Raw genomic sequence first — 72089 nt, forward strand, 5'->3', positions numbered from 1 at the left:
AAGAATTTTCTAATTACATCTTTGAATGCATGTGTCCCAAGGAACAGCAGAAAAGAGTTTTCCCCCCATCCATAGGAGTAAACAAGACTTTACATCATTGACTGTGGAGAAATCAGATGAATGGTCAGAAGGGCCCTACATAAATATTGACTAGATAATGTTTTACCTTGAGGTCAGACACATCCTGGGAGAGGCTTTGCATACTGACTGTACTGATGATGGGATAAAAATCACAAACAAAATTTTGGGTTGGTGAATTTAGTAAACATTTTTGCTCAGATTGACCAGTGGGTTTAACGAGTTTAGACTATCACTTGTGAGTCACAGAATAAGAAGTTGGAGTCTGTGTGGCAATTTCCAACTGTAAGCAAGGGAGGCCACTGTGGGTTTGATCTAAATTACATGGGAAGTGATGGTTCACCACAGGAAGAAGCCATCTTTGGCTATGAAAAGAGTGGAGACACTTCTTCATTGTCTCTGTTTTGTAGGATCACAGTCCTTGGGTAGATTAATTAGGCAAGTTTCAGAAAGAGGAAGTTAGTTACATTATGGGGAAGTTGATGGAGAATGAAATGAAATGCAGAAATTACACAATAATTCAAGTGTAATTGCCCTGAATCAGTTAGAGACAGTCGTGATTCAAATGTAACAGCCTGGCAAGGAGGAGGCAATAGTCATAAAGAAAGAAGGATTGAAAATATTTTTAAAAAAATCAAATAAATCAATAACAAATACTTGGACATCGTAGTGTTTGATTTGAGAACTGAGCCTAACATATTTTTGAAGTCAAAACTCTGTTAGAAATTTAATCCTGTTAACTACAATTTCCCTTTAAGTTCTTCAGTGGTCTTTTTAGTTTTTGCTATGTATGCGATCCTTTGATTCCCAAAGTCCTTCCTTAATCTTTCAGAGACTTCATTTTCCCTTAGTATGTTTCCTTCCCTTCATGTCCTATACTCTTGTTTCATCTGATTTCATTTCACAACCAAAATTAGACTGCCGTATCTCTTGTTGTTGATCAATTTCTTGTTTTATAAAGTCAATTATTTTATACTTTATCTCTACCTTGCAGAACAGGAGTCAGAAAGAATGTGAGAACTGGAAGTCGGGGAGAAGGGCTTTGAATGTTCTCTTCTTCTAGATAAGACATGGCTTTTTAAAAGTATAACTTACTGCAGCTGAAGTGCTTGTATTGACCCTGTGCAGGACAGGTCTTACCAAGCATCACTCATGGATAGAGTGGCTTGAGAGGCCCTACTTATCACTGATTAGCCATTGTTAATGATGGATTCCGGGAGAGAGGACACCACTGGATTCAGTTGTGTATCCCGTGATAAGTCTACCCAGCTCCAGTGAATAGGTCCCAAACCACAGTCACACATACAGCCCTGCTTAACCTCACTGGGCCAGAAAACATAAACGTGGAGAAAAATTAGTAGGAAAGAGCGTTGTCAGGTATGGGAAGAAGGTAAGCTGGGGAAGTAACGGGAGTCATAAGAATGAATTACATCTGAGTACAAACTTTTCCAATAACAGATTCAATAGATAAAAAGAGACTGTATCCTTTAACTCTAGATCTTTATCTGAGTTAAAATTATAACATATATCATAATCCAAATTATATCAATTCTTGTCTTATTTTTACTGCTAAAAATATATTCAAAAGACTGAAGTGGTTTCCTCAGCGGTTAAGAGTATTTCTTAGATCTTCCCAGCCACCACAGGGAGAGGAGTTGCCTCTGTGTCCGCTCAACTGTAATGGATGCTCAAGCTCCTGTTTTCTAATCAAGAGGAATAAGCAGACATACAGCACAGAACCCAGTTTTCTAAAGGCCCAAAACTTCTGCTATAAGGGGCTTATTTACTGCAATACTGTGTAAGTGGAGCCCATAGGTGACATTAAAGAAACAGTAGAGTACCCTGACACTATCAACACTGCCCCGCCACCAGTGTTCCCTATTCTTTCTTTCTTTTTTTTTATTACATATTTTCCTCAATTACATTTCCAATGCTATCCCAAAAGTCCCCCCTCTCCCCCCCCCACTCCCCTACCCACCCATTCCCATTTTTTGGCCCTGGTGTTCCCCTGTACCGGGGCATATAAAGTTTGCCTGTCCAATGGGCCTCTCTTTCCAGTGATCGCCGACTAGGCCATCTTTTGATACATATGCAGCTAGAGTCAAGAGCTCCAGGGTACTGGTTAGTTCATAATGTTGCACCTACAGAGTTGCAGATCTCTTTAGCTCCTTGGATACTTTCTCTAGCTCCTCCATTGGGGGCCCTGTGATCCATCCAATAGCTGAGTGTGAGCATCCACTTCTGTGTTTGCTAGGCCCCGGCCTAGTCTCACAAGAGACAGCTATATCACGGTCCTTGCAACAAACGCTTGCTAGTGTATGCAATGGTGTCATCGTTTGGAGGCTAATTATGGGATGGATCCCTGGATATGGTAGTCTCTAGATGGTCCATCCTTTTGTCTCAGCTCCAAACTTTGTCTCTGTAACTCCTTCCATGGGTGATTGTTTCCAATTCTAAGAAGGGGCAAAGTGTCCACACTTTGGTCTTCGTTCTTCTTCAGTTTCATGTGTCTTGCAAATTGTATCTTATATCTCGGGTATACTAAGTTTCTGGGCTAATATCCACTTATCAGTGAGTACATATCATTTGAGTTCTTTTGTGATTGTGTTACCTCACTCAGGATGATGCCCTCCAGGTCCATCCATTTGCCTAGGAATTTCATAAATTCATTCTTTTTAATAGCTGAGTAGTACTCCATTGTGTTCCCTATTCTTTCAGAGGAACATAGTTTAGATCCCAGATCCAGTGTCCCATTGCTCACAACCTCCAGTACTCCTAGCTTCAGGTTATCTGATGTCCTTTATTGGCCTCTGTGGACACTTGCTCTCAGCATGCACATATAGAGAGATAAAATAAATCTTTAAAATATGTATCTGCGATCACTGGACAGGTGTTCTGATATTCCTTTTAGTAATTTAATTTCAATGACATTTTGAAGTGTTTCCTGTATGCTCAGATCATAGAACACAACAAATCCTTAAAACCTCACATTGAGTCATTTTTTCAAAAAACTCTCTATCTTGACCTCTAATACTTTAATCAACTCTTTGTAGTTCTTGATCTTTAGAAAATAGAATAGTATGTAATCTTTTGTGTCTCATTTCTTTCTCTTATTATTACATTAATGACATTTTTACTTATAAGCTGTGTATAGTCGTTACTGCATTTCATTCCATCATCTAAATACATTGCAATTTATTCCACAACTTAGGGACATTTGGTTTGGTTTTAGTTCCAGTTGAATGAGTAGTGCTATTATAAATGTTCTCTAAGCATGTCTTCTACTGTACTAATTTAATTTGAAGGGCAATGTTTCATGAAATCCCTTTATGTTCTAGATACATGAGTAACAATTTTTGATTTTGCTATTTTGGATATATTAAATATTCTGGATTATGACCATAATCCCAACAGATATTTGAGTTTAATCCTTTTTTTCCTCACTTTGTATCTGCTGCATTTATGAATGTTAACTCTTGTTTTACATTAGCTACACAAGTAGATCTTATCTTTGGTTGGTTTCCAAGAAGGATTCTGGCAAAATATTCAACTGAGGGTCTGGGAATTTGATCTGTAAGATTGTAGTGTTACAATTGTAGATCATGAGGACCTAAGTTTGAACCCCAGTACTCACATTAATGGGGAAAAGAATAAGAAAAAAGGAGAAAAAAAACCCAAAATGCAAACAACCAAGCCAGGTATAATGGTGCATGCTTGTAATACCACAACTGGGGAGATGGGAACTGGTGGATTATTGGTGTTTACTGTTTGATGAGTTATAGCCAGAGAAACCTTGTGTTAACAAACAAACAAACAAACAAACAAACAAACAAACAAACAAACAAATGAAAACCAACAAAACAAAAGCCAGTGGATTGCTCCTAAGGACAGAGTGTCCAGGCTGGGCCTCTGGCCTCCACTTGTGTGTGCACACATAGACATTACATACATTCTCAGAAGTATGGGAGAGGAGTCGCTCCCAAGAGGCAAGGGATAACTTAAAAGCAGCTGAATCACTTGAAAGCGCGCCCAGACACGGATAAGGACTCCCAATAGCCTGCGGCCCCAAAGCTCTCCATAAACTTGCAGGCATTGAATCACAGGACTTTCCATCCCACAAAGCCAAGGCCTAAACTGAGCTCAAAGTTCCAGGAAGCCAGTGACTTGGGGACTGCAGAAGAGAAGCCCCAGGTTCAGACACTAGTCACCCCGTGGTTTCCAAAAGAACTAACATGTCCTGAAGTTTAAAAAAAAAAAAAACCAAAACAATCTTATCTAAGGAAAACAGCTGAGTGCCCCTTTCTGTCCCCAAACAGAATCCCCTTTCCCCCTTCCTGTGCTTATCTACAAAACCCCCAGCTTGAAGCATGCAGTCAAAAACTGGCCATTGTGCTTCTGAGTCCTCTGCCCTGATCTAGTTGTAGCCAGATGTGGAGGAGTCAGCTCTCTGTCATGGCTGAGGGGTTACGAATGAGGCAAGGGATAACGTAAAAGCAGCTGCATCACCAGAAAGCACAGAACGTAAAGCCTGTTCTAGTTTCCCAAGTCTTCCCAATTCCTCGGTTTTTCTTTCTTCTTACAAACTTAATTCATACATAGTCTTCCATTGACAGCCTAAAGATCTCCTCCTCCTCCTCCTCCTCCTCCTACACACACACACACACACACACACACACTTCACCAGAATCTATGCATTCTTAAAAGACTTGTCTTGGAGCCTGAGAATTGATTCAGTGGTTAAGAGTGTATAGTGTTCTTGTAGAATTCAGTTTCCAGAACCCACATCGGGCTGTTAGCAACTGCCATAAACTGCAGTTCCAGGGAATCCTACACCCACTTTGGACCAGTGGGCACTGTGCTTATGCATATAAGCCCACACTCTCCCATGCACATATACACATAGTTACAAAATACAAATAAAATTTTACAAAAGCTTTTCTGTTAGATAAAATATCCAATTAGAAAAAAAAGCTTTTCTGTTACAATAACTTGCTTCATTATAAAATTATTACTGATATCCTCTTAATGGTTACTTTATTTCTTTGATTTCATTTATTTTTTTTAAATTTGTATTCCTTTTATTGAAAATAGATTTTTTCCTCATACAATCTATCCTGATTATATACACCTCTCCCTCTACTCCCCCCAGCTCCTCTCTGCCACCCCTCCCCTCTGGATCCATTCCTTTTCTGTCTCGCATTAGGAAAGAACAGGCATCTGAGAAATAACAACCAAACACAACAAAATAAACTATAATAACATAAAGCAAAACCTGCTCTTGGACATGGAAGCCTAGGAAGGAAGAGTCCTAAGAGCAGGCCCAAGTCAGAGACCCACTCATTTCACAGTCAAGGGTCCCATAAAAATACTATGCCTATGATTCTTAGGTTTGGTCTTCCCAGTGTCTCAGATTTCCTGTGTGTTTTGTGTCAGGACTTTTTAAACTTAACATTTTTTTTTTTGACCAGTGTTATGTACTATACCTTCAATGCCTGAGATTCTCTCTTCCATCTCTTGTAGTCTGTTGGTGTGGCTTGCCTCTGTAGTTTTGGTTTGAACTCCTAAATTTCTCCTTTCCAGAATTCCTTCAGGTTGTTTTTATTTATTGCTTCTATTTCCAATTTTAGGTCTCAAATGATTTTATTTATTTTCTTCCCTGTTTTACCTGTGTTGTTCTAGACTTCTTTAAGGGATTTATCCACGCCCTCTTTGAGGACCTCTATCATCTTTATAGAACTGGTTTAAAGATCTGTTTCTTGAGCTTTAGCTCAATATCCAGGGCCTGATGAAAGGACAGCTGGGCTCTAGTGAAAACATTGCCCTGGTTGTTGTTAACTGTGTTGTTTATGCTGGCATCGTGGGATCTGGATTTGGCATGATTAAAGGTCTAGATGACGATTTCTAGATTTATCTCTGGTGGGTGGGTGTTTTGTTCCTTAGTTTCTGTTTCCTCTGTGTTGTCAGAGAGTGTGATGGCTGTGTGTTGCTTGTTTTCCTGTCCTGCTCAGGTGGTGTGTTCACAGAAAATGGCTACTGGTGTTGGAGGCTGGGATACTGGCATAATTTGAGGGGAAGAAAGTTTGGGTGGGAGGATCCTAAAGGTGATCTCTTGGGGATGGGTTCAGAGAGGAAAGGGGAACCCAGCAGATTTCCTGCTTTCAGAGCTAGAGATGAAACTGGAGGGATCATTTCTGAGGAGCAGTAGGAGACTGTGGATCCACCTTCAGCCTACTTGTTGCCCTGAGAGGAGTGGCCCTGGGGTTAGCAGGGGGTGCCTGCTGAGGTTGGGGTCTAGAGCAAAACGTCAAGTAGGGGGAAGGAAGTTAGAAGGGAAAGGTCTTTGGGATTTATGGGAGATGGGAGATGGAGGGGGCTGGAAGAGAAGTCTCCCTCAGGTATTCTGCTGCAGAGGTGGGGATGAGAGTGGGGGATTGGATCCTGGGAAACAGAGAAGAGAAGGTCTCTGAGCAGCTTACCTGGTTTTCTGGCAGGTGTGGTCTGTGGTTTAGCAGAGTGTGCCTGCTGGGGTTGGAGGCTGGAACGCAGTGATAAGTAGTGAGAGGGAGGTTAGGAGGAAATGGTGTGTGGGATCCACAGGGGAGGGGGACTGAATTTGGAGGGGGAGGGAAGAGGGATTGGTGAGGCTCTTCAGCTGGATAACCTGTTTCCCGGTTTTGCTTAGCTGGCGTGTTCCCAGTGGATGTCTTCTGGGGTTGGAGGCTGGGACAATGGGATGAGTTAGGGGAAGGATGATTGGGGGAGGAGATCCTTGCGCTCCACTGGGGATAGGGTTAGAGAGGAAGGGAGACCATAGCAGGCTTCCTGCTGCAGATCTGGGCATGACTTTACGCATTTTATTATTTCATGATTTCATTTTATTTTGTTAAACTCTTGCCACAGTAGTATTACTTCAGGGCTACAAGAAACAAATATAACATCATGATAACAGATGACAGGATTCCCCCTCCCCCCGGGCTGTTTGTAACAGATTGAATCGTTCCCCTTCTATAGATGTGGTGAAGACCTAACCCTCAATGTGACTGTTAATGTTGGGTTCTTAAGGACAGCTCTTTAATCACTTTATCTTAATTCCTTATGAAAAGAGAGACACTAGGAATGTGTCCGTATAGGGAAAAAGTATATGAGGACACAGAAAGAAGATGGTTATTTGCAAGCCAATGAGAGGCCTCAAAAGAGGCACCCAGCTTAGCATAGCACCAGGCTAAGAGCTACATAGGAATGTAGAGTACAGGCACTAACTTGGCACATGCTGCAAACTGACTTTGTCATTTTATCCAGTGTTGGGAATGGGACTTTGCACTAGCTAACCAAGTCTTTTCCCACTGTGCTATACTGTAGCCTACTCTTGTTATTATAAGAGCTCAATGCTTTAAAAAGACCTCCCATGTGCAGCGCCCCCCCCCACCCCCCAGAAAGCTTAGGGCCGAGGGGGAGAATAACAGTAAACTTTTGAACCAGGCACTAGTAGTGTCAGATTTTCACTATTTTATATCTAACGTGCAGTTAACACTGAAAAATGATTTATAACACATCTCAAAAACATTACATCAGTAATTAATGTCAATAACTTCTGCCTCATCAACGATTTTCCAAATCATTAATTTCCCTGATTTGACAAAGGAATAAAATGCAAATCAGCTGTTTAACTAAAACATGCAGATTTTCTTTCGTAAAAGAACTCTCACATTATGCACACACTTAATTGTCCTTTTCATATATTGAACCATTAAAGACTACATTAAAATATAGATATCTCATTTAGCAACCATGAGTATTGGGAAGAAACTCTGGTATAATTAATTGTAGAATTTTCAATCAATTTATTTATATTTAAGAACAAGCTTAACCAAAATTATTTGTTCCTTTGTTTAAGAAAAATAAACTTTTCTGCTCTATACCTTTTTCTTTTTGAAATATTTTCTATATGGTGCTAAGTATTGACAATAGGCTTCAAGTGTGATAGGCAATTGCTCCATCATGAGATGCAAACACAACACTGTGAACTGATTTTTATGTGTGTCGGTAGACTTACTCTGATCTGATTCCAGGGGGGGTGTCTTAAGGTTGCCTTCCCTCAGAAACGGACCTTGAGACAAAATTTGAGTAAACATCATTTGTTTGGGAAATGATACAAAAAATGTTTGTGGGGGTGGGGAGATAAGCCAATAATGGGATATATGATAGTGCTTATAATTTTAGAGGATTGTCCATTATTGTCATGGTGGGGAGTGTGGTGGCAGGCAGGTGGCCATGACACTGGAGAAGTAGCTGAGAAGTCACAGGTAGGCAACAGAGAGATGACCATTTATCATTTAATCTCTAACCTTTGCCTTTTGGTTGAAGAACCAAAACCTTTAACATTCAGAGATTTTTATTAGATCATTTAAAGGTGTGTGTTAATCCTTAACTCTTGCAATTAATTAATAACATTATTATTTACTTATACATATAAATTTATAAATATAAACATATATTCATAAATATAAATTAAAAATATCATAATATATAAACAAAACATATTTATCCATTTATTTGATTATTATAAATTATCATTGATTAATTAATATATTTTTGCATATCATTATTTTCTGTCCCTTATTTCCTCACTTTTCTAATATGATTTGCTATTTCTTGTTGCCTTATGAATGTATTTATTGTTTGGATTATGAGTCATAAAATAGCTATAAATTTAACAAATCGTCAGAGAAATCATCACTGTGTGAAGAGTCCTCTATGTGGATGAAAGGGATGCATTACATTTTAAACTGATGTACCTTCAGGGGAAAATTAAAACCATGTATAAGTCATAGCAGCCTCTTTACCTGTCATTTAGGCTACTTTATTTTTGAACCCATTGAATGGGCACTTGGGTGAGCACAGACTGTCAAACAGCCAAGTCATTTTGTCTTATTGTCTTTTAGTGATTTCTTTTTTGTTAATTCCCAAGATACTGAGATCTGAGAACCCACCACCAGAGGTTGTTCTGTTTCACTGAGAGTCCCTTGGTCTTCTAAGTTCTATTAGTGTTAATATTAGGCCTTTGATTGTCATACGAAAATATGTACCACTGCTCAAGGATTTATATGTAGTAGTCTTATAAGGTTAGTCACCAGAAATAATGCTAAGGACATTTTGCCTCACTGCTCTACATCAGGACCACCATTTTCAGATGCACTGTGTGCCCTAGTTGAACCCTAGTTAATTCTTGCAGGTGGCAGCAACCGTGAGAAACTTCTCTTTATCACATGGGACAGCTTACCTCTACATTTCTTCTTGAGAGTTCTACCTAGCTGTCTGTGGTCCAGGTACTAGGTACTAGGGTATGTCAGAGAGATTTCTAGCATTTCTGATATCATGCATACTCTGTGACTTGCTTGCCCCTGTTATGTACAAACCTAAAGTTCAAGTTTGCAGTTTGCACACATCAAGAGTCTGCAGATCCAAAAGAAGGGCAATCAATTTGGGTATTCTGGCTCTTAACCTAAAGTGACTAACAGCCTTCTGTTTTCCTTTTCTCCTTCTCATTCTCCTCCTCCTCCTCCTTACTCTTCTCCTACTTATCCTTCTCCTCCTCCTCTCCTTGTTCTTCTTCTTCTCCTTGTTCTTCTTGTTCTTCTTGTTGTTCTTCTCCTTCTCCTCCTTCTTCTTCTCCTCCTCCTCCTTCCCCTCCTCCTTCTCCTCCTCCCTCCTTCCCTTCCTCTTCCTCCTCCTCTTTCTCTTCCTCTTTCTCCTTCTCTTCCTCCTCCTCTTTCTCATCCTCTTCCTCCTCCCTTCTTCTTCCTTCTTCATCTTCATCTTCTTTTGTTGTCAATAAGAGAGCTAGATCTCCTGGGTGACAATATAGCCCCACATGAGGAGGAAGGAATGGAAGAAGTACATGAACAGAGCTCCTGCTTCAGTTCTTTCTGTGTGCCAGAACACTCTGTCTCTGCCTGTATCTGTTTCTGAACGAGGATAATTTTGACATAGTGTGTCTTGCTAAAAGTAATTTTATTTATTAAATAGTTAACAAATGAAAAACAGTGTTCCTAGCAAGATTTTGCTGAAAGGACCCAGATATAGCTGTCTCTTGTGAGACTATGCCAGGGCCTAGCAAACACAGAAGTGGATGCTCACAGTCAGCTATTGGATGGGTCACACGGCCCCCAATGGAGGAGCTAGAGAAAGTACCCAAGGAGCTAAAGGGAACTGCAACCCTATAGGTGGAACAACAATATGAACTAACCAGTACCCTGGAGCTCTTGTCTTTAGCTGCATATGTATCAAAAGATGGCCTAGTCAGCCATCACTGCAAAGAGAGGCCCATTGGACTTGCAAACTTTATATGCCCCAGTCCAGGGGAATGCCAGGGCCAAAAAGGCGGAGTGGGTGGGTAGGGGATTTTGGGGGTGGGCATGGGGGACTTTTGGGATAGCATTGGAAATGTAAACGAGGAAAATACCTAATTTAAAAAAAAAGAAAAACAGTGTTCTATTTCAAGCAATTTTTTTTGAAATTTGCAAATTTATGTTGTTTCTAATGTATCACCACTATTTGAATATTTGAGTGCTAACACTATGAAGGAAAAGTCTTTATATTTTAATACCCTCAGTGGCATATTTCTCTGAACAAGGGATATATATTTTAATTTTATACTGAACCCTGACAATTATAAGTGAGAAGTTGATAGAACTTACAAAGGAAGAGAGAAAAGGAGGAAATGAGAATAGGGTATCATTCACACACATGCACACACACAGGAGAGAGAAAGAAAGAGAGAGAGAGAGAGAAGGAGACACAGAGAGATACAGAGAGACAGAGACAGTGAGAAAGAGAGACAGAGGGGAAAAAAGGGAGAGAGGGAGAGACAGAGACACACTGAGAGACACACAGAGAGAAACACAGACATACACAGAGTATCTACCACATTAATACTTATAATTGTGAAAGTACTTACTAAAATGTCTGCAATACAAATATGGGACAAAAATTATTTGCAATATCAGCTAATTATTGCCAGTAACAGTGGCTTTTATGTTGGAATCTTGAGTTATATTGTTAAACATTGAATGTGCTCTGTGTTCCTGTCTAGTTGCGTTCAACTGTGCTTTGATTTTGATGCCCTTTTCTGACACTTTTATGCCATTACTTAACATTTTGGTAATTGGAGACAAATGCATTTCCTAAGAAGCAACGGAAACAAAAAGTCCACAAACCATAGAAAACAGGGATCATGTTCTGCACTGTAATCAGAGCTATCAAAGAAAGCCTTATTTATGCAAGAATGAAGTTGGGAGAAAAGTTACAGTCAGTCAATTGCTTTGTCCTTTTGAAAGAATCATTTGTAACAAGCCAATTTTGATCAATTATATGGACATTTTGTAAAATTAATGCCTTTTGTTAGTATTAATAATAAATGTACTTCTGGAGCAGGACTCGAAAGATGGGAACATTGGGAGTGAGTTCCACTACCCAAGGATACTGTTGTGAGATGCAGTGCAGGTTAATGGGCAGTGTGGGTGTTAATGCTGGGAACAAGAATAGAAGAAAGGGCAGGAAGTGAGCTGTGGGGAAGGCTCATTAAGTGCTCTTTAAAATGTCAGCAGCTAGAATTCGTTCTTCCAACTCTGTAGGTATGTACAAGGCAGGGTTTACTCTCTATCCTTGTGCTTAGGGAATAATAAGGCAAAGGTTATGAAGTAAAACTTTACTTTTCCGATGATTCTTTCCTAATTTGTTTCATGCTTACTATTAAGTAGAGAATTCTTACTACCATGTATTTCAGTTCTAACATTTAAAAAGTAACCTTACCGTACATATACATATACATATACATATACATATACATATACATATACATATACATATACATATACATATACATGTGTGTGTGTAGTTTATGTATGCTTAAGATAGGATCTGGATATGTTGTTCTGACTAGCCTGGAACTCACCGTGTAGATGAGAATGGCTTCAAACTTGTTGGCAATCCTCCCTGCTTATGCCTAACATCATGACTAACTTTTGTACACATGTTGACATACTAGGAATTCGATCCAGGGCCTTGGAAGCATTCAACAACTGAGGTAAATCCTCAGCCATACTCTTGTTTCTTCTGTATAGTCAACTTTCTGAAATTCCAAAGTAGAATCTGTCCAGTTTATTGTACTATTTAAAGGAAAGCTTCCTCTATTACTTTGATTTAGAAAGGTTAGGTAACTGCAAATTACAGAGCAATGCAGAGAATAGCAGGAAGAAAGAGAGAGCTTATTTATATGCATGTGGCAATGTACAAAAGAAGTGACTCCCAGAATAGAGATTGGTATTTATAACCTGACCTAAGAGAAGAGTGGAGAAGGGGCTCCTATGGAAAGAATAAATGAGTTTAACAGGAGAAGACAAAGGTGCTCTGAGGGAAATAAATAGAAGTAATGACAGTTGATTATAGTATTTCTTTTTTTAAAATTAATTAATTTTTTTACATTCCATATTTTATCTCCCCTCTATCCCCCCTCCAACTGTTCCACATCCCATACCTCCTACCCACCCCCAGTCTCCATGTGGATGTCCCCACCCCACCTGACCTTTAAACTCACCTTCAGTCTCTTGAGGGTTAGGTGCATCATCTCTGAATGAACACAGACCTGGCAGTCCTCCATTGTATGTGTGTTGGGAGCCTCATATCAGCTGGTCTATGCTGTCTGTTTGGTGGTCCAGTGTTTGAGAGATCTCAGAGGTCTAGATTAATTGAGACTGCTGGTTCTCCTACAGGATCACTCTTCTCAACTTCTTTCAGCATTCCCTAATTCAACAACAGTGGTTAGCTGCTTCTGTTCATTGGTTGGGGGTAAATATCTGCACCTGACTCTTTCAGCTGCTTGTTGGGTCTTTCAGAGTGCCGTCATGCTAGATCCCTTTTTGTGAGCACTCCATAGCCTCAGTAATAGTGTTAGACCTTGGGACCTCCACTTGAGCTGTATCCCACTTTGGGCCTGTCACTGGACCTTCTTTTCCTCAGGCTCCTCTCCATTTCCATCCCTGTAATTCTTTTAGACAGGAACAATTATGGGTCAGAGTTGTGACTGTGTGATGGCAACCCCATCCCTCACTTGATGTCCTGTCTTCCTGCTGGAAGTAGACTCTATAAGTTCCCTCTCCCTACTGTCAGACATTTCATCTAAGGTCCCTCCCTTTGAGTCCTGAGAGTCTCTCCCCTCCCAGGTCTCTGGTGCATTCTGGAGGTTCCCCACCCCCCTGACACCTGCAACCTCCTATCTCCCGAGGTTGCCTGTTTCCATTGTATTTTTCATCCTAATGGCAATTGGGTGCACCAAACTCTGGTGCATCCAACTTCATAAAATAGTACAGCTGGAATTAAAGATAAAGATTAACTCAAACCAATAAGAGGTGCTTTAAACATACTGCTTCATCCAGTAGGCAGAATGAACAGAAAAACCTCAGAACTAAATGACATCTTATATTGAATGGACATAACAGATAACTACAGACTGTTTCCCCGAAGCAGCAAAGAATATCCAGTCTGTTCACCATGGAAATTTCTCTAAAATAGACCACGTATTGGGACACAAAATGAACCTTAACAAATTCATAAAAACGGAAGTGATTCTATGTGTTCTATTAAATCATATGAAGTAGAGTTTAAAACCAACTGTAAACAAATCTACAGCAAGCACATACACTTGATGGGGATTAAAGAACTCATTACTAAATGCTGAATGGGTCAAAGAAGAAGTTGGGAAGAAAGTAAAATAACTTTCTTCAACTAAATGAAAATGAAAACACAACGGAGCAAAACTTCTGGAACGTGATAAAGGTGGTTGTAGAGAGGGGACTTTGTTTCTCCAAGTGGCTGAGGTAAAAGATCAGGAAGAGCATAAATGACCTAATAGTGTAAGTCAAGAATGTGGGAAAACAAGAAAAAAACCAAATTCAAGTCCAATAGACAGCATGAAACAGCAGAAATCAGTGAAACAGAAACAAACAAAAATTCAACATAATGGATCAAAGAGTCTAAAACTGATGTTTTTTTTTTTTTTGAGAATATAAAAAGGTTGGCAGACCCTTGCCTAACCAACCAAAACAAAGAATGACATGGCCCAAATGAACAGAATCAGGAAGGAACAGGAAACATTACAGTAGACACCCTCACCCCCTAGAAAAAATCAGAATAAGAGAATAATTTAAAAACCCATACTTCTTTAAATTGGAAATTCTTAAAGACATGGATGCGTTTTTAATTCACCCAAACAACCAACCAAGAAGAGAAAAATATGTCAAAGAAATTCATAATAAAGGAGGACACTGATTTAGTAATAATAATAATAATAATAATAATAATAATAATAATAATAATAATAATAATAAATCTTCCTATTTAAAAAGCCCAGGCCAGATGGATTCACAGCAGAATTCTACCAGACTTTCAAAGAAAGTCTACAACCAATACTTCTAAATTATTAAAAGTGCCCCCAATTGGAAAGAAAACCACAGCTGTACACAATGCAGAGATCAATGGATTTGGGGGAGCTCAGCCCTAAGAGACATCTTCTACAAAACTCTCACATCTAAGGCGCAGGGATCGCCAGGGAACAAGGGGTAGAATCAGACAGGGCAGCCTAAACCCAACGTGTCAATAGAAATGCTGATGCAGGGTCTGGAAATCTCAATGGGTGCCAACCCCTAGACAAAGAACTACAGGCAGCTCTGGACTTCAGAGGAGTAACAGTCAATTTCCTTGTCCCTCTGAAAGAATCCATTGCAACAAGCCGAATGTAATCAATTATATTTGGACATTTTGTAAAAGTAATGCCTTTAAAAATATATATTAATAATACGTGTATCACAGGAGTAGGACTTCCAGCCAGGAAACACTGGGAGGGAGTTAAAGCAGCAGAAGGCGGCTCTCCCAAGGAAGAGACCCCTGACTGCTTATTTAATACAAAGTGGTCAGCCCTGGAATTCCATGCACATACACAATAGGAACGCCCTCAGGAGATGGTTTTTTATAGATTTGTGCACATATACACATAAATATGTAAAAAGAGAAAAGAGGTCATCAACTTGAGAAGGAGCCAGAGGGGCATGAGGGGGACTGGGGGAGAGGACACAGGAATCGTCAGAAGCAGGAAAGTAAAGGGGGGGGGGAAGTGATGTAATATTTTAATTAAAATATATTAAGAAACATAAGAAAATGGGACTCCTCTTTTTTTTTTTTAATCCGTTGAAGTTCTCAAATACCTTCAGTTTAAAACCACCATTTATTCTGAGATTCTGTTGTGTTGCTATACAACTGATACAGGGATTAGCCATCTTGGAGGCTATTCAGGATGAATTACTCCACCCCATTGTCAACTTTCAACCGCACTTCCCATTCCTGTGGTAAGTCTAGGAAGGTAAACACCAGCTTTGTCATGCCTTAGGGTTCACATTGCTATATGAAAAGGTAGAGGTGTCTGTGCTATGTTGAAGCCCATTAAGATAAAGTTACAACATGTATGTCCAAAGACTGGGATCTAGGTTTTACCACCGACTCTGTGTAGAGATAGATATGACATTTTAAACTACCCAAAATGTGACATGCTATGGTTCACTCCTTTTAAAAATGGACAGCCAGAGCCTGACAAATACAGAGGCAGATGCTCATAGTCAACTGTTGTACTGAGCACGAGGACCCCAATGGAGGAGTGAGAGAAAGGACTGAAGGAGTTGAAGAGGTTTGCAACCCCATGGGAAGAACAACAATATTAACCAATCAGACCTCCCCAGAGGTCCCAGGGACTAAACCACCAACCAAAGGTACACATGGAAGGACCCATGGCTCCAGCTGCATATGCAGCAGGCATCAATAGGAGGAGGGGCCCTTGGTCCTGTGAAGGCTTGATTCCCCAGTGTAGGGGAGTGCCAGGGTGGTGTGGTGGGAGTGGGTGGGAGGGAAGGTATGATGGGGGGTTCTGGAGGGGAATCCGGGAAAGGGGATAACATTTGAAATGTAAATACATAAAATATCCAATAAAAAACAAAACAAAACAAAAAAGAATGGACGGCCCAGATTGTCAGTCACTTTGAGAGAATACCATCCTTCAGGAAAGATGGTTCACTTGAAGCCATGCTAGTGAGATGAGAGGATTAATTAGCCCTCTAAGAAGACTTATCCTTTCAGAAAAGCTCCTTCCCCCACAGATGGTTTAAGAGTCTCTATCAAGTGGTACTCTGGAGACTGCCTGTTCTGAGTTACTCGAAGGAACCCGACCTTTTGCATTTCTCATTCTTTTCAGAAATCATTTATTCTTTCAGATACTAGGCAAAAACCTAAGTATGCTGACGCTGACACTTTGAGCTTCCCCAATTCTTTCCCTGAAACCCATCTCTTAGTGCCACAGTGTGTTTGCTTGATTATCTCCATTGATGAGCCTGCCTGGTTTCTTGGCCCAACTCAAATCGGGCACAACCTCTCTCTTCTACTCCACCTTGTGGTAGCTGCAGAGAGTTACAATCTTCCTGCCCAGTATTTGTCTCCCAAACTTTAAGAGTTGTTCTTCAGCTTTCTTGTGGATCTATTTCCTAACTCTTTTATTCGTGAGGCCAAGAACCAACTGACAAAACTGCAATTTATTTGTTAATCTTAAAATGCGATTTGTTTATATAAGACAATATCATTAGAGCAGTAGAGTCATGATAAGAGATACATTACACTATAAAATTTAATGTTAAATACTTAGATTTAATAAGATTTCCTTCCAAAATATATTCTAAATAAATATGTATTAATAAAACTTTTATTTCATTTATATAATAGTAATAGGAACCATAAAATCCTATAATCTCTTTTCCAAAATATTCTTAGTATAAAACTTAAATGAAAGTTCCTCGTATGGGTAGGCTATATGTAAAATATGTGATGTATATGTTTGCTTGGTCTTTCAAAGCTGTCTTTTTGTGTGATTATGTATTTATACACTGTTTATGTGTGCTTATGTTTCATATATCATTTACTTGGTATCAAATTGGCTCATGAGTAAGTTCTCATATAAAACAGAGCAGTTAAATTAGCCCAGCTTAAGGGGAAAAAAAATTCAGCTTCAACTGCCCTGAAAGGCTAAGTAAGCTTGGCCACATGTCCAGGATGTCAATCGAAGAATACTTGCAAAGTATGAAAAAGGAATATTGAACCAATGTGATCACTTTGGTAAAACAAAGACATGGCTAGTGGCCCTAGATCTTTCTTTGGGGGAAATTAACATGTTTTAAAATTTAAATAACAATTTAAAATTTTTTTCTTAAAAGAAAATATATGTATCTAACCCTGCAGCTCAGCCCAGGATGTTGTCTCCTGGGTCCTCGTCTCAGTTCTGGGTCTGCAGCACGGCCTCTGCTCCGTGAGGGCATACATGAAGGATGATCACTTTCCATGTAAGGCATCGTTTTTCCTATCAGAAAACTTCCTTCATCCAAGATGACCAACTCATTATTGCAAAGATCAAGATGGTAACTTAGAGCTGAACTTAAATGTTTTATATATTTGTTTGAATGCTTTAAAACAAAATATTTTAAGGTTTTAAAAGATATTTTGATACCACTGTCACAACAACACAAGAAAAGTTTTCAAAGTACGTCTTAGAAATAATGTAAGATATAACTTCAAACATTTGAAAAATGGCCGTTTGAAAAAAAGCTTAAAGACATACAGAAGACATCTTAAAACATCTTAAATTTTACAGGTAATCTTAATGTATTATGCCATGATAATATATTTGGAATACTGTTCATCTCCTTAAAACAAAAGGTATTTTAAAGTGCCTGCTGTAATGACTTAAGTCTTTGACAAATAATTATTCAAATTGACTTATTTTCCCATATTATAATTGTTACATGTTTAAAATACCACACACATGTTTTCTATGAAAACATGGTACAGCCTACTGCAGTTTCATCTAAAATTATAATGTTAAAATTTGTTTGCTAGATCTTTTGGAAACAATAACAATAATAATGATAAAAACTATTATGTTTTTAAAAAGGGGATACAAAGGTTATAGTTATGAGATATAATTGTGGCAATAGAAGTTTAAAAAATGCTTTGTGATAAGAAAGAACTTTGTACTGCAAGATAACGATTATTCCAAAATGAAAATGGATGAGAATAATGTAAGATTAAAGTATCTTGTAGAAATATTGTGAAAATAAAGCTTGAACAAAGCGAATATGGTTTAAAAGTTGAGCATCATACAAAGGTTGTTAATTTTTAAGGTCAAATTTTAATATGAGATAAAATCAATGTTTGATTCTGTGTTTGCAGCAGTGAGGTTTTCTTAAGAATTAATCTAATGTTTATATAAAAGACAGGCTTAGAACAACAAGGGCTTTGTTGTATTCTTTTATTAAATGAGACATTCAAAACATTTGATTAGACTTTTACTTTCATATCTTATACTGGGCAAAGCTTCTGCTTGTTAGATAGCCATTGCCTTATGAATATCTTGGACAATTCCTACAACATTAACATAACAATCATGGAACTTGCTTTAGTGCACAAATATTTAATCTGTTTATAAACTTTAGCCTATTAAGCAAATAATACCTATAAAATGTCAAAATTAACTAAAGCTCTAGCTTCTTCCTAAGATTTACCCTTTTTGGTAAACATTCATAATCTCTTTAAAAAACAACTCAGAATTGTTCCTGTCTAAAAGAACTGCAGAGATAATAATAGAGAAGAGATTAATGGAAAGATGATCCAGTGACCTGCCCAACTTGGGATCCGTCTCAAGGGGAGGCTCCAAGGCCTGACACTATCACTGACGTTATGATGTGCTTATAGACAGGAGCCTAGCATGGCTGCCCTTCAAGAGGCCCAACAAGAAGCTGACTGAGACAGTAGCAGATACTTACACCCAGCCATTGGACTGGAGTCAGGGTCCCCTATGGTTGAATTAGGGAAAGGCTAGAAGAAGCTGAGAAGAATGGCAACCCCACAGGAAGACCAGCAGTCTCGACGAACTGGGACCCCTGAGATCTCTCAGACACTGAGCCAGCAACCAGGCAGCATACAGGAGCTGGTCTGAGGCCCCTGACCTATACAGCAGAGGACTGCCAGGCCTGGGATCAGTGGAAGAAGATCCACCTAACCTTTAAGAGACTTGAGGCCCCAGGGAGTGGGAGACCTGGAGGTAGTGGGAGGGAGGGCATCCTCTTGGAGACAGGGAGAAGGAGGAATGGGATGAGGAACTATGGGAGGGCAGACCAGGAGAGGGGCAATGACTAGATTGTATGAAAATAGAAGTAAAAAAAATTAAAAATCACATTTTAAAGAAAAACACTATTATAAAGGATTTTAAAATCTATTTTAACTGTCATAACTAAAAATTCGAAATTACTTAAAAATATTTTCTAAATAAAGGACAAAGAAAACCAGATGGTTTCATCAATTGAAAGAAAAAGGCATTGCCTCAGAATCTGGAGGAAAAAAAGATTCTCTCTGTATATTCTTACTTACTCTTTCTTACTCACTTGTGCACCTAAACCCAAGGAAGTGAACTTTTAAATTCACATTTCTCACCTCAGACCTGCCACCTTCAATTGAAAATTGATATTGGAAAATATTCATCTTCAAAAACACTGATAATCAAACATTCCAAGTTAGTAAAATATTCTCCTAATTTATGCTTCTTAAGTCTTTTATAATTAGATGGCTTTAAAACTGGTTATTGCCTTAGTCACAGTTTCTATTGCTGCAACAAAACACCATGCCCACAAAGCAAGTTGGGGAGAAAAGTATTTATTTAGCTTACACTTTCATATCCTTGTCCATCACCGAGGGAAGTTAGGACAGGAACTAAATCAGGGCAGGAACGTGGAAGCAGGAACTGATGTATAGGTCATGGAGGGGTGCTGCTTACTGACTTGCTTCACATAGTTTGCCCAGACTGCTTTCTTGTAGAACCCAGGACTACCAGCCCAGAGATGGAACAACCCACAGTGGGCGGGGCCCTCCAGCACTGACCACTAGTTAAGAGGGAACAACCCACAGTGGGTGGGGCCTCTAGCACTGACCACTAGTTAAGAGGGAACAACCCACAGTGGGCGGGGCCCTCCAGCACTGACCACTAGTTAAGAGGGAACAACCCACAGTGGGCAGGGCCCTCCAGCACTGACCACTAATTAAGAAGATGCTTTACAGATGGATCTCAGGAGGACATTTCTGTAATTGAGGCTCCTTCTTCTCTGCTGATTCTAACTTGTGTCAAGTGGACACAAAAAATGAGCCAGTATAGTTATGTATGATATTTAGCATTTTATTTAGTCTATTACCTAAGTTATAAAGTAATGGTAATCTAGGTTTTAATAAAGTTATGATGAGTATATTATGTCCTTAATCACACACACACACACACACACACACACACACACACACACACACACACTGTGTTGGTAGGATTGTTTTCTTACCCAGAACCCCTGTCTTATTCCAAACTAGTTTTCAAATGAATCAGAGTCAGTATCTTTGTAAAAACTTTTTTTCACCTTACTCAGTATAATATGAATAAAAGAAATTTAGTTTTTAAATTGACAAAACTTAAATCTTCAAAAAAACCTCCCTCCATTTTGGTGATAGCTATATTTTTGAAATAGAAATAGTTTTTTCAATTAATAAAAAGAAAAAAAGTATTAACTAGGTCCAATCAATTAGGTTACTTTGTTTCTGTTAATATTAAAATAGTAATGATATTTAATACACTAAATTAACAATGTTTAATACAATAAATTAAACACTGTAAAAGGCTCTAAAACATGTTCATATGCTTAAAAAGGTAACTTTAATTCCATCTGAAACTCAAATTACTTCTTATCCTAATTGTACAAAAGAGATGAATCATCTCGAATAACAACATTCATGAAACATCATACTACATTTCTGATGTTTCTAGATAAAATGAACATCTAAGGTATCCTATAGTATAATTAATGAAAGTTTCAAAAAATAATTAAGCAATATATGTATTTTACTAATAAAACTTAAATGGACAATACTACAGTGATTAATTCTATTTACATTTCTAAGCATTAAAATAAGAAGTAAGATTTGGTTATGTCTACAAGGATCATTAAGTTCTGATTTCTAACAATTCTGATCTTTTGTTTCTGTTACTGCTATTAATATTTGGTGCACAATAAGACAATCTTGTTAAAAGCAATTAAAGGGATATTATATTGTTATCTATTTCCTCTATAATGTGGCTTTCCATTCACTTTTCCAAACCAAGTCTGGCTTAACAAACAGAACAATAGAAAAAAAAACCACATATGTATTCACAGATAAGAGCTCTTTTAATTTGAACATAGAATAGCAATCTTTCCAAAAGTTAGGGCTAGCAATACATGTGAGGTTATGGCAGATATTAATCATGAATCATAAAATACAAATACCTACAATTACAGAAAGATATACAGTCAGCCAAGGTTTTAAAATGTTTACATTTTGGTTGCTAAAATCCTTTTCCCTTCATCTGTTATCCTTGCTTCTTTAGGCCAGACAGTATTTTTTATTACTTCAGTTTTTGGTACATTAGTCTTTTTTAAAAATAAATAAATAAATAATTAATTAATTTACATGCTGATTGATTGCTGCCCTCTGGTCACCCTGTCCCCTAGTCACACGGTCCCTCTCCCCTCCCTTTCCCCTTCTCCTCTGAGAGGCTGAAGGACCCCCAACCCTGGCACATCAAGTCTCTGCATGACTGGGTGCATCCTCTCCCACTGAGTCCAGACAAGCCAGTCCAGTTAGGGGAGCGTATTCGACAAACAGGCTTTAGGGATCGCTCCCATTCCAGTTAGCGGGGATTGTAGGTTTATATTTTTCAAAACCTACTTTGATAACTATACTTAAATGCTTTAACTTCCCTTCTAGCCCACCACCCACTAGAAGTAGTGGAAAGGAAAGGTTAATAACAAGGCAAAAGAGGATGTAGACCTGTTATCTAATCTGCATTGCCAGGATATCAGCGGTTCAGTTCACACAAATCAGCAGCAGTAGCTTGATCCACTCGCAAACACCACTCAGGAATCAGCAATGGGGCTGACCCAGAAGAAACTCCAAGGCTACGTCAATTGCCAGAGTCTACAGCAAGAAGCCACTGGAACACCAACGTTCTTTGGAACCAGAAGTTCTTTGGTGCGTTTCTCTCTACAAAGTGATGAGAAAAGATGATCAGCAAAGAGTGACAAGGTGAACCAATACTAGAGTGTCATCAGTGAAGACCAACATCAGCAAAGCCCAACTAAGTCCAGGAAAGAGTGGCAAGGAGAACCAATACCACACAGCATCGCCCACTATCTTGGGTTATATGTGTATTCTTTCAAGAGTCTGCTCTAGCAAAACAACCACATGCTCTTTTCCTAGGCAGCTTCCAGAAAAACACCATGTAGCTATTCTCAACAACATCCTCCCACATGTCTGCTTCCCCCCCCCAAAAAAAAATCCTCTCATAAGACAGTTTCCAGAAAAACATCATATGACACAACCGAGTCTCCAAAGAAATCAGAAATGTCCACTTCAGAGGATCCATATGAAGACTGGGCAGCATATCTGGTACAAATGTGCATGGGACTTCTATTTCCATTTTTAGGTCTTGAACAGTTTTATTTATTTCTTTAACCTGTTTAATTGTATTTTTCTGTATTTCTTTACAGGATTTATTTATTTCTCTCAAAGACCTTTATTATCTTTATAAGATTGGATTTAAGGTAATTTTCTTGTGTTGTGGTTGTGTTTGGTTATCCAGGGCTTGCTGTAGCAGTAGGATAGCTGTGTCTGATGGTCTCATGTCATGCTACCCTGGCTTTTGTTGTTTGTGTTCTCTTGTGGGCCTTTATCCATCTGGATGGCTTTAGTCCCTGGATGTCCCTATTGTAGTAGTTATCAGGAGAGGGCCCAACCTCGATGATCCTGTTGTGGTTGGCCTCTGGTGGATATCCTTGGGCTGTAAAGTTCTGGATCAGCAACTCTGAAGAGGGTGGGCAGAGAGGTAGAGGGAGAATGGTGGTCAGTGAGAATAGTAGCCTAGTCAAGGCAGCTGTGTGCCCCAGGGGACTCAGTGGGCAGGGAAGATGGGTACAAGGAGAGAATCTAACCTGAATGGTTCTGGGTCAGCAGGTCTGATGAAGGAGGGTGATGAGGTGGCGGGACAATGTTGGTATGTTATTCTTAATATGTCATGTGTTGCATCAAATGCAGAGGCATTTTGAAAATAAGATCTGGATCACAGTGGCTAGATTTTAGACCACAGATTTTAATGATATGATCCAGGAGAAATTCCCAGTGGCTTTAGCATCGCTTCTTTCTTTTGAAGACTGCCTTCTTGCCTCTGTTCAGTCTCATTGACATTGACGATATTGATATTGATGAATAATCTCTAATAAATACTATGTTGTCTCTGCACAAAATGTTACTTGGACAACAGGGGCAACTGTGGACAACAGTTCTCATAGGAAACCTTGTATAAGGCTGATTAACTGATTAGAATTGCAGTGTTTGTGAAGTATTTGGAATGTTGTGAGTAGAGTCAAATTATCTTGAGCCAACTTTAACCTTCTTAATAGCTATTCATTTAATAGCAGTTTATTGATCTCCTCTGTTTCTGACTTAATAGGTCTGCAACTATTAGGTAAATTATTTGGAATGCAGAAACAGGATCAGTTTTCCTTTGTGATGTATTAAGTTCCAATCCAATAACTAAGGGCATCATCTGAAGAACATACGTGAGCTTTCCCAACTTTGCTGTAACCAGCCCCTCTGATGAGGTCACTAGTGTGTTGAGAAGTGTCTTGACTTACGGCTTTTTTCCTTTTTGTTGTTCTGTTACTATAAAAAGCTTCATTAAACCATTAACATGTCAAACCATGGGATTTAAGCTAAACTACCCCTGTATTCTCAGGTCAGGATCACTGCTATTTCTCGTCTCACCCCTGAGGCATGAGTTGTGTGTTGTGTTGCCATTTACATTTTGCCTTGAAAAACATTTTGATCTTCTTAATGGATTACCTCTGTTAATTCTTTTTTAAAAATTAATCATTGCATTCATTTACATCTCAAATGATATATCACTTCCTAGTTACCCTTCCACAACACCCCCACCCCCATCTGACATCTGCCCTCTCTTTCCTCCCCTTTGCCTCTATGAGGGGGCTCCCCACCCATCTACCCTCTCCCACTCCACCACTCCAGCATTCCCCTATGCTGGGACATCAAACCTCCACAGGACCAAGGGCCTCCCCTGTCATTGTTGTCAGACAAGGCCATCCTCCCCTACCTATGTATCTGGAGCCATGGATCCCTCCCTGTACTCTCCTTGGTTGGTGGTTTAGACTCTGGGAGCACTGAGTGGTTCTGCTAGCCCATGATGTTCTTCCTATGGGGTTGTGATCCCTCTCCACTCCTCCAGTCCTTCTGTCAACTCGCACACTGGGGTCCCTTGGCTCAGTCTGATGGTTGCTCTAAGCATCCGCATCTGCATTGGTCAGTTGCTGGCCAAACCTCCCAAGGAACAGACATGCCAGGTTCCTGTCAACAAGTGCCTCTTGGCAATGGCCACAGTGTTGGATTTGGTGTTTGCAGACAGGATGGATCACTAGGTGGGGGCAGTCCCTGGCTGGCCCTTCCTTCAGTCTCTGCTTCATTTTTGTCCCTGTTCTTCCTTTGGATAAGAACATTTCTGGGTTAAAAACTTTGAGATAAGAACCTCTGGTGGAATCACCATGCCTGACCTAAAGCTTTACTACAGAGCAATTGTGATGAAAACTGCATGGTACTGGTATAGAGACAGACAAGTAGACCAATGGAATAGAATTGAAGACCCAGAAATGAACCCACACACCTATGGTCACTTGATCTTCGACAAGGGAGCTAAAACCATCCCGTGGAAGAAAGACAGCATTTTCAACAATTGGTGCTGGCACAACTGGTTGTTATCGTGTAGAAGAATGCGAATCGATCCATACTTATCTCCTTGTACTAAGGTCGAATCTAAGTGGATCAAGGAACTTCACATAAAACCAGAGACACTGAAACTTATAGAGGAGAAAGTGGGGAAAAGCCTTGAAGATATGGGCACAGGGGAAAAATTCCTGAACAGAACAGCAATGGCTTGTGCTGTAAGATCGAGAATTGACAAATGGGACCTAATGAAACTCCAAAGTTTCTGCAAGGCAAAAGACACCGTCAATAAGACAAAAAGACCACCAACAGATTGGGGAAGGATCTTTACCTATCCTAAATCAGATAGGGGACTAATATCCAACATATATAAAGAACTCAAGAAGGTGGACTTCAGAAAATCAAATAACCCCATTAAAAAATGGGGCTCAGAACTGAACAAAGAATTCTCACCTGAGGAATACCGAATGGCAGAGAAGCACCTGAAAAAATGTTCAACATCCTTAATCATCAGGGAAATGCAAATCAAAACAACCCTGAGATTCCACCTCACACCAGTGAGAATGGCTAAGATAAAAAATTCAGGTGACAGCAGATGCTGGCGTGGATGTGGAGAAAGAGGAACACTCCTCCATTGTTGGTGGGATTGCAGGCTTGTACAACCACTCTGGAAATCAGTCTGGCGGTTCCTCAGAAAACTGGATATAGTACTACCGGAGGATCCAGCAATACCTCTCCTGGGCATATATCCAGAAGATGCCCCAACTGGTAAGAAGGACACATGCTCCACTATGTTCATAGCAGCCTTATTTATAATAGCCAGAAGCTGGAAGGAACCCAGATGCCCCTCAACAGAGGAATGGATACAGAAAATGTGGTACATCTACACAATGGAGTACTACTCAGCTATTAAAAAGAATGAATTTATGAAATTCCTAGCCAAATGGATGGACCTGGAGGGCATCATCCTGAGTGAGGTAACACATTCACAAAGGAACTCACACAATATGTACTCACTGATAAGTGGATATTAGCCCAAAACCTAGGATATCCAAGATATAAGATACAATTTCCTAAACACATGAAACTCAAGAAAAATGAAGACTGAAGTGTGGACACTATGCCCCTCCTTAGAAGTGGGAACAAAACACCCTTGGAAGGAGTTACAGAGACAAAGTTTGGAGCTGAGATAAAAAGATGGACCATGTAGAGACTGCCATATCCGGGGATCCATCCCTTAAACAGCTTCCAAATGCTGACACTATTGCATACACTAGCAAGATTATGCTGAAAGGACCCTGATATAGCTGTCTCTTGTCAGAGTATGCCTGGGCCTAGCAAACATAGAAGTGGATGCTCACAGTCGGCTATTGGATGGATCACATGGTCCCCAATGAAGGAGCTAGAGAAAGTACCCAAGAAGCTAAAGGGATCTGCAACCCTATAGGTGGAACAACATTATGAACTAACCAGTACCCCGGAGCTCTTGACTCTAGCTGCATATGTATCAAAAGATGGCCTAGGCGGCCATCACTGGAAAGAGAGGCCCATTGGACACGCAAACTTTATATGCCCCAGTACAGGGGAACGCTAGGGCCAAAAAAGGGGAGTGGGTGGGTAGGGGAGTGGGGGTGGGTGGCTATGGGGGACTTTTGGTATAGCATTGGAAATGTAAATGAGCTAAATACCTAATAAAAAATGGAGAAAAAAAATAAATACAAAAAAAAAAAACTTTGAGTTGGGGGGGTGGCCCCATCCCTTGATCCAGAGCCATGCCTATCTATTGGTATCAGTGGTTAAGAGCATTGACTGCTCTTCTGGAGGTCTTGAGTTTGATTCCTAGCAGCCACATGGTGGCTTACAACCATCTATAAGGGGATCTGATGCCCTCTTCTGGCTTATAGGTGTGTATGCAGCAGAGCACCGATACATTCGATCTGTGCTAATTCTTAATCTTTGACTCTTAATATAGTACGGCTTCCACCCAGTAGTGGTGCCAAACATTTTAAAAACTTAAATCTTGTTATACTCTTCTCTCATTAGAATGCAAGGACAATTTTTGATCATGCACCTCACCCCCCCGAAATCTTGGCATTCCTTACTTCAGAGTCACTTACCTGTGATTCTCCTTATACTTCTGTTACCCATTAAGCTTGCTTTTCCTCCAGTTCTTGAACTTTTCACCTCAAACAGAATCACCTTGCCTGGCATATTTATAAACTCTTTTTAAATTGAAGTAAAAATTTCTGTTCCATTCTTATTATTCAAGTATTTGCAGATTTCCTCTTTGTGAGATAAGCTTTCTTGACTACCCTCCGACCCATCCTTTTTTATTTTTACAAAATAATGAAATCAATACTGACTAATCTGTTTTCACTTAGCTATTAAATATATTACGAAAGAGTCTTTCTTGAAAGATGACGTATTTTTCCTTTTCAATATTCCTACCTTCTTTAATGCTCATTGATATGCAGTTACAAGTATTGATTGAATTAATGAGTGATCACTAGAAACTACACTCTGTAAGAAATCCTTCATGAAGGCAATGATGAAGAGCAGTTAGGTTTTTCTGAATTAGAACTTATTATTGAGAACTTATAAGTAGTCCTTGAAATTATTTGAAAACAATTACCACAGAAGTAAAATTCTAGGTAGTATTTAGGTATTTTCCTTATAAGCTATTCATTACCATTTATCTGCTAACAGATTAAAGTTATAATTGTCTATTATCCATTGGAAAAATACAATGAATATTCTCTATTAGAGTACTGATAAATTTTGTAATTTTACTAACTTTTCACAAATTGCTAACAAAAATTACTTAAAATGAACAATAGTGACAGCTATCATTTACTGACTACTAGATTAGATATTCTATTAGGAAATTCATAACTTTAATTTATTTAAATCTCATAACCAGTCAGTAAGGTGTGATATTCTTTAGTATACCAACCCCAATGTTTTAATATTGTGGCTAACAGAATTATAATTTAACCTCTATTTACAAGTAAAATTACTGATTGAGTTTTAACATTCATAAATACAGGTGTACAGAAAGAAGTACAGATGTGGTTTATAAAGAACCAGAACCCCTGAAAGTGCTACAACCCTGATAAATTCTGAAGACTGACTAACCATAACTCCGTATTTGTTGAGAGCTGGAATCTTGCACATGGAAAGACAAAGTGAACTTGTGCCATCTCATTTACCTTAACAGCCATTTATCATCTATACCTGCGTCTGGCCTTTTGATTAGTAGGCAAAGCTTTGGAGTTTATCAACCCGGTAGACCAGTAGCCCCCACCAGTGCAAAGGCTCCAGAAGGTCATTGGGCAGCATCAGAGCTTAAGAGTGTCCCTTTGTGCTTTATAATCAGCCTACGTGCTGTTCTCATCAGTGAGCTTGGTAAATGCATTGATTTTTGGCTTTCTCTTTGTGATTTAAAAAAGTTCATATAATTTTTTTCCATGTTATTTGGGGCAACCCGAATACCCTTGTTTCCAGATAACGATAATTCATATTGGGCTTGGCATAGACTATCTTTCAATCCCTTTAGACTAAGGGCCATACCTTTTATTCATATAGCTCTTATTTATAGGCTCAATAAATTCTTCAGAGGAGAACACATCTGGGTATATAAAATACCATTTGTAATATGAATTTTGTTTGTCTAGCTGAAGTTTCTTACATTAGACATTCTCCAAAGGCTAACTGATGGACCGAAAATCAGTTATGGAAAGGCTGCGGTGTTGTTGGTTGCCTTGGGCAGTCTTGAGACTTTCAATATCCAATCACTAGTCATTTATTTCTGGGCATGACCTAATATCCTGTAACTATTAGGTAATGTTTTTGAGTGGCAGACCAGATAAAAGAATGTCCAATGATAATAAGAATGATTGGGGTTTTTCAGGGGATGCTCTGCTCAGACAGGTTAAGTGAAAATTATTTCCTTAGTTCTGCTTTGAGAATAATCTACAAATGGCTATGATGGAGCAAAGACACTTGAAAGATGATAACAGAGGAAGAAGGATTTGTTCAAGTTGTTAAGAGTAGCATAATGGTGTGCAATAGCCTGGAACTAGACCATTAGGTTAGACATTAGGAAAGTATTTCTAAATGTAGGGTTGATTAGATTTTAGAATAATTTGCAGAGGAGAGGGCACTAAGGTGTCATCCAGTAATACTCAAGAGTAGATTAGATGACTTACATATTGCTAGTTATGGACATTGGGACAAGATCAAACCCACAGTAATAGAGAACAAATTCTATGACCCAGGATGCAGTTTCCCCTCTGCAATAAGCTCTACTTGATTTTGCTAAACAGAAACAATATCATATAATTTGTAATGTTAAGTCTCAACCAAGAATTAACACAGCAAGAATATACCCCCTTTTATCTTAGTTTCCTCTAATCTAGCTTTCAGAGGGTAGATGTTTACATCAAGGAAGAGAATGAAAACAGAGCTCATTTTACATTATATGGAATTAATTTGCAGCCAATGTGCTTATATTAACAAATTGTTATTTGGTTAGGAAATAGCCTGAGCGGTACTTTGTCTCCTTAATGGCCCTCTTTAACAATTCAGTTTAGCTGGTTTTGCTTAATTTTCATGCTAATTTTAAGCTATTTCCAGTCTTTTAAGTTTTAACAGTATTTTAAATTTAACAGTGTATTGATGTTTGCATTTAATTTTTGTTTCTGTTTTTTTTTTTTTTTTCTCCAGTGAGTGATTGGCATTTGGTCGTTTCCTGCAAATGACAACTGGATGCAGAAAGATTTCTTTGGTGACAGGTGAGTGCTGTGCTTCTCACTAGGTGTGAAGATGAGTAGAATGCAGTTAGAAATTATATGGGTTTAGGGAAATGGCAGTAGTAGTATCCCTTGGATACTACTTGCTAGCCGTGGATAGTGGGCTAGGTTTATCATATCAGGAGTGAATTCTTTCTTCTCAAGTGGGCCTTTTGTCCAATTAGACTGCTTCTTGTTACTCTCAGGATAGAACTGCTACTGTTGTATCTTTTGGAATTTCTTGCTGTTCTGAATGCTGTCATAGATCATAGGCCTTTCAGCTGAGGAGGATTGTTGATGGCTCTTTTCCCTGGGAAGCTTGCATAACTCCTGGTAGTACAAGAGTTAGTCCTCAGGGAGGGAGGAGTCTTTCAGGTTATTAAGCTTGATCTTTTCAAGATTGTCTCTTTAGCAGTTGAGTCTTATTTTCGATTTCTGGGGACAATCAATGGCCTGTAACTTTTGGGGAGGTTCTCTTGGACTTTTTTGACCAACAATTCAAAAGGAGATAAGTCATGCCTAGAGATGAGGGTTTTTGCTACATAACTTATGGATTTTGTGGAAGTATTGTCACGTCTTAATGGAGACTCTCTCTCTCTCTCTGTCTATTGCTCTCTCTCTCATACACATACAATACTTATATAAATATAACTAAATGTAAAATTATATGATTCTCTGTTGCTTTTTCAGTCTCACAGTTATTTCTATGTCTTGTCCTTTTCATTATGTTGCCCTCTGTAGATAATTTTGTCCCATTCCCATTATTCCTATTCCTGTTTCTCTTTCATAGCACCTGTGTTCTACTGTCCCCCTCTGTAGAACTCTGTTCCTTACCTGACCAGGCTCTCTGTTTACTTTGCTGGTATTTACTCCAAGTTATGTGTTTATCTCTAAGAATTTGGAAGTAGGATCCACAAATCAGAGCTAAGATGAAGTGTTTATCTGTGTCTCGGTTACCTCGCTCGATATAGTTTCTAGTTCCATTTATTTGCATATACAAGTGCGCCACATAGGGTCATGTATTTAAACACCTGATCCCCAATTGATGGTGCTGTTTGACGGCATTTAGGAGGTGCAGTCTTGTTGGAGGAAGTACATCACAGGGTGTGGGCTTTCAGGTAAAAATACTTCTGTTTATCACTGTTTCACCCATGTAAAAGATGTGAGCTCCAGGCACCCAAGACCATTGCTAGCCTCCATTCTTCCCAAACATAGTGAAACTATCCTTTTAAAACTTCTGAATTTCATCCTTCTTTTTCAAAGAACCTTTTTCTTCTGTAAGTGAACTTGGTCATGGTATTTTATAACAGCAACGGAAGAGAAACTAATGCCACATTTTCATTATCAGTTCATCAACTGAAGGGCGTTTAGGTTGTTTCCGTTGCCTAGCTATTTTTATCAGAACAAAAATGACCATGGCTGAGGAAGTATCTGTGGAGTAGGATGTGGAGGCCTTGGGGAAATGTCAAGGAGTGGGATGCTGAATCACATGATCCTATTTCGTAAAGGACTCATTTTATTGAAACTGAGAGGTGGGGGAGGGTGTGAGGGAGAGGAGAAGAAAAGAGAGAGACTTGTCTTAAGTTATCCAATCTTGTTAAGAAAAATTAAGCAAATAGGGCTCAGGATAAAGTCTTAGCTAATCGTGGAGTTTTCTTGGGAGATTTTTGGGCAGAAAGTTGCACTGAGGAGGAAACTCACGTAGGCCACTGGAGAAATAGGGTTCTTGGTTGCAGAGGTAGCCAGTTCGGGGCCTAAGAATGCTTCTCAGGCACATTTCATACATAAGAGGAAAAAGAAAACCCTACTTTTATATACCAGCTTGTACGAAGTGTACATTTACTTCAAAAGTCTTGCTCTATGTACTCAGATAACAGTTTTCTATATGTGAAAGATATTACTTCATATTCCCTCCCCACAGGGAACAACTCGAATGGTTCTAATTTATAGTGTTTAAAATGAATATATGTCTCCCTTTTATTCCACAAATTCTAAATGCCTACTGTGACAAATACTGCTGGAGGTCTTTATTTAAAGTTTCTCTGAGTCCTAAGGGACTTTGTCATTGCATAAAATTTTAATTTTTTTTCATAATATGAGCGGTTTCTAAGGTAAGTTTAAAAATGGATAAATCTACCTTGTGAGAAATTGGTATGTGGAGAGTGTTTATTAAAAAACAGTGTAGTGCTTCATTTCAGGGGCCTCTTGGAAAAATATTCAGTATGTTTAATCACTCAGCATCTGCTCCAGTGCTCGAGACTTTACTAGAATTTACCGTTTATTCCCGATCATCTTCACTAGTCCAATTCTCTCCTCACTAGCTCTTCAGATAGTTTAATTTATTTCAATTGGAAGTGTTTAATTAAGGCAGACTGATTACCTTTTAAAGGCGTTCATCGCCTACCACTTCTCCGATCACTGCCTTGAGGTTATTTCACTTACGGCAACAATCTAATTTTCTGAGTTCAAATAAGGTGCATTTTGTGAGAATGAAGATATGTCTACTAGACTGAGACCACTTTCCAGGTTGCATGCCAAATAGGATGGTAAATATGTGCTACTCTGAGCTAAATATGAAACCCTAAATGTGTCAAGGGCTGATGTAACAATGTGGGGTGATTGAGACCTTTGGGTAGCGTTAGGATATGATGGTTTTGTCCTTACAAATGGATCAGCGATGCTCTCAAATGTGCTTGAACGTGGAGATTCCCGTGCTTCTGCTTCTCTGCCTTGGGAGGACACCGAGGCCATCCCTTGCTTGCTCTGATGTCTGCTGCTGTGCGTAGTGGTAGTAAGAAGGCTCATCCCAGAGGTTGGCACTCAGATTTTGGAATTCACAGTCTCCATAACTTTTCTGAGAAAAAAATTTTCTTTCTACTAAATGTCTAGTCTCTTGGTTTTTTTTTTTTTTAAATAATAAAATGGACTGACGCATATGATTAACTTGCAACCGAGTTAGATATATTACATTAAAAAAATGTGATGCAGGGGCAAAAGACCCAATTAGCTCTTAGCAAGGAGACAAGAATTTAGTTTTAATTCTGTGACAAAGTAAATTCACTGTTTAGCCCTTCAGTCCTTCCTTCCTTCCTTCCTTCCTTCCTTCCTTCCTTCCTTCCTTCCTCTCTTTTTGTCATTGCATTTTTGTTTTCTTTTTATATTTTTAAAATTTCATTTAAAAATTTTACTTATTCAGTTTACAACCTGCTCACTGTCCCCCTCCTAGTCACCCCCTTTCACAATCCTTTCCTTCTTTTCCCCTCCCCTTCTTCTCTGAGCAGGTGGGGCCCCTGGTATCCCCCTGCCCTGGGTACCTTCTTGCCCAGGCACTTCAAGTCTCTGTAAGGCTAGGTGCTTCCTGTCCCACTGGGGCCAGCCAAGGCAGTTCAGCTAGAAGAACATATCCCACCTACAGGCAGCAGCTTTAGGGTAGTCCCTATTCAAGTTGTTTGGGACCAGTTGTCAGGACCCCCATGAAAACCTGGCTGCACCTTGGCTACATATGTGTGAGGAAGTCTAGGTCTAGCCTGTGTAAAGTTCTTTTGTTGGTAGTTCAGACTTAGAGAGCCCCTAGTGCCCAGGTTAGTTGACTCTTCTGGTTAAATTCTTAATAAAATGGCAGAGGTAGTGCTTTATAAGCTCTGAAGTTAGCATAAGTTAGTCTAAATCTCCTTTAAAAGCTCACCTCCATCACTCTTTGGGCTTGTGACCTTGGGAAAATAACCTGAAGCTCTGTTGCTTCTGTGAAATCATTTTTAAAATAGTAAAAGTTATATTTTTAAGTCTTAACAAGAAGGTGTTTTTCTGGTGTAGTCAATTAACCAACTTTAAGGAGGTTAAGAAAACAGACTTTTAAAAAATTTTCTCTTGTTTTGGGATTTAGGGATTGAGGAAGGGTCTAATGCATAGAAGTCTTGTTTTGGTCACAGTGACTGCTATGGAGGCTTGAGCTGGGATGGTCTGTCGGCATCTAGACCAAGAGGCTATTGTTCATTCCATTAATGTATTCTTCAAGTTGTATTAACAAAGAAGGTTGAAACTACAGTGTTCTCCTTAGGAGAGTATTTTGAATGCTCATTCTCCAGCAAGTATGGCTGTTTTGGGCATACTATAGAACCTTTAAGAGCTATGGCCTGGTTGACAGTAGGTCATTGGGTTCAGACCTTGAAGGTTATTAATCTGGCTACTATCACATCCCTGGTTCATCTCCAAGTGAACCATCCATGCTTTCTCTGCCACCATCAACCAAAACCATAAGCTAAAATGACTATTTCTTCCCTGAAGATTTTTTATTAGTTACTGTGGTACACTATCCCAGAGTAACTAATATATACATGTTGGGTCCTGCATATGTTTGATGTTTTGATGAAGATGTCTAAAATAGCTGAGGCTAGGCTAATATTCATCTATCCTCTTTTCTTGGCTTGTAGGATATCTCACAAGATAAAGGATGGTATCCTTGAACCAGAGCCAGCTTTATTCATTGGTTTCTGATTCATTGTAGGTGGATCCTTCCCTGAGCCACTGATGGAATTGAAGGCATCTCATGACTTAGCTAAGATGTTTAAGAATGTCATTTCTACCCACTGTTATTTCAACAAGTCATCTAGGACATTTCTAGTTCAAAGTGAAGAGACAAATAGGTACTGCTTTTTATGAAGTAGCAGGATAAATACACATGAAGGGAAGAATCTTGAAGTGAACATTAAGACGCAGAGCATGCCATACTTTTAATAAAGCTTTGATTTATTTTTAGTTTATGTGTACTAGCATGCTGGTATGCATGCCTGGTGCTGTGGCACTCAGAACACACTAGATCCCTTGCAACAAGACCTGGCTGTGAGTTGCCACACGCTGATCAACATGGATCCTCTGCAAAGGCAGAAAATGCTCTAAATCACTGAGCCATCTCTCCAGCCCCCCAAGTTGGCATATTTTAGATGAAATGTTTTGAGAATTGTCAGAGCTGTGTAATCTATCATTTATTTAGCAAATATTGGCAATATGAGAGTAAGAAAGGTAGTTTTTTTTTAAAAAAATGCACTACTTGTAATTTGACATTGTTATTTTTCCATGTTGTACTCTCTGCTTTTATTATTTTTATTTTTTAGTAAACTAATAAAATTTATTTTAAACTATACAATTCAGTATTGACATTTTTAAGTCATCAAAATAATTTGTAGTAGCTAAATGCCTCTTAAATATACACGATATCTTCTGAAGCTAAAAGCAATATTCACTCAACCAGTTTTTAAAATCTATTTGGAACATTAAACATGATAGAAGTAGAAAAAAATCTCTTATGAAGTCCTTTATGAAAAGAAATTGTGACAAGGTCCTGATTAGACAGAAACCATTCTATCTCCAGGGAGAATACTCAGCATAACTGTGGTTTCATAGAATGAATTGGGTAGTGTTCCTTCTGTTTCTATTTTGTGGAATAGTTTGAAGAATATTGGTATTAGATATTCTTTGAAGGTCTGATAGAATTCTGCACTAAACCCATCTGGTCCTGAGCTTTTTTTGATTGGAAGACTTTTAATGACTGCTTCTATTTCTTTAGGGGTTATGGGACTGTGAGGATGGTTTATCTGATCCTGATTTAACTTTGGTATTTGGTATCTGTTTAGAAAATTGTACATTTCATCCAGATTTTCCAGTTGGGTTGACTATAGGCATTTGTAGTAGGATCTGATGATTTTTAAAAAAATTTTTCTCAGTTTCTGTTGTTATATCTCCCTTTTCATTTCTGATTTTTGTTAATTTGGATACTGTCTATGTGCCCTCTGGTTAGTCTGGCTAAAGGTTTATCTATTTTGTTGATTTTCTCAAAGAGCCAGTTCCAGGTTTTGTTGATTCTTTGTATAGTTATTTTGGTTCCTACTTGTTTGATTTTAGCCTTGAGTGTGATTATTTCCTGCTGTCTACTCCTCTTGGGTGTATTTGCTTCTTTTTGTTCTAGAGCTTTCAGTGGTGCTGTTAAACTTGTAGTGCATGCTCTCTCCAGTTTCTTTTTGGAAGCACTCAGAGCTGAGTTTTCCTCTTAGCACTACTTTCACTGTGTCCCATAAGTTTGAGTACACTGTGGCTTCATTTTCATTAAATTCTAAAAAGTCTTTAATTTCTTCCTTGACCAGGTTATCATTGAGTAGTGTGTGGTTCAGCTTCCATGTATATGTGAGCTTTCTGTTATTTTTGTTGGAATTTAAGACTAGCCTTAGTCTGTGGTGATCTGATAGGATGCATGGGATTATTTCAATATTTTTGTATCTGTTGAAGCCTGTTTTGTGACCTATTATATGGTCAGTTTTGGAGAAGGTACCATGAGGTGCTGTGAAGATGGTATATTTTTTTTGTTTTAAATGGAATGTTCTATACGTCTGTTAAATCCATTTCGTCCATAACTCCTGTTAGTTTCAATGTGTCTTTGTTTAGTATGTCTTTTCATGATCTGTCCATTGATGAGAGTGGGATGTTGAAATTTCCGACTATTATTGTGTGAGGTGCAATGTGTGATTTTGAGGTTTAGTAAAGTTTCTTTTATGAATGTGGGTGCCCTTTTATTTGGAGCATAGATGTTCAGAACTGAGAGTTCTTCTTGGTAGATTTTTCCTATGATGAGTATGCAGTGTCCTTCCTTATCCTTTTTGAAAACTTTTGGTTGAAAGTTGCTTTATTTGTTATTAGAATGACTACTCCATCTTGTTTCTTGGGACCATTTTCTTGGGAAATTGTTTTCTAGCCTTTTACTCTGAGGTAGTATCTGTATTTGACACTGAGATGTGTTTCCTTTATGCAGCAAAATGTTGGGTCCTGTTTACATATCCAGTCTGTTATTCTATGCCTTTTTATTGGAGGAATTGAGTCCATGATGTTAAGAGGTATTGAGGAATAGTGATTGTTGCTTCCTGTTATTTTTGATGTTATTTTTATGTTTATGTGGCTATCTTCATTTGCATTTTTTGAAAGATTACTTTCTTGCTTTTTCTAGGGTGTAATTTCCTTCCTTGTGTTGGTGTTTTCTATCTAGTATTCTTTGTAGGGCTGGATTTGAGGCAAGATATTGTGTAAATTTGGTTTTCTCATGGAATATCTTGGTTTCTCCATCTATGATAATTGAGAGTTTTGCTGGGTATAGTAGCCTGGGCTGGCATTTGTGTTCTCTTAGGGTCTGTATAACATCTGCTGAGGGTCTTCTTCTAGCTTTCATAGTCTCTGGTGAGAAGTGTGGTGTAATTGTGATAGGTCTGCCTTTATATGTTACTTGACCTTTTGCCCTTACTGCTTTTAATATTTTTTCTTTGTTTTGTGCATTTGGTGTTTTGACTATTATATGACAGGAGGAATTTCTTTTCTGGTCCAATGTATTTGGAGTTCTGTAGGCATCTCTTTCTTTAGGTTAGGAATGTTTTCTTTTATAATGTTGTTGAAGATATATATTGGCCCTTTAAGTTGGGAATTTTCACTCTCTTGTATACCTGTTATCCTTACTTTTGGTCTTCTCATTGTATCCTGGATTTCCTGGATGTTTTGGGTTGGGAGCTTTTTGCATTTTGCATTTTCCTTGACTGTTGTGTCAATGTTTTCTATGGTACCTTCTGTACCTGAGAGTCTCTCTTCTATCTCTTGTATTCTGTTTGTGATGTTTGCATCTATGACTCCCGATTTCTTTCCTAGGTTTTCTATCTCCAGGGTTGTCTCCCTTTGTGACATTTTTATTGATTCTATTTCCATTTTTTGATCCTGGATGATTTTGTTCAATTCCTTCACCTGTTTTGTGTTTTCCTGTAATTCTTTAAGGGATTTTTTGTGTTTCCTCTTTAAAAGCTTCAAGCTGTTTACCTGTATTCTTCTGTATCTCTTTAAGGGAGTTATTTATGTCCTTCTTAAAGTCTCTATCATTATCATGAGATGTGATTCTAAATCAGAGTATTGCTTTTCTTGTGTGTTGGGGTATCTAGGGCTCATTGTGATGGGAGAACTGGGCTCTGATGATGCCAAGTAACCTTGTTTTCTGTTGCTTATATTCTTTCTCTTGCCTCTCACCATCTGGTTATTCCTGGTGTTAGCAGATCTTGCTGTCTCTGACTGTGATTTGTCCCTCCTGTAAGCCTGTGTGTCAGAACTCCTGGGAGACCAGTTCTCTCCAGGAGGAATTTGGGTATGGACAGCTGTGGTACAGGTTCTGCTCTGGAGTGCAGACAGAAACCAGAAGGATCCTGCCCCCGGCTGTCCCTTGGTTCCTGTGTCCGAATGGCTCTTGGGCCAGGAATTTGAGCAGAAGTGGTGGTCTTACCTGTGCTCACAGGTGAGTCAGCACTCCTGGGAGACCAACTCTCTCTGGACAGTATTTGGCTATGGAGTGCTGTGGCACAGGATCAGCTCTAGGTGCAGATGGAAACCAGGATTCTGTCCCAGGCTGCTCCTCAGCTCCTGTGTCTTGAGGCTTCCCTGTAGCAGAAGGTGTGGTCTTACCTGTGCTCACAAGCGTGTTCACAATCCTGGGAGACCAGCCCTCTCTTTGACATTGTTATTGTTTAAGGAAAAATAAAGCAGTTTTCTTTTTATTTAATTTAATAAAGCATTTAATTTCTACCTTTTATAACTTTCAGATGATGATTATTTTAACTTTAAATGTTAACATTTGTCCTCATACTTTATATCTATAAATGGTCTGTCTGGTTGTGAAACTGAAGACAGGAAAAGAAAGGTGACCACACGGCACTTTAACATGTCTTTAGCATACAGCATACCATTCTGCAATAACTCACTCTTTGGTAAGTTATACACAAAGAAGCAGACAAAGACAACTGGCACACAAGAAGGTGTTCCACTGTGAGATATTTGTAGATAATGAGTTAATAAGATGAAGCCCAAATACCACTGAGAACTTGTAATATGTACTACTTATTAGAACTACTACTACAAGTAGTACTCCTACATGTAAAAAGAATCTAATACATATGGGAAAGGACAAGATGGGGCTTGTGTATAAATGCTTTGTAATGACAGAACTTTGAGATCCAAGATTGGAAGTTTAATTTAATAAAATAGAAACTAGGAATTGCCTAAAGAAATAGAACCAACAAGCTCACCACACACACACACACACACACACACACACACACACACACACACACACACGTGCACACACACTGCAGGCCCAACCCTCACAACTACACAACTGTCAGGGTTTGACCAAAAAAAATGGCTCTAGTATGCTGGCAAACTAGTGACTCAGAGAAGACCTTCAGATGCATTTCAAACTCCTAACCATTGGCCAATAGAATTCCTTCCTGCAGCAAGCCACAGAAGCTCTCCTGTGTAGGTTGAGGTCCTAATCTGCTGAGATCCATCTCATAATGGAGGGTTAGGAGATATTCTCAAAGTTGTCTAATTTAAATATTCATATTATCTAAAGCGTTTGATGCAAGGACGGTGATATAGCTGTCTCTTGTGAGACTAGGCCAGGGCCTAGCAAACACAGAAGTGGATGCTCACAGTCAACTATTGGATGGATCACAGGGCCCCCAATGGAGGAGCTAGAGAAAGTATCCAAGGAGCTAAAGAGATCTGCAACCCTGTAGGTGCAACATTATGAACTAACCAGTACCCTGGAGCTCTTGTCTCTAGCTGCATATGTATCAAAAGATGGCCTAGTCGGCCATCACTGGAAAGAGAGGCCCATTGGACAGGCAAACTTTATATGCCCCGGTACAGGGGAACACCAGGGCCAAAAAATGGGAATGGGTGGGTAGGGGAGTGGGGGGGGGAGGGTGTGGGGGACTTTTGGGATAGCATTGGAAATGTAATTGAGGAAAATACGTAATAAAAAATATATAAAAAAAATCCTCACAGAAATATTCAAAATAAAGTTTTATATTAAGTATTGGTCATCATGGCCTAGTTGTGACAAAATGATAAATCAGCCATTGTAGGGAGCTGTTGAATATTTTTAATGGTGGCAGTGATGAAAGAGATGTTTAAATACATTGGTACACCTGTAGTTTCCTTGTTGGTTTATATAAGAGAGGAAGATTCAATGTAGACACATCGAGTAAAAATATTCTAGCCACTATTTGCTAAAAAGTTAAGGAGGACTTGTGTAGCAAATGCAATGGAAATAATGTATCCTACATAATTGTTAATCCCACCATTCAATTACAGGTTCAATTTTTTAAAAATGGAAACCTTCAATGAGTCTTTTAAAAGTTATTTAAATAAACCTGACTAGATTTAGTTCTCTTCCCAAATATACTTTAACGATTCCCTAACATTTCTAGGTTTTGGGACAATATTGAATTGATTTGAATTCAAGCTTTTCCATCATAAAATAATTGTTGAAGAGATAATGAAAATATAGTGTACTTGGAATAGCATGATAATTCAATAACATTCTGTTTGTTAAACTTTCATATACTTAATTATATTAGTAAAGGGGGAGGGAGGGAAGAAAGAAGGGAGGGAGGAAGAGAGAGGGCGAGAGAGAGGGAGAGAAAACGATAACATTAATATGTCCTTCTGTCTTTGTTTTTAATTGGATATTGGCTTTTACTACCATAGAAGAGGAACTTAAAACTGTAACACAAAGAAAAACCGGATGCACTTCCTTAACTTCACAAGAATCTATAGAAGTTTAAGGGGAACAGAACAGCTTTAAAAAATAATTTTGACTTGCCAAATTTTTGTTTTACTCATTTAAGAATGGATTCTAAATTTAACTTTACAGTAGGTATATAAGTTCAATTCTAAATGTTTCTTAGAACAGTTACTCAAGAAAAGAGACTAAATTATATGACAACCAATACCAGCATAGCTTCTGGATATGCCTTAGGTTGGCAATTGCCCTGTGTATTCCAGCATGGGAGGTCAGTTTAGATGGTGGAAGCTATCTTATTGCAGGGATCATCTTGTGGATCGGCAGGTGTATTCTTTCCCCTGCTCTCTACTAACAGACTTGGATCATCCTGCTGGCTCTTTTGTTACAAATTCTGTTATCATTATGTGACTTGCATTGAATTGACTGATAAAAATTTTCAAAGTTGAAGAAATACCTAATATTTTGCAAAGAAAATGCTATGATTAAGAATAAAATAGGCAATCTTCTAAACCATGAGGCAAAGAAATAAAAATGAATACAAATGTTAAGTATTATAATATGTTACTCAGATTTACTACATTTCTCCAGAATTAAGGCTATTCTTTTCAATAAGTCATGTGATCTGGTTCTTCTGTGTTAGTTCCCTTTGCCATTAATTAACCCTTTACTAACTACTTGTATGCATAAAGCATTGTAATAAAGTGAGAAAGCAGAAGCTGAGATTCCTCAAGACAGCATGGGAGTATAAACAAGGAGAGACTCCTTGATAAAATCCATCTAACCTTGAATTGCCTAGCTATTGATATATATATATATATATATATATATATATATATATATATATATTTCTTTTTGTTTTTTGAGACAGGGTTTCTCATTATAGCTCTGGCTGTCCTGGAGCTCACTTTGTAGACCAGGCTGGCCTCGAACTCAGAAATCCGCCTGCCTCTGCCTCCCGAGTGCTGGGATTAAAGGCGTGTGCCACCACACCCGGCGAGATAAATATTTTAATTGAATTGTTAAAAAAAAAGAATTGAAATAAATAAAATGCAGTGAACAGAAATGCACAGTCAGGAGAAAGGAGTTCAAGCTAGGTTCTGTGTGGGCAGATTCACTGCTCTGCTCTCTGCCAGAGTCATTTTATCTTTCTTTATATTTTTATCGTGCTCTTTACACAGAAAATATATGGAGATCTTGATTTGCTTTGTTAGAGGCTGTAAATGAAACCACAAACCATCTTCACACACAGTGAAGCAAGGGTGGAAAACATCTTTTTCCTTACTCATTGTTTCTTTTAGTTGAATAAATGTACATTTCTTGCTGACTGCAAAAAAAGCCATTAAAAAGCTGTTCCCAGCTAAAAGGTTCCAACACATGGGAATTATATCCCTTGCTTTACAGATGTGTTATAATAAGCAAATCAAAGAACATTTGTTTGAATGACCTGTAATCAGCACTGCTGCTGTCCGTGGAAGTTGTGAACAGTTGCACAATCATAAAGCCTTGTCCCTGGACAATTGGATGCATTGCATTCAATTTAATCATAATCATTATAATGCTAATATTTTCTTAAAAATAAAATGATGGGTAACTATCCCAATAATAAGTCTGTCAACTGTGAAACAGGTTCTAATGATCACAAATGCATTCGGAACAACAAAAAAAAATGCTAAACTCCACTGTTTGAAGCGAAAAAAGGAAAAGCTAACACACCAGATAAAAAAAGCCAAGCCAGTGAGTTTATTGGTGAACCAGAGCAAGCAAGGGTACCATGACAGAAGAAGGCAGGAATTAGTGACATGATTTTGCCCTCCAAACAGAACAATCTTCTGGTAGAAAAATTGAAATAATATTTCAAATTATTTTGTTGATAACACATTACCCAAATCCTCACTTAAAAATAAGAAAATTTCAAATCAATATATTTCTGTGATAAGTCTATTCAGCCTAAGAAACTTCAAATCTTAAGTGTTAAAGGAGTGACAACTATACCATCTCCTTTTTAAGCTACTCCAGACATTGTGCTGATGTAAATTATTCAGAAAAATTAGTATTTACATAATTTAGAGTTCTCTAATGATTTTGCTTAAATTATTGTTTTATCTCCACAAAAGCTTCATGACACAAAAGCCATGAGGCCATCAGTTATTATGGATTTCAGTCACATATAAGGGATTGTGTAAAATTGATTTCTATCCATATCAGATCCCTCTCTACCAACTTGATTTTTTGGAGCCATTCTTTTTTCACAGATATTCCTAGGTATGAACGTACATCTCATTGGGACAGTTTCCACTGAGGATACTTCTCTGTATGTAGTAACATTCTCATGTATACATTTCTCTTAACTATAGGAACTAAATCTCAGCCAGCTTGCTCACCAGTTGGCTAAACAATAAAAAGGCGTATCAACCCCATGGACTTGTCAAGTACTGGGGCACATTTCTATGTAAGGAATTTTCTAAATTAACACATCCCAGGTCTCAGATACTTTGATGCCATTGAATTTAGGACTAGCAGGGAAAAGAGACTTCCATGTCCTCACTTTTTTAGAAAACATGTATTTTTATTTTTTGTACTGTAAAAACATTTTATTAAATTTCAACATGTTTTTCAGTAAATAGCAGTAGTTTATGTTATGATCAGACTCTGATGAGTCTCAAGGATTTTGTTTGTTTGTTTTTCAGGAAGTCAGAATGCTGACCACAATACTTTCCACAAAAAAGAAAGACAATTCAAGGGCTGAATGACTGTGCTGCACAGAGATTAATGCATGTGAAATTAATGGTTTGGGATTTTTAGTTTATTTATGAAAAATTGCTTATCTTGAGTTGGCTTAGTTTAGTATTCTACATCTCCAATTTTACTACAAATTAGAAAATGTTGAGATATGTGTTTACATAATCACATGCCTATTTTTATTTAAATTAATTATGAACAAGATTAAAAAAATGTTAAGAGGGGAAGAAAAACAGTGAGTGTATTCTTTATTCAAAACTACATCTCTTGAATTATATAGGCAAGAATGCTTCAAGTATTGTCTGCTATCCCAGTTGCAAAAATGCAACATTTATGTTTCCAAAATATTAGATAATTTTGTGAATATTGCAGAACTTATTGTAGCAGCAGAGTAAGGTTTTGGTAAAAGAGGCATCAAAATTGACACGTGAAGGTCATTTGGCAGAGGAAAGCTGGAAACCCTTCTATCTGGATTTTACGTAACAAGTGGAGCATTTGCTGCAAAATACACAAAGGCTGAGTAGGCAGGTGTTATGCAAAAAGCATGATGCAATGCATCAGACCTCAAATGGTACAGGGATTTTGAGGATGTCTCCCCACCCCGACCCCCAGCTCAGTAGCCCCATTAGACATTCAGAGTGCAGTTTTCTTTCTAATAAACTGTTGTTCCTTTTATGAATAATCTCATGCTCCTGATCCTGTAATCAGACCCTGGACATCTCACCGTGTGTCCTCCAAACTCAGGTCTGTGTTTATGCTAATGTTAAAGAATTGTAAAGAAGGTACATATATAGAAAAGTAGAGAAGATGGAAGCCACTGTGGTGTCTGGTTTTACATGCTGGTATGCCACAACATAAAATAAACTGAGCAGGGAGACCCTTTCCACTTTTACTTTTGTCATTTTATTGAAAAGAAATTCTATTGTTGTCCAATACATCTTGACTATAGTTTCCCCTCCTTCTGTTCCTCTAATTCCTCTGAGCTTCTTACCACCTCTCCTCTCCAGATCTACCCCCTTTTTGTCTCCCACTAGAAACAGAGAAGGCTTCCAAGAGACAACAAGCCAACATGAGAAAGCAAAACATGCTAAAACGAAACAAAATCCGTCATATTAATTGGAAATGGCAACCCAACAAGAGAAAAGGAGTTCAAAGAGCAGACACAAGAGTTAGCCACTCAGTCGTTTTCAGAGTCAGGAGTCCAAAACTATACTGAGCTAATAGCTATAACATATATGCCAAGGACCTGGTGCAGATCCATGCAGGTCCCGTGCTTGCTGCTTCAGTCTCTGGGAACCCATAAGCATCTTGCTTAGTTGATTCAGAGGGCATTGTTCTCCTGAAGTCTTCCATCTCCTATGGCTCTTACACACTTTCTGCCTTTCTGTGGGGTTCCTTGAATTCTGAGGAGAGTTTGATGGAGACACTCACATTTTGACTCTTTCTCTGTGTAATATTTGGCTGTGGGTTTCTGTATCTGGTCTCATTTGTTGCCGGAGGAAGCCTCTCTGATGATAACTAGATAAGGGAGTGACCTGTGAGGGTAGATCTGTGATCTATGAGGATAGTGCCTCATCAGAAGTCATTTTACTGCATACACACACACACACACACACACGTAGGATATTTGTCATGTGTATGTCATGTGAACCACTTTCTGTTTATTGTAAACAGGATTAAAGTCAACTGTAGGTTAAGAGGCAGAGCAAGCAACCAGTTGACAGGGAGTGAACATAGCACAAACCAAACCAAACCAAAAGACAACCATAAAGAGTAAGAGGAATTCAGGAGGGTGGCTAGAGAGAAGCACAGCAAGTAGAAGGGAGTTTGTGGTTTTTTGAGATGATGTGAACAAAGAGAACTTCTTTTTGGGACACTGACTGAAAAGGAAGGTCCACTGGATGCTTTTTCTGCATCTCTGAGTTAGCAGACTTTCACTCCAGTATCTGGTTCTCAAGTCTTTATTGGTAAAACTGCACACAATATAATATACTGGATATATATTATATACATGTGAGTAATATATATACACCTGATTATTTATATATATATATTGCTATACTATATATAATATCTGATATAAATAATACCTGATACACACACACACACATATACTTGTAATACTGTATCCATATTATGTGTCAGGTATGAGTTACTTCTTGTGGAGTGAGATTTATCTCAAATCAGTCATTGGTTGGCCACTCCTACAACTTCTGTGCAACCACTGCCCTAGCATGAAACTTAAGGCTTCTTTGGAAAGTCAGTTGTTTTGGATGGTCAAGGACATGAAGAGGTGATTCCCTGAGTCAGACACAGGTGAAAGGATGTTTTGGTAAAGCAAGCATATGTAAGGACACGTAATGAAGGAATCTTTGCTAAAGACACACATATTTTGGTCTGCTTTTCATTGTGTAGTAGAACTTCATTTGTCGTGATGCCAGAGAAATACAGCAAAAACCGTCTGGTGGTGTGCTGGCAGCTTCTTACCATTTCCATAGACTCAGGACGATTGGCAGAGTGATACCAGGTGATATAGACTCACATGGAGTTTTGCTAAGACTGACTCATGTGCTGAGGCAAGACATATCATGAGGCAATACCTGAGTAGGTCACACAGTGTGTGGAGGGAGTATAAATAGGACTCAATGGACTGCAAGAGGGACTTGGCTTGCTGGCATAACTAGTTTTGCAGTGCTTCATGGTCTCACATCTTTACTGAGAGAGGCTCAGCAAAGAATTCTTGGTGTCCCTGATGGTCCTCATTTCTCCTGCTGACTCGTGTTGCTTTGGCTGAGGCCAGGCTGTCTCTGCTAGGATGTGCCACCACTGCTTGTCATGTCTGCTATCCCGACACTACCGAACTGGACTGCTGGTATATTTGTTAAGTTTCTGAGTGGCTATGAACTGTACTGCTGATTTCTTGACAATGCAGATAGAATTTGCTCCAAAGAACAATTTCTAAACAGGTCCACTGCTGCTGTATCTAATAACCTTTCTTTTCCATTACCTCTGGTGAGTGGTAGGTTAGAGGGGAGGTTAAGGTCTTTAAGAACCATTATTAAAAGTAGGGTTGAGAAAAGTTAAAGCTACACTAGTATGTCTTCCAAGCCGAAGAAATAGTTGGTCAAAAGTTTTGTGGCTGGGTTGGTGCTCACATTTCTCTTTCAGTGCCCTTCAGAGTACCTTCCTGCATCAAAGAGTTTAGAATATGGGTGTGAAGGCTATATGTAGGCAGCAGATCAGCTTATCCATGTTCAATGAGTTGTGTGGTTGTTGTCCTTGACAATGGGGCAACTGTTTGTGTTTGCAACAGCCTGGGTTGTTTTGGGATTTCCATGGGACTTCATTGGCCAACAACTCAGTTGAATGCTACCCAGTCCTTTCACTGCAAGCTTTGCTTGGTGACAAGAGATGGCCAAATGGGACTCCATATTGTCAATTACTAGGAGTCCTCATGAGGCTCACCTTCTATACATTCCAGAATGTTTCCATTGTGCAAGGTTTCCACAATACCCACAAATACCCTTTAATTCCAGCCATCTTTCCTAGCATTCTCTCCCTCCACCCTATTGTTCCCAACCTTATTCCTCTTCTTCTGTCCCTACCCACCCCCACCTGCCCATAAAATATATTCTATTTCCCTCTCTCAGGGAGATTCCCTCAGATCTCTCTTCTTTACCTAACCTCTCTGGGTCTACAGATTATAGCTTGGTTATCATTTCCTTAACTGCTAATATCCACTTATAAATGAATACATACCATATTTATCTTTCTGGGTTCTGTGTTATCTCACTCAGGATGATTTTTTTCTAGTAAATTGATTTTTTTTGCATGTAAATTTCACTTTGTCATTTTTTTGACAGTCAAGTAATACTTGATTGTATAAATGTACTACATCTTTAAAACTCCGTTCTTCAGCTAAAGGACATCCAGATGGTTTCCAGTTTCTGGCTCTTATGAATAAAACCATAATGAACAGGGTAAAGCAAGTGTTCTTGTGGTAGAATAGAGCACGCTTTGGGTATATGCCCCAGAGTGATATAGCTAGATCTTGAGGTAGATCAATTGCCAACTTTCTGAAGAACTGCTAAATTTATTTCCCTAGTGGCTGTAAAAGTTTGCACGTCCATCAGCAATGGAGAATTGTTCCTCTTGCTCCACACACATCCTTCTCAGCATGAAATGTCACTTGTGTTACTGAGCTTAGCCATTCTGTCATGTGTAAGAAACAATCCGAAAGACAAAATATATGTGATCATCTCATTAGATGCAGGAAAGTCCTCTGACAAAATCCAACATCCCTGTATGATAAAACCCTGGAGCAGTTACGGATTCAAGGGACATACATAAACATAATAAAGGCAATTTACAGCAAGCATGTAGCCAACATCAAGATAAATTGAGAGAAACTCAATGCAATCTCACTGAATTAAAAAACAAGATGAGGCTGTCCACTCTTTCCATACCTATTCAGTATTGTACTCAAAGTTTTAGATAGAGCAATAAGTCAACTGAAGGAAATACAAATTGGAAAGGAAGAAGTAAAATTGTGTCTATTTGCAGATGATAATTAATACATATAAATGATAACTAATATATATAGGTGATAATTTACACACACACACAAGCTATATTAAAAATTCCATCAGGCAACTCCTACAGCTGATAAACACTTTTAGCAAAGTAGCTGGATATAAAATTAACTTAAAAAAATCAGTAGTTTTCCTATATACAAATTAAAAATGGTCTTAGAAAAAAAATCGGGAAAACAACACCTTTTACAATAAAATATTTCATGGTAACTCCAAGCAAGTGAAAGACTTATGAGATTAAAACTTCAAATCTTTGAAGAAAGAAGAAAGACACTGGAGACAATGTCAGAAGATGGAAATATCTCACATGCTCATGGATTGGTAAGGTTACAACAGTAAAAAAGGCCATTCTACCAAACTTGAGTTAGAGATTCAGAGCAATCACCATTAAAATACAAAAACAATCCTTTATAGACCTTGAAAGACAATTCTAATCTTCAAAGGGAAAAACCCAAGGAATCCAGGATAGCTAAAACTAATCCTGAACAGCAACAACAACAACAACAACAACAACAACAACAACAACAACAACACAAATAAAAATTGCCAGAGGTCTCAGCGTTTTAGATTTTAAGTTGTACTACAAAGCTATGGTAATTACCCACGTGATGCTAGCACAAAACAGACAGGTTGGTCAATGGAGAAGCCCCAGCCATAAATCCACATACATATGGACACCTGATTTTTGATAAAGAAGGCAGAAATACACACTTGATAAAAGATGACATCTTTGACAAATTGTGCTTGTCATACTAGATGTCTTCATATAGAAGAATACAAATAGACCCATTTCTATCACCCTGCACAAAACTCAAGTCCAAGTGGATCAAGGACCTCAACATCAAACCAGATACACAGAGCCTGATAGAGAGGAAAGTGGGAAATAGCATTGAGCTTATTGGCTAACTGGAGCTGACTCTCTGAACAGAACACTGTTAGCATAAGGCACTAAGACCAACAATTAATAAATGAGATCTCATGAAACTGAAAAGCTTCTGTAAGGCAAAGTACACTGTCAACTAGGCAAAGTGGCAGCCTACTGACTAGGAAAACACTTTTACCAACTTCACATTCAATACAGGACTAACATCCAAAGTATAGAAATAATTCAAGAAACTAGATAAAAAAACCAATTAATCCGATTAAAAATGGTGTACAGATCTAAACAGAAAACTCTCAACAGAGGAAACTCAAATGACTAAGAAACACTTAAAGAATATTCAACATCCATAGCTATTAGGGAAATGCAAATCAAAAGTACTTGGACCAGAAAGCCTTAATTGTGAAATTGTATCAGGTTGACCTCTGGGGGCATCTGTGGGAAATTGTTTTGATTGCCTCAAGTTCTGTGAGAAGGCCCACTTTTTTTTTTTTTTTTTTGAAAAAGGACACAAAAGAAGGAATATTGTCCCCCTTACTTGCTTATCCTTCTCTTTCACAGTGGAGGTATTTTATCCTGTTGCTGATGCCACCAATATCTTTGTTGGTACTGAAAGTGGCTGGAAGGGGATGCAACAGACTGAGGATCAGTGGGTCTCCAGAAACACTCCACACCTTCGGGACCCAGCCTTGTGGACTGTGAAACCTCGGGGTTCTTGGTATCTCCAGTGTACAATAGCCATTGCTCGACTTCTTCAACTACTCAGACATTCAGTCTCAAGGATGAAGTGACCATTAAAGGGTTCTCAGCCTATCAGGTGAGAGTCAGCTGTTGTACTATTTTGATGGTATTGCATAAAGTGATTTAGTAAAACATTTCAAGTAGACACATAGACACACACAGACACACCCTTATTATCAGTTCCTTTTCTTGAGAGAACTCTGATGAACACAGTCACCAATATGTCATAGAATTGCCTATACTTTATTGAATACCTTCCAAGATATTTATTGTCTACACCTTTCAATTACTATATTGAACTCCACACTTCACTATGCTTTTACTAGTGAAAACCAACCAACCAACCAACCAACCAACCAACCAACCAACCAACCAACCAACCAACAAACCAACCAACAAACAAACGAACTAGAAAAACAGAAGTAGGGGCAGAAGTTAGAACATTTAAAGCTTTAAAGCCAAGATACTTTTAGTTTGACGTCAAGCAAGTAGGCAGTTCACTCCAGCTGTACCCAGGTAAGGCACAGGAATCCTAGGTCATGCTTGTGTGGGTTTCAGTTCATGCAATGCTCATGTTAAAAAGACGAAAACACTGGGCTGAGATGGCACAGTGGGTAAGGGTCCTTGTTGCAGTACCTTGATGACTTGGGGTTCACATTCCAGAAAAGAGGACCAATTCTAGCCTGTTGCCTTCTGACCTCCAAGTAACACATACATGTGTCTCCACAAGCATCTACACACAAAATGTAATTAACTTTTTTTTTCCTGAAAAGCACAAAATTTCCCAGCACTTTCCAATAATGTGAAGGGACAACATGTCACTTTATTGCTGAGAGCTATAAAATTTGTAACTCAGAAGTCTAGCATATTGTTGTTTTTATTGTCAAATACTTTGTATCAACATACTTTCAAGTTACAGTTTCATTATTTATATTGAAGACTGCATGTATTTCAAATAGACTGACAATGGTCTGTAACACTCTGAACTCATGAGAAAGTATTTAATAAGATATTTTTTTTTCTTGAAGAGTCTTCTGTAAGATACTCCTCTAGTTCTTATATAGGATGGGATGGGATCCTACTAAACACATGCTCTTTCGCTGAGTTACAACCAAGCACCATTTGTCCTCTCTCAATGTGTGTTAGCTCTTTTCATGTTCTCAGTACTATTCTGGCTTTATCTTATTCACTCAGTACCTACAGGTGTCTCACAGAGGGAGGGAACCTGCTTGTGCCCTAGTTTGTGTCCCAGCTTCTTTTGTTCACTCTTTACCCATGAGCGAGTTAAACAGACTGGCATAGTGCGGTCACCTCTCTTCCTGTCTTTGTTTTCACAACCAGACAGACCATTTACTAAAACAGTGTAGGAGTTTGAGTATTGATCCTCTATAATTGCAGGATACACAACAACAATAGATGGACTACCACAAAAGAACAGTCCTGGGGAACAGCAGGATGCTGCGATTCATTTTGTAATCAAAAGTAATTTATAATGTCAGAAACTGTTGTTATCTATTAGTTACTGGTGAAAGTTCTTAATCAGAACTTGCCATAAAAGCCCCCTCCCCACCGGGGCCTGGTTTGTGACTAGAATTGTGGAAGAAGAAAACTTGAATTATTCACTAGTAGTTATTTGATTCAAATATAGGCTAACTTAGTAATATTACATCTAAATAGTATAAGAAAAATATAATTGTATTATCACAATGGTACCTTTTGTCACTGAAACCTTTGAAAAAATTATTTTTTAAAAAAATTTTAAGATTGTAATATAATTATATCATTTTCTCTTCTCTTTCCTCAATCTTTTCCCTGTTATAAACTCCAAAATCCCTTCTGGCTTTCTTTCAAATCTACTGTCTCTTTATTCATTAACTGTTATTACACATGCATATGTGCATGATTTTATGTATATATAAATACGTACATCTACATAAATATATGTACCACATACACACACACCACACACACACATTCTTTTTTTTCCAGTTCAGTGTACCTTTACTATTTTTTTTTAAATATTTTTTATTACATATTTTCCTCAATTACATTTCCAATGCTATCCCAAAAGTCCCCCATACCCTCCCCCCGACTTCCCTACCCATCCATTCCCATTTTTTTTGGCCCTGGCGTTCCCCTGTACTGGGGCATATACAGTTTGCATGTCCAATGGGCCTCTCTGTCCAGTGATGGCCGACTAGGCCATCTTTTGATACATATGCAGTTAGAGTCAAGAGCTCCAGGGTACTGGTTAGTTCATAATGCTGTTCCACCTATAGGGTTGCAGATCTCTTTAGCTCCTTGGGTACTTTCTCTAGCTCCTCCATTGGGGGCCCTGTGCTCCATCCAATAGCTGACTGTGAACCTCCACTTCTGTGTTTGCTAGGCCCTGGCCTAGTCTCACAAGAGACAGCTACATCTGGGTCCTTTCGATAAAATCTTGCTAGTGTATGCAATGGTGTCAGCGTTTGGAAGCTGATTATGGGGTGGATCCCTGGATATGGCAGTCTCTAGATGGTCCATCCTTTCGTCTCAGCTCCAAACTTTGTCTCTGTAACTCCTTCCATGGGTATTTTGTTCCCAATTCTAAGAGGGGGGGGGCATAGTGTCCACACTTCAGTCTTCATTCTTCTTGAGTTTCATGACACACACACATTCTTAAATACATAAGTACAACCTGTTCATTTTGTATGATGTTACCTGTATGGCTGTTTTCGGGGATGCCCATTTGGCCTTGGGTGGTGTGCCTTGGCACTTTCCCATTGGTCTGAGGCTTGGGTCCTTGACATGTCTGTGCCTGTGTCAAAGGCACACATTGACTCAGATCTTCCTCTGTTCCCCACAGATCACCCAGAGTCTGGAAATGTAGATGGCACCAGAGACAAATCTTCTCTTTTGGCACCAAAGAGATGCATGGTTCTAGCCCGAATCTCTGAAGACTTCAGGAATTTCTTTCAATGGAACATATTCCTTCTGCTTTCCCCTTTACAGAAACACCATTTCATTTCCTTCCTTATTTGACCTGATCAGCTTCAGAAAAGAGTGATGACTAAGGACGCCAAGGACCTAAAAAACTATTTTGTAACCATTTGTATTTCTTCTCCTGAGACTTCTGTGTTCTTCTCTGACCCAATTTTTAATTGGGACAATTGTTTTCTTTCTGGCTAGGTTTTGAGTTCCAGGTTATTCTACACACCATTTCTTTGTCAGATAATGCCTGGTGAAGATTTTCCTCCATTCTGTCTCGATCATGAGCTAATTTCACTCAACTCACTATTCTGCCATAAAGAGATGCTTATTTCCAAAAGTTCCTTTTTTTTGCCATGAGTCAATATTATTTCCTGCATTACCATATTCCAATTCTGAAAGATCTTACTTCTGTCTATAAGTTGATGGATATTCTCCATTTTCTCCTCTATCAGACTCAGGGTATCAGTTCTTATTTGAGGTTCTTGATCCATTCAGAGTTGAGTCTTGTGCCAGTGGGAGACAGAGAGATCAAGTTTCTTTCTTCTATGTGCAATCATCCAGTGTACTCAACATTTGTTGGCGATACTGTCCTTTTTTCAATGTGCATTTTTGGCCTCTGTGTCAAGAAGCACGTAGCTGTAGGGGCAAGGTTTACATTTGTGTTTTCAATTCTATTCCAGTGTTCAGTGTGTGTGTGTGTGTGTGTGTGTGTGTGTGTGTGTGTGTGTGTGTGTGTGTGTGTGTGTTTATTCCAGTTTCCTGCTGCTTTTATTACCGTGAATCTGTACTATAAGTTGAAATCAGGAATGGTAATATCTCCAGCAGTGTTTTTATTGTTCAGGCTGTGTCAGTTATCATGAACCTTTTGTGTTTCCATATGGATTTTAAGACTGTTTTCAACTTCTGTGAAGAATTGTGTTAGAATTTTGTTAGTGGCTGCATTAAATCTGTAGATTGCTTTTGGTAGGATGTCCATTTTTAACAATATTAACCCTGCTAATATATGGCTCTTTCAAACAATGTTATTTCCACTCCCTGCTCCTTCTGTATTGACCTTCTTCTCCCCCTGGGACGAGTTCGTGTATGCTCTTTGTTGGGTGCTCAGTCTCTGGGGCCTACCAGGGTCCAGGTTAGTCAATACTGTTGGTCTTCCTATGATGTTGCTATCCCCTTCAGTTCCTTCAATACTTGCCCTAACACTTATAGGGGTCCCCACCTCCATCAGCTTGGCTGTGAGTATCTGTGTCTGTCTCAGTCAGCTGCTGGGTAGAGCCTCTCAGAGGACAGCCATGCTAGGCTCCTGTCTGCAAGTACAACATAGCATCAGTAATAGTGTCAAGGATTGGGTGCCCATACATGGAATGGATCCCAGGTTGGGCCAGTTACTGGTTGGCCATTTCACAGTCTCTGCTCCATTTTTTCCCTACATTTCTTTTAAACAGGAGAAATTTGGGATTAAAAATTCTGTAAGAGGGTTGATGTCTCCATCCCTTCATTGAGGGTCCTGTTTGGCTTCTGGAGGTTGTGTGTTCAGGTCCCACATCCCCACTGTTGGGCATTCTTGCTAAGGTTACCTGAATTGACTCCTGGGAGCTTCTCCCATCCCAGGTCTCTGGAACTTCCTAGAGATTACCCCTACTCCCACCTCCAGCAGCTACATATCAGTAGGGTACACAGTATCTTCCAGCAAATTATAGCTATTTAATATGGATGGAGTTTCCAGGTCAGCAGCATCTTCCATTTTCTGTGTTTACCAACTCCACTATGTACCACCAACCTTTACAGAAAAATCAATTAATGTCTGTCATCAGATTATCCACCTTACATTCTATATTCCATGGACACGGAGCCATGCTTTTTCTGCTAGGGCCAATCCAGTAGACAGGAGTTGTAAACAATATTTTATTTTACAACCTTTACAACTTACGCTATTGAAGGAATAAATGCATATAGGATTTTCCTTGGAAATATTACAGAGACACTTTCATGGTTTCTTTCATCTAACATACTGATTAGGGATTTCATCCCTTCTAGATTCACACAAGCCTGTTTTGTACATGTATGCTTCTGATAATTATAATTGTTAATATCGTTTCCTCTCTATAAAGTTATCTCATAAGAACTATACATTTTTTGTTGTGCTCATTCTGTTTTGGAATATGCATTGAAGTCTAAAGTGGTGTGAAAATGCTGTAGTCTAGGAAAAAGGGAAGGTGCATTAGGAATCTCACTAGTACAAGATTTGAATGTGAACCCACATTCACAATGTTCTTAGTGTATGTTGTATGTTGATGCTCTTGTTTCTGTTTCTGCTGCATTTCCTTAGGCCAGTGTGGACCAGAAGCATGTGGATATATTAGAACTCTGTTAGGAATAGGAATGTTTACCCTCAACTTAAGACTGGCTATCTCCAAAACTCCAAGGTGGTCCTTATTTTAAGTAGCCCTCCAGGCATTCTGGTCCTTCCTAAGGCAGCTATACTTCATAGCTTATGAAACAATGGTTGAGATTAACTGTGCTCAAGGCTTTGGGTATCAAGTCAAATCTTTATTGTTTCTTAGCTACATGACTTTATCCATCCTATATTGCACATTATTTTACTTCTGTGTGTCTCATTTTCTTTTTATTGGAACTGTAGATATTGTGGCACTAACTTTATAGAGATATAAAGATTTCATAAATTAATAGAACCAAGAGAAACAAGACATTGCTTAGAATATAATAAAAACAACGAACAAGAGAGATATGATTCTGTTACTTGTCATACATTATATATGATTGTATTATATATAGTCAGATATTTCTACTATGTTTTCTTTAGTATGTTGTAAAATCTTTGGGAGAAGTAGAATTTGTATTTCAATATTCCCACATAACTGACCACAATGATAATATTAGTCATTGTCTTAGTCAGGGTTTCTATTCCTGCACAAACATCATGACCAAGAAGCAGTTGGGGAGGGAAGGGTTTATTCAGCTTACATTTCCATATTGCTGTTCATCACTGAAGGAAGTCAGGACTTGAACTCAAGCAGGTCAGGAAGCAGGAGCTAATGCAGAGTCCATGAAGGGATGTTTCTTACTGGCCTGCTTCCCCTGGCTTGCTCAGCCTGCTCTTTTATAGAACCCAACACTACCAGCCCAGGAATGATCCCATCCACAAGGAGTCCTTCCGCCTTCATCACTAATTGAGAAATTGTCTCACAGCTGGATCTCATGGAGGCATTTCCCCAACTGAAGCTCCTTTCTCTGTGATAACTCCAGCTTGTGTCAGGTTGACACAAAAAACCAGCCAGTACAATCATCTAACTGAGTTCTTACTCCTCATGTACCATGGATATGCTAAGATCTATAAGTTACTTAATCCAAGGAGTATTATTAATTAGATTTCATTATTATTTCATAATAAATATCTCCTCATTTAAAATTATTCTACTGTTTTATCAAACTGACAGAAACTTACATTAGTTTGTATACTGTTACTGTTTTTACATCTCTTTTAGAATCCTTCTTAAATATTTTAATTGCTAATGAGTCTGAACCTTGAATTATATAAAGATAAATCACATAATGTACATCTTTTATAGCTTCATTATTTGAATTGTATAGATTTTTTTTGTGTATCCATGTATTTATATATCTCATTAGTTTGTTAGAAAGAACAAAATTTGTTAATGCTAAGTCAAATTGCCTGTAAATGACTTAAGGAATATGTTAATGATCTTGCTCCAAATGAATAATTATAAAGCAGGTGCAGTAGAGATATGATCATTTAACTGACAGCAAACAGCTTCTAATGGCTTCAATAACCAAGATAATGACAATATCAGAGGAGCCTGTTAAACACATTGTTTATACTGTCCATTTAATACAGAAGATTTCTAGAGCTTGGGGTATCCTTGCAGACCTATCTTCTTGCTTATTTAAGCAGCAGTTAATTTAAATCCACACAGATGACAAAATATATAAATGTTATTATTTTAACACATATCTTATTTTAAATCAATTTTATTTTTTCCTCATATATTATATCCTGTGTACAGTTTCCCCTCTCTCTCTTCCCCAATCCTTACCCTATCTCCTCTCTTCCCTAGGTTCATTCCACTTTTGCCTCCCCTCAGAAAAGAGCAGGCCTCCCAACACTGCATAACAAGCTACAATAAGATCAGGCACATAGCTTCACATCAAGGCTGGAGTAGGCAATCCAGTAGGAAGTAAAGAATCCCACAAGTAGGAAAAAGAATAAGGGACAGCACCTGCTGTCACTGTTAGGATTCATGGAGCTCCACACAAGGATTTCCACAGGAAGACCAAGTTACTGAGCCATAACATACATGCAGAGGACTTAAATCAGACCTCTACAAGTTCTCTGATCTTCATTGGCCTCCATGAGTCCTAGTCAGTTGATTTTATGGTCCATTAACTCATGTTTTGAATAAATTATTCTCCTGTAATTGAACCCTTAAATAAAAGTAACATTTTGTGTAGTTTTGTATGTATTTTTACCACTGTGGAGACTTATTTGCCATAAGTCTTAAATGCACAGGAAATGTACAAAATGGATAGTACAAGTTTTAACCTGAGAGATGGCTGTGCATGTTCCTTAGACTTCAAAAGGCAAAGAAGCTAGTAGATATTAGTGAAGTTGACAGACTTCACTTACTGTGCTTTGGACCCATAGTCAAACATAATTGATTCTTTTAAAGTCAACCTAACCTTAATGTCAATAATTATGAATACCAATCTATGGATAAGTGGATGTTGGCTTATATCTCATTTCATTGAAACTTTGAACTTTCTTTTCTCAGTAAAATTCTGGCTATAAATAATAGAAATCAAACTATCTAACGTAGCTGATCTACTGATTCTAGTGTTTTATAATCCAGGGTGCAATCTTATGTTAGCATGTTTGGACCCAGAGGCTCAACTTTGTATTTTGCTTCTTGCTTATTCCCCAGACAGGTGACCTCTTAATGGATCATGACATCCATTGTACACACCCTCCATCATGGCATGACACCCATTGTGCACACCCTCCATCACGCCAAAGACCAGCACCAGGCAAGCTTCAAAACCTCAGCTGAAAAGTGGCATCTTTACTATGTACATTGAATTTCTGTGGAAGAACCTGATAATACTTAACTAATTAATACACTTGCCATCATGAAGGGATGTAAGAAGACAGGAAAATCCTTTTCAACATAAGCAGGGAATCAGTACATCACTCAAAATATTAATTTGGTTTTTGAAATAATGGAAAAATGACACAAGGTATCTCAAAAACAAAACAAAACAAAACAAAACAAAACAAAACAAAACAAAAAAACCAAAAAAACCCCTGCATGGTTCTTTGCAGTTTTCTGTCTGCATTCACTCCCTTTTTATACCCATATATTTAAAAACACAAAATACATAGAAACTTCTATATAGACTCCTAATCTTGTATGTTTCAGATCCTGCATTGTTAGAGATTGATTCTAATGCTTTGATTCAATCAGGAATCTGCATGTTCAAATGCTAAAGGTCCTGACCCCAATTGGTTCTTGATTGATCAATAAAGATGCCAACTGCCAATGGCTGTGTATGGGGTAGTAACCTTAGAGAAGTGTGGGCAAGGACACAGAGAGGAACAGGAGAGATTCACCATAACTCAGGGAAGAAGGATGGGATGCAGAACCAGCAGGAGATAAAGCTAACTAGTCATGTGAGATTTCAGGTAAGTGACCACTGGCCACTTCCCCGATTGGGCCTGGATAGCAGGGAAAGGCTTAGGAGTGCCCAGCCTTTGAGACACTTAAAAAAAAGGCATTTAAAGATAAGCTTGTGTGTGTATGTGTGTGTGTCTTTCATTTGAGGATCCAAAGATAGTTCCTCTGTGTGCTTGTATGTGTGAGCTTCTGGGAACCAAAATGGTGAAGCTAAAACTTACCGCTACACTGTATCTATTCCAAAGTTCATAATTTCCCTATTTTATGTACATTCTCTCCTCTGGCTTCGATGTAGTTCGAACAATGTGCAGTCTTTGTTATCCTTGTTTTGATGTTTCATTGTTTGGACATGTTCTTTTCCTATGACAGACATGAGGCTATTGACAGTTCTTATAGTTCTTATAGTTTGAGTATGGAATGGCCCTAAAATTCAAGGGTTGAGTTCTTTATTCCCACCTGATTGCACTATTTTGGAAGGTTCTAGCAACCTTAGGACCTAGTAGTAAGAAGTTCCTGAGAACTGGATCTTGAGGGATGTATCTTATCCTTAGCTACTCCACCCCCCAGCATGTTTTCCTTAAGCGAGTAGCTCCCTTGACACGCCATTTGCTTTGATGTTTACCTTCACTATGGATCAGAATTAGTGAAGTGGAGGACTCAGGTAGGTAACATTTGAGTCTGGGATGAAATGCATCTTTCCTTTTATTTAGGCTGCCTTTGGGGAAAGTATCTTGATCGACCAAGTCTCACAGCTTTAAATTCACACTGGGAAAGTAGTTGAGGACTAAATGAGGTTATGGAGTCAACTGGCTAATGACAGCCACAGGGAGTAGTGAACTGTGACTTTATATCATAACCCTTATTATTCTTTAACTGTCTTCAATCACGGTCATTATCATTCTCCACTAGTTTTTGACAGTCAAATTTTACAACTGGCTTGGTTCAGGTCAATCATACCCGGAGAATGAGTTATTTCCAAGATGCTTGTACTTTAGTTATAGAGTAAGAAAGAGCAAATGTAATGTCACATAAACAAAAGCTACATGTGCTCACCATAGCATTTATCCACTACCTTGAATATTTGTATACTTGAAAAAAGTTTTCTGTTGTCAAAATTTGAAGGTCCTAGTAAGTGGCTTAGTTTGGGTTAACTTGATGATTTAAGCATTGTTATTGGTTTTTTATATGTTTTCTGTGACTACTGGGTTAACTTGACGATTTAAGTATTGTTATTGTTTATTATATGTTTTCTGTGACTACTAGGAATATTGTCAATAGTGGCAATAAATTTTTGATATAATTGTATATGCTTTCAAGTTTGCAAGTTTTAGCTAAATTATGTATATGAGTGTATTACTATTTAGAAGCCATTTTAAGATAAGAGCTTGATTTAACTTATTTAAATGTAATTCCAATTTTACAGGTTAATTAATGTGACTAATATGATCTTGCTTGATATATATCCTATTATATATTTAGCATTTTATATTACTGAAAACTTTAATACTATACAGGATAAGGAGGAAAAAATCTCAGTAGAATGAAGCCATGGAGCACAATAAAACAGGTGTACCTAAATAGGTCTGCTAGGAACATTTTAGTGATTAGCATCTTTTAAATGCTTCTGTTGAGAAACCATGTTTTCATAACAAGGTCGGTGAGTATGAAACCTGTGATACTTCCTTCTGAGATTGCTACAATTTGCAAAGACAATAAAAACCTGCTAAAAAACATTTATATGTTTTTAAATGTTGCAATCTAGAAATCCCACTGATATTTGTGGTGCAAGAGTTGCCGAAGGCTACATAACCCTGCTTGTACATTGCCAGGACTGCAATCTGTTTTATGACAAAACAGATTCATTTATCTCCAAATAAATAAATTACTTTTGTGAACATTTAGAAACATTTGCATAATTAGGCTGTAAGATCTTAGCAGTCTTTTTCATAATAATTAAACTAATCTAATCTTGGACAGGGAAAACAGACTTACTAGGATGAGCGCAGCCTTCAGGCAAGGAACTTACGGGATTCTACCGAAACTGTAAGGCTGCTGATGTCTGTTAATTACGCAAGGCTTTACTCCCCAGTAATAGCAGCGTTTGGATTGCCTGAAGCTCAGATAACTACTCCCAGGCACATAAAATTAGGCTCTACTTTTTTTTGACATTGTCTTAAAATAAAAAACAAAGAGATACTTCAAAATGATTATATGCTTTCAAGGAGGAGGGCACCAGCTTCCTACAGATGGATCTGGGGCTGCGTACAATTGGCCCATTATTTAGTCTTGTCATCCTGATTATCTTCAGAACTAGAGGTTTTCAGACAGTGTACAGATACACAGAGCTGAGGCTCAAAGGCAGAATGGAGAATGATTGATTACATTTCAAGCCACAGAACTTCCTGGAATCCAGAATTTGAAAACAAAAAACAAAAAAACGATGTGACTTTACTAAATAAGTCACTTCAGAAGATGGCTCATTTGATTGTCAAATATAAAATGAATATATGGTAAAAATAAATAAATATATTTTCCTATTCATGCAGACAGGAACCTAGTATAATTGTCTCCTGAAAGGCTTCCCTCCCAGCAGCTGATGGAAACAAAAGCAATGACCCACAGCCAAACGTGAGGCAGAGCTCCGGGAATCTTGTGGAAGGGGAAGGGAGAATTGAAGGAGCCAGAGAGGACTAGGACAACACAAGAAAACCCACAGAATCAACTAACCTGCTCCCACAGAGACTCACAGAGACTGAACCACCAACAAAAGAGCAAGCATGGGACAGACCTAAGCCTTCTACATATATGTAACAGTTGTGCTGCATGGTCTTCATGTGGATCCCCTAACAACTCGAGCAGGGGCTGTGTCTGACTTTGTTGCCTGCCTTTGGATCCCTTTCATCCAACTGAGTTGCCTTGTCTAGACTCAGTAAGAGTCCTAAGGCAACTTGGTATGCTAAGGCAGGTTGATATCCATGGAAGGTCTCCCCTTCTCTGAGGAGAAAGGGATGGAGTATATAGGAGGAGAGGAGGAGAGAAGGAGAGGAAGGAATTGGGAGGAGAGGAGGGAGGAATGAAATAAACATCCAATAATCTTTTTATTAGGCAGGTTGGTCTATGTAGTAGCTCTAACATGGACCTAACTAAAGAATACCACTTTCTACTTTCCTGTTAATAGATAGCACATTTTCTATAAAAAGAAAAAAACTTAGAAATAATCCATCACATGTTAACAGATGAATTTCATGAATTAATTGACAAAGTTGCATTTACTATCATGAGGATCGCATCTAGGATTTCCCTCAAGTACCCCATCCTCAGGACCCCTGTTAAAACAACTCAGATAATCACAGTGTGGAATAGAAGATTTTATTACAGAGTAAAGCGGAGTACTCTCAAGGGGTGAGAGGACGCAATGGCCAAAAGCTTTATGCTGTTTCTAAAATTTCTAAAACAAGCCACTCTTCCCGAGGGACTCTGTACGTTGTGGGTTTTTACCAGAGAAAAAAGAGGAGGAAGAGAAGGAGGGGAAGGAGAAGGGGAGGGGGGAAGAAAAGAGAGAGAGGAAGGAGGAGGAGAACATAGATTTTGGGGGAGGCACACTTGTAGAGGATAGGCCAGTTAATATGACCATACATGAAATACTGAAAGAATAATTTTAAAAGTATGATTGTCATATTTTACTTCAGCATTGGCTTTGGATAGATTAGAACAGCTTAAATTAGCTACTATTGAGCAGGAGAGATGACTAAGTAGTTAATCATGCATACTGCTTTTGCAGATGATCAGATTTCAGTTCCTAGGGCGCTAGTACCCACATCCAGGAGCTTCTATGGTATTTCTGTTCCTTACAGCCAAGGACCCATCTCCACTTGGAGAGGGTTTCTGAGAAAGGGGTGTCTGGGTGCAGTGAAAAGACCATCAAATCATGGGTCCAAGCTGATGACCTGTGTTCGGCTTGATAAAGTTTTTTTTTTTTTTCAGTCTACTTAGGCAGGTTGGTCCATGTAGTAGCTCTAATGTGGACCTAACTAAAGAGAACCACTTTCTACTTTCCTGTTAATAGATAGCATATTTTCTATAAAAAGAAAAAAACTTAGAAATAATCCATCACATGTTAATAGATGAATTTCATGAATTAATTGACAAAGTTGCGTTTATATTCTTCTTGTCTATATTTTTCTTGTTTGCTATTCTGAGATCTATATTCTTCTTGTTTGCTATTCTGTCTATATTCTTCTTGTTTGCTATTCTGAGATCTCTCTGTCCACGACCTGCTTGCTTGTGTCAGTTCTCCAAGCAGTTCTCTCTTTTATCCTAAATAATTCTCTGGATAGATCATCTCTTGCAGAACACAGGTCAAAGCTTTTTATTTTACATATCAATCCAATTATTTACTCCAGGTTTCCTTTTGATAACCTCATGAGGCAGCATCCCTAGATCCCCAGCCCATTGATTCTTAGGAGACAGCAAGCATTCATTCATTTTTTCTTTTTTCTTTTTTTTTATGGAATATTTTCTTTATTTACATTTCAAATGTTTTCCTCTTTCCAGGTCTTCCCTTTGGAAACCCCCTATCTCCTCTTCCCTCCTTCTGCCTCTATGAGGGTGCTCCCCTACTCAACTAACCACCGACTCATGTCCCCCGCACTGGTATTCCCTTACACTGGGGCATCAAATACCCTCAGACCCGAGGGCCTCTCTTCCCACTGATGTCCAACAAGGCCATCCTCTGCCACATATGCAGCCAGCGTCATGGGTCATTCCATGTGTATTCTTTGGTTGGTGGTCCAGTCCCCAGGAGCTTCGGGGGATCTGGCCTGTTGACACTGCTGCTCCTTCTATGGGGATGCAATCCCCTCAGCTCCTTTAGTCCCTTCAAAATTCCTCCATCGGGGACCCCCAAGCTCAGTCCAATGATTGGCTATAAGCATCTGTCTCTGTATTTATCAGGCTCTGGCAGAGCCTTTCATGAGACAGTCATATCAGGCTTCAGTCAGGAAGCACTTCCAGCATCCACAATAGCATCTGGGTTTGGTGGCTGTATATGAGATAGATCTACAGGTGGGGCAGTCTCTGTATGTCCTTTCCTTCAGTCTCTGCTCTACAAGTTTTCTCCACATTTCCTCCTGTGAATAATTTTGTTCACCATTCTAAAAAGTACTGAAGCATCCACATATTGGTCTTCTTTCTTCTTAAGCTTCATATGGTTTATGAATTGAAACTTGGGTATTCCAAACATTTTGGGCTAATATCCACTTAACAGTGAGTACATACTGTGTGTGTTCTTTTGTGACTGAGTTACCTCACTCAGGATATTTTCAAGTTCCATCCATTTGCTTGCGAATTTTTTAAAGCCTTTGTTTTTATTAGCTTATTCCATTGTGTAAATGTACCACATTTTCTGTATCCATTCCTCTGTTGAGAGACATCTGGGTTGTTTCCAGACTCTGGCTATTATAAATATGGCTGCTATGAACATATTGGAGCACGTGTTCTTATTACATGTTGGAGCATCTTCTGGTATAATTCCAGGAGTGGTATAGCTAGATCCTTATGTAATACAATGTCCAATTGTCTGAAGAGCCACCAGACTGATTTCCAGAATAGTTGTACCAGCTTGCAATCCCACCAGCAATGGAGGAGTGCTCCACTTTCTCCATATCCTCTCCAGCATCTGCTGTCACCTGAGTTTTTCATCTTAGCCATTCTGACTGGTGTGAGGTGGAATCTCAGGGTCATTTTGATTTGCATTTTCCTGATGACTAAGGATGTTGAACTTTTCTTTAGGTGCTTCTCAGCCATTTGAGTTTCCTCAGTTGAGAATTCTCTGTTTAGCTCTGTTCCCCATGTTTTAATAGGGTTATTTGGTTCTCTGGAGTTTAACTGCTTGAGTCCTTTGTATATATTGATTGAATGTTAGCCCTCTATTAGAAATGAGATTGGCGAAGATATTTTCCCAATCTGTTGGTTGCAGAAGAATTCAGAGATCTGTGTCTTTGTTAGGCACAGATGATAAATAAGCTAGTCTGGTGGGATCCTGCCCTGAAATGACCATTTCCACCATGCCCGAGTCTAACCCCCCTCTGCTTTAGGCTGATCCTGAGTTCAGAAATCTATCTGCCTTTGTAAGCATAAACAAAAAATTTAGCTGGGTGGGATCTCCTGTAATCACCAGTCCCTAAATCTCTTTATCTCCTTCCTAGTAATTTTCTGACAAGTTGGCTCACAGTGCAGCTACTCTTGTTCCTTTAGATTCATGAAGCCCCTCATATAATTCATATTGCATACTTATTTTTGTATAGTTGAGAAATTATAAATTTTCAAACTCATGTATTTAGAGTTCTTTCACATAGCCTTAACAGCTGTCCTGAAGGTCCCAGTGTTTACCACTTTGTTGACAGATAGTCACAACTCTCAACTCCTGGACTCATGCCATTTGTAATTATGAAGTCATTAATGTTAGCAGGGAGGACATTCCTTGGAAGGAAAGAGTCCTCCACTGATAGTACTCGGTCCAGAAAATATGTACATTATTACACAAATGAGCTTTATGCCCACAGAAGCCATTGACACTCATGGAGGCTCACACAGGGGCATTGTCCCAGGGCCAGGAACCATGTCACCCTGTCCCCACCAAGGCCACACTGGGCTCAGCACCATACCACATTGAAATATATTTACAAGCTCTTTTACTCTTTCCTGAACTCTCAGACTTACAGTCTTGTGGTGATTAGGAAACTAAGTCACTATGCTGCCTCTCTGTTACAGTTTGGATTTTTTGCATGTCTGCAAAAGGCCTGCATATTAAAGGCTCCATTTAACTTCCATGTACTTTGGGAGGTGGTAGAGTCTTAGAAAATGGGAAAAGTAGAAGTTAGGTAACTGGGAGAGTTAGATCAATATCCCCTTGAAGGAGACAATAAAGATCTGATCCCTTTCTATCTCTCGTGGCTTTCTGGATGCTATTAGGTAAGCAGGTTTTCCAAGGTGTTCTTCTGCCACAACATACTGTATGGTTACAGATCCATAGGTAACAAGGTATCTTTAGAGTCCTGAGTCAAAAATGAGCCTTTAATCAATAAGTTGATTAACTTTGGTATTTTGTTACAGTGACAGAATGTTGGCTAGCCACCTTCTTTCTATTCCCTTGATGTACTTTAAATGGCTGTTCTTCTGTACTTCATGATATCTCTGTAGATACAGTTCATGCCAAGTGACACCTTCCTACCTCCCACTCAGTTATCATCTTGCCTTTGCATTCTGGGAATACATCTCTTCCTACTATCTTCCATTTCAAGGAATTGTAAGGACATTTTTGTTCTTACCAATCTCTGGGTTGTTTTTCAGCCCAAGTTAAAACTTTCCCCTATTCAGATTGAAAATGACTTCTATTTTGCTAAAGAGTTACAAAACAGGGCATACTGACTAAAGATTATATTACATGGAATAGGACATTTTATCCAAAAACCACAATTCCATGAAAAGAAAACATGAGTCTGATTTGAAAGCTCAAGGCCAACAAAGTGAGTGATGTAAACAGCCAGGTGTCCAAGTTGCTTAGTTTGGTATCTGGAATATAGAACCAGCATTTTCCATTAAGACAGCACTTTTGTGATACAAAGGCAAAAGCATTTAAAACCTTTTTGCTACCACATAGGAGTTCTAAGAGGTGGCTTTCATCTTACTCTCTGCAACCTGAGAAGTTCTTTTATAGTAAAAGGTCGTTTTAGTTATCTTGGGTTTTGTTGTTGTTATTGTTTTTCTATATGAAGCTGAGACCTGTCCTTTCAAGATCCGTGAGAAATTGTGTTGGGAATTTCTTGAACATTGCACTGAATCTGTAGATTGGTTTTGGTTGGACTGCCATTTTTACATGTCAGTCCTACCAATCCATGAGCATGAAAGATCTTTCCATCTTCTGATATACTTTTCAATTTCTTCCTTCAGTTATTTGAAGTTTTAATCATACATGTCTTTCACTTGATTGGTTAGAGTTACCCCAAGATATTTTATACTTTTGGGGGCTATTGTGAAAGATTTTTTTTCCTGATTTCTTTCTCAGTCCATTTGTCATTTGTATTTAGGGGGGGCTACTGATTTTTATGGGTTAATATTGTTTACAATTACTTTGCTGAAAGTGTTTTATTAGCTGTAGGAGTTCCCTGGTGGAACTTTTTGGGTCACTCATGTATATGATCTTATAATCTACAAATATTGATACTTTGACTTCTTTCTTTCCAACTTATCTTTTTGATCTCCTTCAGTTGTTTTATTGCTCTAACTAAGACTTCCAGTACTATTTCAACAGGTATGGAAAGAGTTGATAACCTTGTCTTGTTCCTCATTTTAGTGGAATTCTTTGAGTTTCTCCCCATTAAGATGATGTTGGCTATGGAGTTGCTGTAAACTGCTTTTATTGTATTCTGGTATGTTCCGAAGATCCCTTACTTCAGCCAGACTTTTATCATGAAGGAGATTTGGATTTTCTCAGAGGGATCTTCTGTATCTAGTGAGATGAGAATTTTTTTTTGTCTTTCTGTTTGTTTATAAGATGGATTACATTTATTGATGTTCTCATATTAAAACATCTCTGTATCTATAGGAAGAAGTATACTTGATCATGTTAGATGATCTTTCTGATATGTTCTTGGATTCAGTTTATAAGTATTGTGTTGTGCATTTTTGCATTATCTGAGGGAAACTGGTTTGTAATTTTCTTTCTTTGTTAGGTATTTATGTGGTTTGACTATCAGGGTAACTGGATTCATAAACAAATTGGGCAATTTTTCTTCTGTTTCTATTTTTATGGAATAATTTGTGGAGTATGTCATTAACTCTTCTTTAAAGTCTGTTAGACTTCTATGATAAACTCATCTAGCCCTAGGCCTTATTTTGATTGGGAGATCTTTAATGATTGCTTTTAGTTCACTAGGGTTTATAGGTCTGTTTAAATTGCTTATCTGATCTTTATTTAGCTTTGGTAAGTGGTACCTATTGAGAAAATTATCCATTTCTTTTAGATTTTCCACTTTGGTAGAGTATAGGTGTTTAAAGTGTGACCTTATGATTCTCTGGGTTTCCACGGTGTCTGTTCTCATGTCTCCCTTTTAATTTTTGATTTTGTTAATTTGGATATTCTTTCTACATCTTTTAGTGAATTTGGATAAAGGTTTGCTGCTGTTACTGATTTTCATAAAAAACCAACTTGTTAGGGCTTTGCCACAGCATCTGGGGGTGCCATCTTGGTTCCTGGATTCCACCGAGACTAGTCTGAGCAGGTGAGAGTGTGGACTGCAGAAGCTAACAGCTTCTGGGACAGGCGGAAGCCACAGAGCTTCTGAGGCAGACCATGTTTTGGCTCCAGACATCTGGGCACCATCCCTGCCAGAGGAAAGGTGTCTGCCCTGCCCAGGAGGCCTTTGCTGCAGAACCTGGATGAGCCATCTTGGTTCCCGGATCCACGAAGACTAGTCTGTGAGGGGAGAGTGTGGGGTACAGAAGCTACACAGATTCTAGGACAAGCCCTGTTTCGGGCCTTCATCTTCTGCCAGGAGGCAGGTCTGAACACCAGATATCTGTCCACTTTCCCTGCAAGAGGAGAGCTTGCTTGCAGAGTGTGCTCTAACCACTGAAACTTAGGAGAGATCTAGTCTCCCAGGTCTGCTGATAGAGGCTAACAGAATCACGAGAGGAACAAGCTCTAACCAGAGACAACTATAACAACTAACTCCAGAGATTGCCAGATGGTGAAAGGCAAATGTAAGAATCTTACTAACAGAAACCAAGACCACTCACCATCATCAGAACCCAGCACTCTCACTTCAGCCAGTCCTGGGCACCCCAAAACACCCGAAAAGCTAGACACAGATTTAAAAGCATATCTCATGATGATGGTAGAGGACATCAAGAAAAACTTTAATAACTCACTTAAAGAAATACAGGAGAACATTGCTAAAGAGTTACAAGTCCTTAAAGAAAAACAGGAAAACACATTCAAACAGGTGATGGAAATGAACAAAAACATACTAGACCTAAAAAGGGAAGTAGACACAATAAAGAAAACCCAAAATGAGGCAATGCTGTAGATAGAAACACTAGGAAAGAAATCTGGAGCCATAGATGAGAGCATCAGCAACAGAATACAAGAGATGGAAGAGAGAATCTCAGGTGCAGAAGATTCCATAGAGAACATTGGCACAACAATCAAGGAAAATGCAAAACACAAAAAGATCCTAACTCAAAACATCCAGGAAATCTAGGACACAATGAGAAGACCAAACCTACAGATAATAGGAGTAGATGAAGATGAACATTTTCAACTTAAAGGGCCAGCAAATATCTTCAACAAAATTATAGAAGAAAACACCCCAAACCTAAAAAAAAGAGATGCCCATGAACATATAAGAAACCCACAGAACTCCAAATATACTGGACCAGAAAAGAAATTCCTCCCGACACATATAATCAGAACAACAAATGGACTAAATAAAGTTAGAATATTAAAAGCAGTAAGGAAAAAAGGTCAAGTAATATAAAGGCAGGCCTATCAGAATTACACCAGATTTTTCACCAGAGACTATGAAAGCCAGAAGATCCTGGACAGATGTTATACAGACACTAAGAGAACACCAATGCCAACCCAGGCTACTATACCCAGCCAAACTTTCAATTACCATAGTTGGAGAAACCAAAGTATTCTACAACAAAACCAAATTCACACATTATCTATCCATGAATCCAGCTCTTCAAAGGATAATAGCAGAAAAAAACCAATACAAGGACAGAAACCACGCCCTAGAAAAGTAATCCTTCAACAAACCTAAAAGAAGAAAGCCACAAGAACAGAATGCCAACTCTAACAACAAAAATAATAGGAAGTAACAATTCCTTTTCCTTAATATCTCTTAATATTAATGGAATCAATTCCCCAATAAAAAGACATAGACTAACAGACTGGCTACACAAACAGGACCCAACATTTTGCTGCTTACAGGAAACCCATCTCAGGAAAAAAAAGACAGATACTACCTCAGAGTGAAAGGCTGGAAAACAATTTTCCAAGCAAATGGTCTGAAGAAACAAGCTGGAGTAGCCATTCTAATATCTAACAAAATCAACTTCCAACCCAAAGTTATCAAAAACGACAAGGAGGGCCACTTCATACTCATCAAAGGTATAATCTTCCAAAAAAAAAAAAAAACCTCTCATCTGAATATCTATGCTCCAAATGCAAGGGCAGCCACATTCATTAAAGAGACTTCAGTAAAGCTCAAAGCACACATTGCACCTCACACAATAATAGTGGGAGACTTCAACACACCACTTTCTTCAATGGACAGATTGTGGAAACAGAAACTAAACAGGGACACAGTGAAACTAACCGAAGTTATGAAACAAATGGATTTAACAGATATCTACGGAACATTTTATCCTAAAACAAAAGGATATATCTCCTTCTCAGCACCTCATGGTACCTTCTCCAAAATTGACCATATAATTGGTCACAAAACAGGCCTCAACATATACAAAAATATTGAAATTGTCCCATGCATTCTATCAGATCACCATGGACTAAGGCTGATCTTCAATAACAACATAAATAATAGAAAGCCAGCCTTCACGTGGAAACTGAACAACACTATTCTCACTGATACCTTGGTCAAGGAAAGAATAAAGAAAGAAATTAAAGACTTTTTAGAGTTTAATGAAAATGAAGCCACAACATACTTAAACTTATGGGACACAATGAAAGCATTTCTAAGAGGAAAACTCATAGCTCTGAGTGCCTCCAAAAAGAAACTAGAGAGAGCCCAAACTAGCAGCTTGATAACACACCTAAAAGCTCTAGAACAAAGGGAAGCAAATTCACCCAAGAGGAGTAAAAGGCATGAAATAATCAAACTCAGAGGTGAAATCAACCAAGTGGAAACAAGAAGAACTATTCAAAGAATCAACCAAATGAGGAGCTGGTTCTTTGAGAAAATCAACAAGACAGATAAACCCTTAGCCAGACTCACTAGAGGGCACAGGGACAGCATCCTAATTAACAAAATCAGAAATGAAAAGGGAGACATAACAACAGATCCTGAAGAAATCCAAAACACCATCAGATCCTTCTACAGAAGGCTATACTCAACAAAACTGGAAAACCTGGACGAAATGGACACATTTCTAGACAGATACCAGGTACCAAAGTTAAATCAGGATCATGTTAATGATCTAAACAGTCCCATATCCCCTAAAGAAATAGAAGCACTCATTAATAGTCTCCCAACCAAAAAAAAAGCCCAGAACCAGATGGGTTTAGTGCAGAGTTCTATCAGACCTTCAAAGAAGATCTAATTCCAGTTCTGCACAAACTATTCACAAAATAGAAGTAAAAGGTACTCTACCCAACTCATTCTATGAAGCCACAGTTACTCTGATACCTAAACCACAGAAAGATCCAACAAAAATAGAGAACTTCAGAACTTCCTTATGAATATCGACGCAAAACCCCTCAATAAAATTCTTACTAACCGTATCCAAGAACACATCAAAACAATCATACATCCTGACCAATTAGGTTTCATTCCAGGGATGCAGGGAAGGTTTAATATACGAAAATCCATCAATGTAATCCATTATATAAACAAACTCAAAGACAAAAATCACAAGATCTTCTTGTTAGATACTGAGAAAGCATTTGACAAAATCCAACACCCATTCATGATAAAAGTCTTGGAAAGATCAGGAATTCAAGGCCTATACCTAAACATGATAAAAGCAATTTACAGCAAACCAGTAGCCAACATCATAGTAAATGGTGAGAAGCTGGAAGCAATTCCAATAAAATCAGGGACTAGACAAGGCTGCCCACTTTCTCCCTACCTATTCAACATTGTACTTGAAGTCCTAGCTAGAGCAATTCGACAACAAAAGGAGATCAAGGGGATACAAATTGAAAATGAAGAAGCCAAAACATCACTTTTTGCAGATGATATGATAGTATATATAATTGACCCTAAATATTTCACCAGACAACACCTAAACCTGATAAACAGCTTCAGTGAAGTAGCTGGATATAAAATTAACTCAATCAAGTCAATGGCCATTCTCTACACAAAGGATAAACAGGCTGAAAGAGAAATTAGGGAAACAAAACCCTTCTCAATAGTCACAAATAATTTAAAATACCTTGGCGTGACTCTAACTAAGGAAGTGAAAGATCTGTAATGAAAAGTACTTCAAGTCTCTGAAGAAAGAAATTAAAGAAGATCTCAGAAGATGGAAAGATCTCCCATGCTCATGGATGAACAGGATCAATATAGTAAAAATGGCTATCTTGCCAAAAGCAATCTACAGATTCAATGCAATCCCCATCAAAATTCCAACTCAATTCTTCAACAAATTAGAAAGGGCAATCTGAAAATTCATCGGGAATAACGAAAATCCTAGGATAGAAAAAACTCTTCTCAAGGATAAAAGATCCTCTGGTGGAATCACCATATCTGACCTAAAGCTGTACTACAGAGCAGTTGTGATAAAAAACTGCATGGTACTGGTATAGCGACAGACAAGTAGACCGATGGAATAGAATTGAAGACCCAGAAATGAACCCATACACCTATGGTCACTTGATCTTCGACAAGGGAGCTCAAACCATCCAGTGGAAAAAAGACAGCAGTTTCAACAAATGGTGCTGACACAACTGGCAGTTATCATGTAGAAGAATGCAAATTGATCCATTCCTATCTCCTTGTACTAAGGTCAAATCTAAGTGGATCCAGGAACTCCACATAATACCAGAGACAGTGAAAATATAGAGGAGAAATTGGGGAAAAGCTTCAAAGATATGGGCACAGGGGAAAAATTCCTGAACAGAACAGCAAAAGCTTGTGCTGTAAGATCGAGAATTGACAAATGGGACCTCATAAAATTGCAAAGCTTCTGCAAGGCAAAAGACACCTTCAATAAGACAAAAAGGCTACCAGCAGATTGGGAAAGGATCTTTACCTATCCTAAATCAGATAGAAGACTAATATCCAATATATATAAAGA

The 72089-nt window shown here is 38.5% G+C and overlaps 1 long non-coding RNA gene across 1 annotated transcript; it reads left to right on the forward strand.

Annotated features, from left to right (window-relative positions):
• Positions 1 to 28364: 28364 nt before the first annotated feature.
• On the forward strand, positions 28365 to 52265 carry Gm39398. The gene is made up of 4 exons (XR_870990.1): positions 28365 to 28431; positions 29752 to 29819; positions 49189 to 49444; positions 52214 to 52265. It is a non-coding gene; the product is annotated as a predicted gene, 39398 (long non-coding RNA).
• The last annotated feature ends 19824 nt before the right edge of the window (positions 52266 to 72089 follow it).

The sequence above is a fragment of the Mus musculus genome, chromosome 9, assembly GCF_000001635.26.
Source record: "Mus musculus strain C57BL/6J chromosome 9, GRCm38.p6 C57BL/6J".
NCBI classification, from domain to species: Eukaryota; Metazoa; Chordata; class Mammalia; order Rodentia; family Muridae; genus Mus; species Mus musculus.